This window comes from Myiozetetes cayanensis, unplaced genomic scaffold (assembly GCF_022539395.1).
Source record: "Myiozetetes cayanensis isolate MyiCay16 unplaced genomic scaffold, myiCay2020 scf2-11, whole genome shotgun sequence".
Taxonomy (NCBI): domain Eukaryota; kingdom Metazoa; phylum Chordata; class Aves; order Passeriformes; family Tyrannidae; genus Myiozetetes; species Myiozetetes cayanensis.
In genome coordinates this window covers 64347026-64419114 of record NW_026087411.1, presented here as the reverse complement: position 1 = coordinate 64419114, position 72089 = coordinate 64347026, and positions in this window count along the sequence as shown.

Below are 72089 nucleotides of genomic sequence, written 5' to 3'. Positions count from 1 at the left end.
GTACTAAATGTTGCCTGGTTCTTCTCATCTCAGTTGCTATCAGACAAGGGTGCAGAACAGGCACTTGGGAATTAGTGGTGTCGCCAAAAACTAAACCTGAAGCCTGAACTCTTACCCCTAGAGATGGGTGTACAGGACACAGCTAGGGAAGAAACTACCTGGTAGTTTGAGAAATGCAGAATCTTTTTGTTTTAGCTTCAGTGCAAACCCACAGTGTTGCTGGTTCTATCAGCCTAGACTCTTCTATACACTCTGATTTACTTTCTGTGCCTCATGGGAGCACTGGTCTGATTGAAGTGCCCTCACCGTCCCCTTGATCTTATTCCACTGTGGATAAAGTACTGACATTCCTGTGCAAAAGTGACTGAAATGAATATCAATGACTCCACAAACTGGTAGTTAGGACATCTGTGAAAGAGACACTGTCTTAGATTTGCTCATGGCTCATTGTGAGCAGGGAATGTAAAGAGATCCCAAGTTCCTAGGAGAGGGACACAGTAATGTATTCCTAGGGTCATATGAGCAGGTCTTTCTTGATCTCACTTATTGGAGCTATTTGATTTTGAATAAAATATTTTAAATATTAATCAGGTTAGAGAGTGCCTGGGAATGGTGCTTCATCCTGGCAGGTATAGTACTTGCTAGGGAGGTGAAATATCAGTGTGCAATGAATTTTTAATAATTTTATGTGCAGTTAAAGAACCACTGTAAGAGAGTTTGAGAAGCCATCATCATTCTGCCCTAGAGGGCCAGCAGTCAGGTCACTGGGACAGTTTTTCCCAGGCAGGTGGCAACAATACTGACCCTTGTTCTAGCTGCTGTGCATGATCTGCTGGTTAATTAGATAAAACAGGCTGACAAATCTCTTCTCTTGTTATCCTGAGAGAATCAGCATAAAGCATTATACATCTGGTGAATTAGAATCAACCATTTAATCTGTTTTTTCTAGTTTTTATGAAACTCTTTTGTTTACAAAAAATAAAATAAAATTAGTGAATCATGGAAAAAGATGGAAGATGAACAGCTGAGCCTAAGCCACCCTTGTGGATTGATAAACCTGTATTCAGAACATTTTTCACCTGATCCCTTATTTTCTACTGAAAGAGTAAAACATACATCCATGATAAGAGTGGAAAAGCCATATGTTTTATATTTTGGTGCTGGTTTTGAGGTTTTGACAGAAAAACATTCATCTCGAAGTTCAAGTATGTGTGGCTAAATGTGAAAAATAATTTATTAATTTTTAATTGGAATGTATTTTTGATTGCTGTAGGACCATTTGATTCTTTTTAATAATCCCTTATCCTTCATATCCTCTGGCTGAAAACAATCATATCAGATACAATTTTTCATTCATTTCTGGTGTCTTGTTTTATCTGTCTTATTAGAAGTTATCCTATTCTTATTTATCTTTTTCCAGTCTTTTATTATTTTAAGCATATGATTTCTCCTTTCACCTTAATTCTTCAGCTTCCTTCATTCAGGTCCGGTGACCTGAATCCTGTATTCTAAATGAGACATCATTGGTTTTGAACAGTATCCTATAATTTCATCTGATTTTTACCTAATTTCTGTGTGCATTCTACCACCATAGCTTTTGTGACAACTGTATATTGGGCCAAGATTTTTACCGAGAAGCCTGTAAGTGTGCTTCTATGTTGGATTCAAGAGGGTAATTTGAGTTCCTCTGTTGTTTCCAAATAGTATTGTGTGATATACCATGAGTATGTTTGTGTTTTGTACAAGAAAAAAACGTTTACAAAACCCAGCATCTGGGGCTATAGAAATGCCATTGTGTAAGACCCTAATCAGACTTGATAACTTTTTTGGACTTATTTACAACTAACAAGCCTGTGATGACTGATGAGAAAATAACATAAATAAGAAGGAAAAGGCAGGTTAAATGTCAGTGCACTTGTCTACTCATAAGTACCAAGATAATTTGCATAAGCTTCTTTTCATATTACAGCTGTCCTCCTGTCTACTTAGCAGTTTGTATTTGCCAAGTCACTTGTCTGAAGAGACTGCAAACTGGCAAGGTAGAAATAATAGTTTATAAAGCATTTGTACTTAAAGCATGGTTCAAGGACAACTCAGTCCTGACGTGAGTTTCAAGAGATAATAATAATGTAACTAAAAGTAATGTGGAGGCCAAGGATTAGCGGGATTTCTGTAATGTAGCCTATGAAGTAATATTGAGATGAAACTGGATAAAAGCAATTTGAGCCCGGCTGCTGCTGCACTTTCTAACGGTGGCATCTATCAGAGTGATACGGTCTCTAGAGGGAAGCAGTAGAAACTCCAGCAGTGAATCATTTAAAAATTAGTCTGCTAAACTGCTTGAGAATGTAGTAAATTGAAGAGGTCTCTGTTGGCAGAGGACAGCTTAAAAAAAAAGGAACATTTTATTTCCAGTTCTCAGTACTGTGAGGCTGGGACAGCTACAGCACTCTAGTCTTTCACTTATCTGATACATCTAACCAAACTGGTTAATTTTGTAACACTGGCAGCAGCTTCGTGAGACGAGGAATAAGAATGGCTGGCTATGTGGTAACCACAGCAGAACAGGTAATCAAATCAAACCCTTTACCTGCAGGAACTTCAGCACAAAAAGCGGAACGGATAACTCTTATCTGAGCCTTTGAATTAGCAAAAGGAAAACAAATAAACGTATGGATAGACTATTCTAAATATCCCTTTTACATTGTACACGCCCATGGAGCAATCTGGAAGGAAAGGGGACTATTGACTGCCCAAGGAAAAACTGTAAAACATGCAGAAAACATTCTACAGTTTCTAGAAGCTGTCCAACTCCCAACACAAGTGACCATAATGCATTGCAGGGGACACCTAAAGGGTAACACTATCCCAGAAATAGGTAATAGAAAAGCTGATGTAGAAGCTAAATTAGCTGCTACAAGAACCAAAGAATTAACCACAGCAGGTCTAGTGGCAGAAGAACTAGACACTAATTTTCAGCCAGAATAATAAGAATGAGACCATAAATAGATATGGGGAAAAAAAAAAAAAAAAAAGGAAGTAATGTAACTACATGTCAAACAACGTGTAGGGTCAGTTAGAAATATGACAATTAATATTGTCAGGAAAATTAATATGGTAATTTGTAAAACCAGAACATGACTAGACCCCCTTTATTGACATCTAAAGGCCAAAATAGCGAGGCCAAAACTATTCACAGTAGTAAAACAAGTCACATCCTAATGTGAGCATTGCCTGAAAAATAATCCAAATGCTAGAATCAAAATATACATAGGGACAATAAACAAAAGGTAATTTCCAGGGGAAGTGTGACAAATTGATTTCTCTGAACTTCCAAGAAAAGAGGGGTGCAAATATCTCTTAGTTTTGACAGACACATTTTCTGAGTGGCCTGAAGCATTCCCGTGCAGAACAAACAAAGAAAGGGAAGTAATCAAAGTCTTATTAAACAAAATCATACCAAGATTTGGAGTACCTAAGAGCATCTCCTCAAACAGAGGTTCACATTTTGTGCTAAAATTGTAAGAGCAATAAGCAAAGCATTGCAAATCAAATGGCAGTTACACATGCCTTATAGACCCCAAGCTAGTGGGTAAGCAGGGGAAAAAAAAAAAAAAAAAAAAAGAAAGAACCATCTTATCAAGCAACAAATTGCCAAAATATGCCAAGAGAACAATTTACAATGGTATCAAGCTTTACCTATCGCTCTAATCAAGCTAAGAGTTAAGCCTCAGTCAAAAGAAAAACTGAGTCCATTTGAAATCTTGTATGGTAGGCCTTACGCAATGCAGATTATAAATAACAAAGCTGTAGACCAAATCGACAATCAGTATGTATATAATTTTGCTACAGTAATGGACCACCAACCCAAACAGCCCAACTGTAAATTGCATCCATTTAACCCTGGTGACTGAGTGTATGTTAAGAATCTTTAAGGGAAACCTCTGCAAGAAAAGTGGGAAGGACCTTTCCAAGTGCTGCTGACCACCTTCACTGCAATCTGGATAAAAGAATGATCCACCTGGATTCACTACTCCCAAGTCAAGAAAGCCCCAGAGAACAGCCAAGAAGACTCCTGAGAAAACCCCACACCATGGACTGGCGACCCCCAATGCTGATTCTTGAACTCTTGATAAGTGTAACCTTATCCCAAAACCCTGTTCTAGAATGGCCATAGTCTAATGAACATATTGTCGAGTCACTCTTCGACAATAAGCCAATTCTAGCCATTTATGTTTTGCACAACAACCAGTTTTATATGCAACAGGACTACAATAAAGTCCAAGAGACAGACACCAGAAAAAAACCCAAACAAACAAACAAAAAAAACCAAAAAAAAAACCTACTAAACAATTAATTGAAGCTGATTACACCCTGTATCATAGTATACCTAAATTACAAATAGGCATGAATGCTAGTCTACTTAAAACAATGCTTAGGCACCCTGATATAAAGAGACTAGTTCAAAAGATGAACCAAACAGCCTGGCGCCTGCTTTGGCAAGTGAAGCATGACTCCAAAACCATAAAGTCTATTTTAGCCGACTTAGAGCATAAAAGAAAACACCATTGGTGGAACGTTTTTACAGGGTACTCCCCTACAGCAACGCAAGTGTTTCACTATCTAATGCATCCAATATTAATCTTAACAGGAGCCCTCCATCCTTAATGTCTGCCTGTGATTCAGATTAACCACCATAGTCAAGAAGACGCAAATAATTTGAGCAATGAGACACGCATATCAAAGCCCTCGATCTATGGAACTTGATGAAGGAATTCGTAAGTTCTAAGAAAAGGGGGGAAATGAAACAGAGGGCCCTGAAGGAATTAACTCAGAATGCAAGCTCTGGGTAAAGAACTAAAGGAACCAGAATTCAAGGCCAGTGAAAGATAACAACTGGCCAAAGAATGCTAACACACTAACACAAAGAACATAAAGTAAAAACACAGGGAAATAAAGAACACCAAAAATGCTGACACACATACCTAAATAGACATAAGGAAGGGTTCCTTATGGAATAAGTGGCAAAATAGGGGCATGAATCCAAAATCTTGCTAAATTCACCATCAGGAAGACAACCAACTAAGAAAGTTGAAAAGTTCAAAGCAAGGAACACTTCTGGAATGGGACCCCCTGAGGATGAAGAAACAGGAACGACCCCCAAACAGCACCCCAAAAGGACAACTCTGCCCAGACTCTGTCCAGGCTCTGCCTGGTATGAATATTATAATGAAATATTGCAATAATATGAATATGCATGTAAAAATGATGTAATCTCTCACAAAACTGTATAAATACCTGACTTTACACTGATAACTTTGGGCTAGTTTTGTCCAGCGCAAGTTGGCTAGCCCCCAGCGTTGCTTAAAATAAATACCTTTTGCTGCTTAAAGACTCAAAACTGTCTCTGAGCAGTTTTCAATGCGCCTTTTTGGGCATCAACACTTAGGAGAGGGAATGGTGTACTGTATTAAATACTTCCACTTATTAGCTGAATATATGTCATGAAATTTATGGCAGCTCCTTTCTTCATGGTAGAGGAATTTCTTCTTACAACCTTTTGCATTAAAACAAATAATTCGCTCAGATTTGTGTGCCAAAATAAAATGTGAAAAGGTACTATTTCTCAAAATGTTCAAAGTCAACTGTTCATGGTGATATACTTCAATGTCTGTAAACTGTATTTTCCCAAAATCAGGAATGGAATACACTATATAGTGGAAACTAATCTTAATTTAATTTTCTAGCAAGAGCTTGTAGCCTATAATGAGAAGAAAAAAAGACAACAACCAAAACAAAGGCAACGCTCCCCAACCTCAAAATAATTTTCACGTACTGTATTAAGTTCCAGAATATACTATTCCTTCCTATCAGAGAAATATTTTCATTTTATTCAAATTGGACTATTTGCCAAATAAAATGGAAAGTTAAATTATAGGAGGTGGTTTAGGGATTTTGCAAATAACTTAAGACCTTTAAATGAAGAAAGAAGCAGAAAAAAAAGTCAGATGGATATAGTGTTTGTGTTGTCACCAGTGAAGCATTATCAAAACACTCAGCCATAGATATGATCCATTCTGACAACAACCTGAGATGGCTCTTGCCATCTGTACCATGAAAAGTGGTGGTAAATTTTTAACACTATGGGTTTACCTGTAGCACAAACCATTCAGGGTAAATAAAATCACTCCTCGACTGTGTTTAGAGACAGAACCATCGCCAGCATTAATTCTGTTATTTCCTTTATTTTTCTTACTGTAGCTAAATGCAACTCAGTTTATAAGGTGGAACTACTGTAGACTCCTTACTTTCCAACCCTGCGTACAGGTTGAAGAAATCCCTGTTCACTGAACCCAGCCAGCGCTTTTTTGCAAGGGCCCATGGAGGTACTACACTCAGCCTCTGCAATGAGTATTCATCATACAAGACACCAGCCCCCAAAGATCTTCCTGATGTTAGACAAACTGCAGACACACACATTGCTGTAATCTGTTCTTCAAGAGCTTGCAGCCTACTTAAAATTTGATGTGGAGGCATAATGAAAAGTTGGACATTATCAAAAAGTAGTGATGGGGAAACTACAACAGCACTATGGCTTATCTAACCTATGCAGAACTGGATAGGTCTGATGTACTATAACCTGTTAAAAAGGTTTAATGAAAGACTCCAAACCTGCTTCCTCTGTACTTTAGCTCTTGACATCCTTACATGCTACCGCTAAGCTTGCCTTTACTTTTAACTATCATTTCCTTTGCCTTAAATAGTTTATTTTTACATTTTTCTTATAAGACAAATCTCTTGGCATTTCTCCAGGGCACCTGATGCTACAGAGAAGGCAGATGTTTCATAGCAGAGCTACAGAGGGGACAGTTGCTTTTTACAGGGCTAATGAGGGTCAAGTATTCACCCATGGAGGCAGTAAAAATGACATTGGAGTCTTCTCTGGGCTGTACACTAGTCCACAAGACCTCAGGTCTTAACTCACCTCAGAACCAGCAGCCCTCCAATGTTGAAGCAGAGCAAAGACGTGAAAAGCTTTTCTATTCCTGAGGTTCACTGGTGAAATCTGCACCAAATTTTCTTCTTGCTGTGCTGTGTTGGAAAGTTGGACTTAACAGGCAGTGTGTCTTGATCAGAAAAGAGCCCAGTGACTGGGCTACATGGACAGACCTTACCTGCTTTTAATTATAAAAATAACATTTTCTGGTTACGCTCTTGAGCTATTACATATGTCCTACAAAGGTCTTTGCTGGGCTGGAATTACTGTAGCATGTATGCAATCAACACACAAATGTAGTTTATGTCTTCTTCTAGAAGTGTGTATTCCCCAAACCAAGGGGAATTTAATTAAGCAATCACATTGCTTAATTAAAAAATATATTCTGATAAACATTTAGTTGGTCTTATGCTATAGGTTTTCAAAGGCATCTCCACTGAAAATAACTCCTGAGAAATCATCAATACTACAGGACAATGAGTTAGTGAGGTCTCTGGTATTATTTGTTCTTGTAAGAAAGAAATAGGGAAGAAAAACTTATGGACAGAAATAGCAAGAGATTTGGAGCAAAATGTTTTAGAAAACATAGCGGGTCTGTTGGTAATGCAGGTTTGCAGAAACTGGAAATTGAGTATGTTGGGTAATTGTGCATACATCCTTTGTTCAGAGAGAAACAAGATTCCTGAAAAAAATCTTCCCTCTGCCACAATAGCAAAGAAGGAAACCCTGGATCATTTTGAAATATTTCTGCAAAAAAGCACATTAGACCTAATGACTGCATGCTGGGTGATAGAAGGCACATCACTTATCTGGGAAAAAATGCTTTTTAATGACTTCATTTTTTCATTTTTAAAAAACAGTAAAGTTGTCATGTTATAATCTCCCAGAGATACTCCCAGGTGAGCTATTGAATAGTAATTTCAGCAAACCTAGGGCTTCACACTGTAACATAATCTGTTGTACCTTACAGCTTAATCACACCTTGGCATTTAGAAATCATTCATTGTGGCTGGCAAAATGTCTTGCAATTACACCATTACTGCAACTTACATTTTTGTAGTAATTTTCACTTCTTAGGCAAACACACTGAAGTAGTCTACAAAACATTTTAAGTACATAGCAGGCATTGAATCACCGAGCATTATGAGTCACTTATGAGCTAGCAGTGTCCCCTATACAATAAAAATATATCACTTTTTCATAAGACATTATCATAGTTATAAAACATGCATGTTTCTAACTTAGATAAAACTTCCTTTTCCAAGAGATAATACTGAGTCATAGATTCAGATACCAAAGTTTAAGATACAGGATAATTCCTTATATCCACTTGGAGACTTGCAGTCTGATACCAATAAAATGTTTTAAAGAAATCCATAACACAAACTATGGTAAAAAGTGCTTCTAGCAAACTGCCAAGCTTAGTTGGGATTTACTAAACTCAGAAGTATACAACACACACAATTCAGCATTTATATTCATGTTGCTCATGGAACAGGCTGTCAGCCATATCTGTGAATAATTCAGCTATTGGTATGTCATGGTGGAATATCAAAATGTCCCTTCACAGGTGTAAAACGTTAAATTTGCTAAGGTTTTTTGGTGTCATTTACAAAGGTTTTCATGTTCTGGATACTAAAGCCAAAGAAAGAGTTTACTACTGTCCATGTTGTTCTGCAGCAATAGCATCAGACTTATTCACTGTCAGATGTCCCTGTCTAAACTGGCTGCCTTCTCCATGGATTCTTGGATTTTATTTCCCCACATGGCTGAGAGAGCCACTAGGGCACATTGACGTACAGCATTCTTTTCCCAGGTCTTTGAGGCACAGTGAACTGACCTCAGTTAAAAAAAAAGTCTCAGAGGTCACCCAAATACACAGCATGACTTAAAGCTGGCACCTTCATCACTGCTATATTGCCTTACTAGCCTCTGAATTGAGTCACTTCTTAAATAAATTTTGCTTTGGAGAAAGCAAAATAACCTTCAAAGTCAAAACTTTCCAAGTGTACTCTGATCACGATAGAGAAAATCAGTGATCTGACAACCAAATGGAATTATATTATGGTAAACATGAGGAGGCTGCAGCAAGGACAGCGAGACAGATAAATAAGTATTACTGATCAGCTCACCCAAGGCAGAGGTGTATGTATTGGAATTTTATATGTGATAAGATATAACTAGAGTGGTCTGAAGTCAAACTGATTTTAAAATAAATGCTGTTGGCTATTCACCTACAGCAAAATAAAATCTGTCCCAGACTTTGGGTTGATGCCATCCTTGCAGTCCTCAGCTACTGTTTTTCTACTCTTGTGCCATTATTTCCTTTTTAAGCATTTTTCTTAAGAAAACAAGGAGAAATTTTTAAGCAGAAGAGGAATGAAGAGAAGAATGTGTGCCTTTGTGTGGCACACATATATGAAGCACAAGATATATGAGCACAAGATATATGAAAACAGCACTGAAGTCCACGAGTCCACAAGAATATTTGAACATTTGGGTCTAATTGCTGCAATTGCCTCAACACATATATGAGCAAAAAGCTCAGTTGCAGAGGGATTTTGACCAAGTTATGCTAAAAACACAGCTGTGGTCGTGGGGTTTGGGATGAACACATACCTAAAATTCATCTCACTACGTACCAGTTCTTCAGGCTCTTAGAAGTTTGGAAAAAACAGGTGTGTGTTAATAAAGTGCTAAGCACTTTAATGATTTTAAATATTTTAGCAATCACCAAAAGCGAGTTCAATGCCACAATGAGAAAGAGGAAAGAGTGGACTAACTCTTTAATTATAGTTCCATTAATACTGTATGTTAAAAGAACAGGAGGGAAAACATAAATACTACACAGCTAGACTTTCATATAAGTTAAGACACAGAAGTAGGTTATGTTTTACAATATATTAGCTTTGGTTGATTCCTACCAAACTGTTTTGGCCAAACATTTTGTTAATACTTTTGCAGACAGTGAAACCAGATGAAGTTTTGTAGGAGGGAAGTCCTAGGGGAGAGACAGAATTTGCAGCATTTCTGCAATACATCCTCTAAAAGCCTTCTGGGCACTGCCCTCAAGAAACAGAAGACCAAGGCTGGATCCAAAAGAAGTGCAGTTGCCTTAAGAACAATTTAGGCGCCCGTGAGCTAGAAATTCCTTGCATGTTCAACAGATATTTAAATACTGAAGATGTCTCAGTTTTGGTTGGTTTGTTTACTGAGATGTTGCCACTGTGTACATAAACATATATTAGGAAAGCTTCAACCTTTTGTATTCCTGCAGTGTAGGTCCCTAGCTTGCAATAAAAACACTTTCCCTCCAAAGTGGTCCAAACTGAAAGGTAAGCACTGAGGATCCATACCAAATGTAACAGTATCAGGTATTTTCCTACAGGCTGGCTATAAAGGGAGAGACAACTCACTTTCATGCCTTTTCTGTCCACATCTCTCATCTTACAGAAGAAAGCATTAAGTAGGAGGGTTACAGGTATTTGCCATGCAGAGAATACCTGTAAAAGCTGTTTCACTTTCCATCAGCTGTCTGAGATTCCTTGCATTAAAGAGAAGAACTGTGACCTCCTACTCTACACAGAACCCTGATGATTTGCCTAAACCTGAAACATATAACACATGGGACCTGAGCCATTTTGGGGTAGGTCACAGTCACAGTGGAAATTCACATAATATGAATGAAGTCTAAATGGGTCTCTAAACCACAAACATTTACTCATGTAAACTTATGGGATTACTCATGCAATTAAGTATCTTTCAGAACTGAGCATTAAATATGTCACATATCCAATCTGAATGTGGGTGTGAATATAAAGCAATGTAAAAATATAAACACATAAATATGCCACCCTCCATGTAGCTGTCAGTGACTGATAGAATCACCTGCTTATCCAAAGTGATTTTTTTTTCTGAATGGTTGAAAAATAATTAGACCTCTAATTAAGCAATTTCATCTAACATAGTTATCTGAATATTAACTCATCAGCAGTGCAGTGAGGGATTTTACATACTCAGGGAAATCTGCTCATATTTCTTCAAATCTCTTGAGTTTTGTGCCATCAATTTTATGTGGCCTCCACAGGCTTTTTACCAGAACAGACTTTGTTCTGCTTTATTTTTCTAGAGTACATTATTATAAGATCTCAATGGACTTTATTTTCTGATGGAAGATTACCATTTTCTTTTTTTGTTGTTGTTTTGGTGTTTCATGTTTGTTTGTGGTTTTTGTTTGGTTTTTTTGTTTGTTTGTTGGTTCGTTGATTTGGTTTTGGTTTTTTTTTTTTTGGTGGTAATTTCTTGCTCGAGGAAGGCATGAATAATCTGTGACAGCAAGGGACAGGATTCGACAAGTCAGATGAGCTTGGCCGAGGAGGAAGATGAGGAAGAAAGAGGTCTTGAGACCTCTGACTCAGTTCCAGGGAGGTGTGCCAGGAAGACAGACCTGGGGAGGAACTGGGGGTGGAGAGTTCTCAGATTGGATGTATCAGTACTATAAAACTGTAGGACTCCTGGACACTCACATGTACCTAGGCACTGTGTGCACCTGAAAGCTTTCATTAAAGAACTGCTCTCTACTTTATCTACACTAATATTGTTTGGAGAATTTTTCTTCCATTTTAGGCATCACTATAAACCAGACCTTTCCCCTGTATTGTATAATTATGTGCATTTCCTACATTAGCTGCACAATAAAAGCCTCACACAAATCTGCCTTCTACCCATATTTGTTTTTTAAGATGATGCTCAGGACAAATGTTCAGCATTACTCTGGCATACCCAGCTGGCTGTGCACTAGTGAGATAAACCACAGACCTGCACCACAGTGTCCTTTTAACTTTAAAATGTACACATGAAAAATGCTCTGCCTCCTGCTATAGAAAGAATAATGAATACCTGGACACTTGGGAACCTTTCTATTTAAATGCAGATTGCAGCTTTCCCCACAGCCATTTGGAACCATTAATCCTTTTAGGAGATTTCTCTTCCTTAGGGTGTAGGGAGATGGACAAGGTTGCCTTTTCAACATGTCTTTTTTGTTCTGTGCAAACACATTTTAAGTTTTAGAAACTGGTGAATCACTGGTTGCCTGGTTTTATTGAAAGAAAAAGAAGAAAGGAACCTTAAGTATATTACCTCTAGCACTGGAAAAGATTCACTATTTCCGAGGTGTGCCTCTGCACTGAACAAGATTTTGAACCTATATAAACTTAGCCTGGGAAACACTCAAGCTCCTCTAGTAACCTATAATTACCTTCTGAGTAGCTGTCATGGGTTTACCGACCCAGGCCGGAAAAAAAGCCAATCAAAAGTTTTAGTAACGCCTCTGCCAATCACATATTTAAGAAAATGGAAAAGAAGGTTGTGGTACAGGAGAAAATGGAAGAGCCAGTGTAGAAGCCGGCCCTGTTGGGCCCGGGCATTCACCCTCCCATCCCAGGCCGAATCTGGCCCCGGTGAGGGGTGCCAGGCCCCCTTCTCTCCTGTGACAGAGTAGAGAAAAAGAAAACTCTAAAGAAAGACTACCTGGATGAGAAATACTGCAGAAGGAATTCCAGGCACCTCCAAGGTCAAAGCTGGCAGTGGCAGAAGAGAGAGAAGAGAAGCTGCGAAGGGGAGTGAACTCCTTTTCTCTCTCTCTCTCTCTCTCTCCCTTCAGCAGGGAAGAGACTGAAAACTAAAAATCCCTACCATCTGTGGAAGATTGTTGGGGAGCGGAAACCCCCCTCTGCAGCTCGTGAAGGAACCCACGCTGAAGAAGAGTGCATGAAGTAGATGCGACTCCATGGGAGGCTTAAAATGAAACAGAGTCCTGCTGGAAACCTGTGGCCCATGGAGAGAGAGACCTAGGCTGGAGCAAGCCGGCTTGGATAGGATGTGTGATCTCAGTGAGGGATCCATGCTGGTGCAGCTGAATTTGTGACCCTGAGGGACAGCAGAGAATGGAAGACCTGTTGCCTGAAAGGTAGACTCACACTAGAGAGGTCCATCAAAGACTGTCTCTCATGAGAAGTGACCCCACAGGAAGCAGGGGTGGACACAAAAGCCGTTATCCCTTGTGATCCTGTGGTGAAAATTATTGGTAGACAAATGTCCCCTTGTAGCTCGTGGAAAACTCCAAAGGACCTGGTTAAACCCCAGCCTCCGTTCTTAGCCCAGGAGGGGCTAGGTCTAGCCCTGAGGTCGACATAGAAGAGAGAAAGAAAGAGAAACAGTTCCAGCTGCGACAAATCAGAGTTGTCGTCGTAGAGATAACAGAAGAAGAACTTCTGAGTGCTGCAAAATTATTTAAAAGACCTGTAGTTCTGGAAATGGATAAGAGACTGCTTCTCCTCCTGAACCGATACAAGGGGGGAGGGGTAATTCTGTAACACATAGTACTTTTGCCTAGTTAGAGTTGTGTATATATATAGTTCTTTAGTTTTTATCTTACTAGTAATAAATCCTAATATTATTCTCCCCAATCAGATCTCTTTTGTCTGCATAAACCTTCTCTTAACTTATAACAATTGTGTGGGGGGTGAGAGAAAACTGGCCCAGAGCAAACCCACGACAGTAGTCTACAGTTACAGAAGCTTTTAAGCAAATTCCTTTTTTACTCTTCCCAGGGTTATGGCTACCTGCAGACTGCTCTAAGCAAGCCATCCTAACAGATTAATTTGGGTTAAGTACAGTTGTGCCTGTTTCCAGTTATGCTCAAAGGAGTAAAAAGATCAGCATTTAAGTCTCCTGCCCGATGATATTTATTTGGAGCCAGTTTAAATGGGAGCAGGTCTTTCTGACAGTCCCCAATGAGTCTTGAATTCAAGCAGTAGGATATGAAGAAAAACACTTTAACTGTTTTGCTGCCTTGCCCTTGTGTTAATTAACTAAGTTATGATGCATCTGACAGTCAAGTTAGAGTTTTCTCTAATCCAAAAGATTAATTTACAGTCTAGTCATTTAACACCAAAATAACTGTCTTTTCTTGAAGCAATCCAGTTCATAAGAATTTATGATGTAGCTTCAGGATAGCAAGTTTCTGACAGAATCCAGTTTTATTTCTGTATAGAAATGTCTCCTTCAGGAATTTAATTTTTTGAGGGAAGGGATGTCCAAGGCAGGCTAAAAGTCATCCCAGCCCAGGAGCCTTGGAAGCTCACTGAAATCCATTTAATCTTATCCCAAGATAAGATCTTGGGATCTTACTCTTTTCCCAAGGATCTTCACTTTCTTCAGATAAAGCTGATGATTTTTATGTCCCCTATGGAGGAAGCAGTCTGACTTGAGGTACTCTGATGAGGCAAGTAAAGCAATGAGATATCTCAGCACCAGCAGAGGTACTGAACACTACCCTGAAGGCATTTTAAACTAGTCTACTTTGTCTTTTCTTCACGTATGTGTGCTGCATGGTTTAGCATAACAGATAAAAACTCTATTCTGCAATTTAACCAGTAGTAAATGCAACTGGGAAAGTATGTAGTGCGAGACAGAATAAAAAATACTGATGGCTGTTAATAATTTTTTTTTGCCTTTTTTCCCTATCATATAAAATTAAACTAATATATTTAGTTGAGTCAGGAGAGTGAGACACTGGAACTGAAAAGTGAAGCCTCACTGTGAGCAGATTAGAAATCAGGGACATCTCTTGAAGTGTTTTATTCTAAAAGCCCAGAAATCTAGAAAGAGTTGTGAATCCTTTACCTCAGTTTACCTAGGAGAGGAGATTATCCACGAAGGAGTTCCTGCTCTCATAATACCTTATCTGTGGCCACTTTGGACCACAGTAATTATCTAATCTAACCTTTTGCATAAACGAAGTTGGAATGTACATTCATTTCTGAGATTTTTTTGGACAAGTTCTCCGTTTGCCACCTGGAAACATTACCTGATTTTGAATGGGCTTCCTGACCATCTAGTTTTCCTAACAGATCAGAAAAGTTAGATGTAATTACTGCAACACCTACAGCTCTGGGTCTTGACCCTATAGAGGCAAACAGCAGCTTGCTCAGAAGTTAACAAATTGCACTTGATCTTTTAGAGGATAAGCAGTTCTGACTTATGGTGAATGTGCTACTGAAAAGATCTTCTGGTGTGTGGTATTTACTCTTTATCACCACTTACTTTTTACCTGTGAAGGACTTGGGGCTTCTCGTAGATGAAAAGCTGGACGTGAGGCAACAGTGTGTGTTCACAGTCCATAAAACCAACTGCATCTTGGGCTGCATCAAAGGGCTAGTGGCCCGCAGGTCAAGGGGAGTGATTCTACCCCTCTACTCTGCTCTGGTGAGACCCCACCTAGGTACTGTATCCAATTCTGGGTCCATCAGCACAAGAAAGACAAGGACCTGTTGGAGCAGGTCCACAGAAGGGCCACAGAGATGATCAGAGGGCTGGAGCACTTCTGCTACAAACACAGGCTGAGAGAGCTGGACTTGTTCAGCCTGGAGAAGAGAAGGCTTCATAATGGCCTTCTAGTATTAAGGTGGGCTTATACATAAAAAGAGTGAGTTACTTTTTACACGAACAGGTAGTGATAAATTAAGGAGGGAGAACATTTTCAAATAAAAAGAGGGAAGATTTATATTAGATTAGATATTAAGAAGAAATTTACTGTAGGGATGGTGGGACACAGCCAGGTTAGAAGAGGTCTTGAGCAACATGGTCTAGTGGCAGCTCCTCGTGACAGGGGGATTGGAACTTGATGATCTTTAAGGTCCCTTCCAACAAAAACCATTCTATTATTCTATGATTTTAGACTTTTGGATGGTTACATCAGTGGCGGGATGATAACGACCAAAACGTTGTTAATGAATCTTTTCCCCTACTCTTTCCTCCATTGCAAAGAAGTAAAAGGTGCAACTGAGTAACAGTAATATTACGATATTTTTCCCAGTTGCCTAATGGTATGAAGAGCTATTAGTAGTGGTTCTAGTCAACAGCTGTTGAAATGCAACCCTATAGCAACATAAAGAAGAACATAAAAATGGTCTTCCTGAATGAAAGACCCGACAAGTGAGTGGAACATTTGATAACTAACATTTCCTTTCATGAGATGAAGGTTTCTCATTTCCTGCTTCTTGTGACTTCTTACAATAGTCCTTGGTGCTTATACCATGCCTTTGTTCTCTAAAGCATTGTATAAACAGTGATTAATTAATCCTCTGAACACCCCATGAATTAGGTGAGAAAAGGAGGCCTTTGCTCATTTTATATGTGTTAAACTTTTGTTACATATGTCCAAACAACAGGGTTTCTTTTAAGGGCACACAGCAAAGCAGTAATATTTATCAGCGTTTATTCAATTTTTTTTCATTAAGTGACCGAGAATTAAGCACATATTTCCTTCCTGCAACTTGGATTGCTCTCTAACTCTATCTAGGTGTTTTATGCCTCACTCATCTCTGAGGTAAAATTTAGCACATATCTAATCTGATTTTAGACAGGGTCTTTAATCTCCTTCTTGTATGATTTAATTCCTCCTCTCCCATCCTTAGCTTTTGTGTGATATCTGTTTGTGGTATTCTATCTACTCATTTATTTTTCTGCCTAAAGGCACAGGTCGTGTTATAAAATTAGATCCTAAGCACTGCAATGCTTGGAATTGCATCGAAACTTGTATACTAAATTTTTTCTAACATTATAACATCTTGGGACCTACCTGTCCATCTGCAACTTCTGTCTGAGCACACTTTTTTTTAACTTTTACTTGCTGGTGAAAGTGCAGTTGTCTCTTCCTCCTCGGGATACGTCCAAGGGGGAAAACAACCTTACAGGGCTATGAGCAAGCTGTTGGGCAACTGTTACTGCCTGCAGCTATAGTGCTTGCTAGAAATTCATATTTCATCATTTCCATAAAGCCATCACTGCTTCCAGGACCCCATATTATGCTAGCTCTTGTTGCTGTGTTTGACTTTTCCTTACATTTCTGCACATTCTGAATTCTTCTCTCCTGAATACCTCATGTCAAAGACCTCCTTTTCCCTTGTGTCATGTTAGATGAGTGTCAGAAGGTGGCAACTAGTATTTCACTGTAGCTGCTGTGCACCCTGTCCCTCAAAAATTAAATGCACATTTGAGATCTCACCCTGTAACCTTTTTTACTCCTTAATTTACCAATCTGTCACATCAGGGTTTCTGAGACAAATGAAAATTCAGAAATTCACTTTCAGTGAAAGAATTAAATAAGTGCTACTGAAGTCTGTTTAAATTAGTATTCACTGAATCTGCAGAACTTTACTGTTACATCGGGTATACTGCACCTAACATTAAACCATCTTTGACATGCACAGTTAGTATTTCTTTCAGAAAAAACTATTTGATAGAAACTATTTATCTATTTGATAAACATTATCTATTTGATAAAATGGTGATGTGAGAAAATGGTTTTTCACATACTCTGTATAAGTAGACTTAATTTGGGTCGTTTTTTCTTGCAGCACCAACACACAGTCTCCTGCTTGTCCTGGCCTCTCTTTTAGTATGTGTAATGTGTCTTCATAGCCTCCAGGTACTGCTATTCAGTAGAGACCAGAGTAAAACATTACTCTGTGATTTTTAGGTTTTGATTTTATTGTTAGATTTTTAATTTTTTAGAAACTTCTTTTACATTTCTAAACAACCTTTGTATACTCTGTTGAACATACTGTTTCTCCATTGTCTTTAATCAGAATTCCTTTTGGATTTCAGAGATTCTCCTTGCTTGATAGTAGTGTCTATGAGCTTCCAAGCTCCCTGTGCTAACAGACTAACTGTTTCCTCTGTCCTCAAATGTGGTCCCATCTACGGTTTATCCAACAAAATTTTTTTTAATCAAATTTAATTCTGGTTTTATCATAGCGAATGTGCTTGCAGCTATTAATGTTTTTCTAAACTTGATTTTGATTTATAAACCATAGATGTTTAACTGAAAGCATAAGATTGTGTTCCTAGGACAACTTGCCAGTGTAATTTCTTAATAGTGGTAAGATTATTATTGTGTTTTAGACAGCCACAGTCACTCAAAGAAACAGACAGGGATCTTTTTAAAGCAATTTGCTCAGGTGGATTTGGTTCCTTCTGGTGGTTGTTGTTGTTGTTTTCTTGGTTTTTATTGTTTCGGTTTTTGTGTGGGTTTTTTGGGGGGGTTTTTTTGGGTTTTTGTTTGGTTGATTTTTTTTGTGTGTATTGTTTTGGTTTTTATTTTTTTGTTGTTGTGTTTTGATGTGGTTTTTTGTTGCTTGTTGGTTGGGTTTTGGTGGGGTTTTTTTGGGGGGAGGGGCAGCATTTTAATTTTAATGCTGAAAGTATGTGCAACACCCTACTGGTAGGACATCTGTAGTCTACAGGATTTTCACTTTTCTGTCCCAGTTCCTCAGGACTTGGGACAGTTTAGAGCCATCTTATTTAGTTTTCCAAACTCTTCACAGTTTGGGAAACTAAAGCCTTCTTCATATCTGCCTTAAGTTATCATTTGTACTACACAAAATGTTCAAGGCACTAGCATAATTTTAAAATAGGAAAAATCCTTTTTATGAAGATATAACTGTAAATTTTATAAAATATAAAAGAAATTAGTAGATATTATGTTGCACTGTACCGAACACAAATTTCAGAATAGCTAAAAATCCTGTGTCAACACAGGGACTTCTATAAAGACACCCAGCCTGGGAGAAGTGCTGCTTCACTTGCTTCCTTGTGGGCTGTCAACTCAGCTTTTGTGGGAGCACTGTCTGTAGCTCTGTGAGGAGCTCCTATGTGCTAATATGGTTATCATAATTCTTCTTGCTTCTGTGCTAGTAGCACTCAGAAACTATAAGAGTTAATGTGGTTCCTTTTATTCTACTCCATGTTTCCTATTTTTTACACATTGCTTAAGCCAATGCTGTGTCAGAGAAAGTACCGCACTGCATGTTATTTTGTTCATCTTGAACACTTGAGTTTTGTGGTCCTTCTGCCATAGCTTCTCTTTTTTATGTACTTTTAGAGATTCACTTATGCTTGGAAGGTCAGAGTCTGCCCAGAAAAGTGTAACTTGTGTTATACAATAAAAGGCAGAGGATGAAATCTTGTTCTCTACATAGTCTTAATCTTAGTTATTATATTCTAAAGCCAATTAGGAACTGGGTTTTTAGACATTTCAAGGTGGACCTTTCAACTTCAGATCAGTCAAAAGGTACTTTGTTTTTTCACTTTGCTTCAGTCTCCTCTGATAAAAAGTAGATGCATTTGAAATGTATTTATAGAGTGGGGAGTAATACTACCAAAGCTTCTTTGCAAGCTATTAGGCAAAACAGATGCTATGGAATCAAATATGAAAAAAATCAACCATGAAAAATTCCTGATGTCTTACATTTACTGATCCTCATTACATGCAGAGGAAAATGTCATTTGGGTTTTCTTCCAGTTTTTTTTTACATTTCTAAAGAGGTTCGGCTACTCTGATGGAGCTTTCAGCAGCTCTATCCTTTCATTCAGAGTATATTAGTACATTTCCTTTCACTCCTTATCCATATGGGTAATCTCTCTGATCTGTTGTTTGTCTCAGACCTGTTTAATTTATTGTTTCAGTTTCCAGTGTCTCTGAATTATGAAACAAAAACTGCTTAAAAGTGCAATTTCCTTTCAGCATCAGCAGCAGTCAAGAGAGCAAATAGATTCAACAGATTCCCAAAGTACAGCAGCTTAAAACCACCTTAGTTTCTTGGCAAGGGATTGCTAAATAGTCAGAGAAGTGGAGGGTTTGAAGGTTGTGGGATTTGGTTGAAATAGGGGAGGAAAGGGAACAAGCCTAAAGACAGAGAAAAATAAGGACTGTTTTGTCTCTTTTGTCATCCATAAATCCAAACCTTCACTTTAAGGACACGGCAGTTTTTCCAAATCTTGTGCTCCTTTTCAGTCAGTCCTTTCACAAATAAAAGCCTTTTATGCAAAGTCGTTAAAAAACTCACAAACCTGTCTATATAGTATATATAATTCACGAAGGAAATGCATAGGGATTTATGAAAAACATATTGTGCCAAAGAATTAACCACTCCAAAGTAAAACAGATAAAAATGGATATAATATACAAATGTCAAGTGGCTCAAAGATATGTGATTTGTCATTAATGTAATAGAATTTTGATAATAAAAACAAGGAAGCCATTAAACTTCAGACAGAAAAACATTCAGAAGGGTACTAATGATATTCAGAGAACAAGTTTTATTCTGTAAGAAGGGAATAATTGGGCTGCAGTATAAGGTTTCTGTGAAAACTATCCACTTAGAAATGTGTACCTTTCTCTGCTATTAGTGGAAGTGCTGTGACAGGTTTGTCAGTCACTCAAGCTGTGGTGCTGCAAAAGCAGTACCGCACTTCTATTTCAAGTGAGTCTGTCGAAGTACTGCTACAACAAATCAGCCTCCACTTCTCTTCCAGTAAAAACATCAATCTTCAACATTTCAATCACAGAAGATTCATTTGGGGGGAGAGAAAATTTCAGGGCTATTGTATGCAAAACGTACAAAACCTTTTCCAGTTTCTCTTCTTTTACCATCAAAAAAAAAACCCAAAAAACCAAAAAACCTGGCAAGAAGAAAAAACTTCTTTAAAAATTAATCTTTTCTGAGAATTTAAGAAATCATAGCAAAAAAACCAACAGCATCAGTTCTAATGGATGGTTGGAAAGTTTTTAAAGACAATTAAAGTGATACCTATATGGCTGCAGACCTCAAGTGTAGAAGTAGCTGATCCAAAGGGCTGTGTTTTTTAATGTACTTTTCTGGTAAACTGTCAAGACACTTTTCCCAATGAATTTTCAGTCATGTCACTGACTCACTCCATCTCACTTGCTGTTTATTCCATTATGGTGGTTACTGAAAAATGTTCCTATTTCATCTAGATCACTAATTCCCAAATTGCTCACCAAATGCTGGTAGCTACAAGGCTGTAATAAGCGAGATCCATTCTCACTAAAACAATATGGGTTTTCTAAACCATCTCGCATGTGATATTTTGACCACAGCTGCAAATGTTCCTGTCTTTTAAGTGGAACAAACATATAAGAAAGAATTTCTGTTTTATTAAGAGATAGAAATAGTGTTAGTGTTAGACAGTAATAACAGTGCCAACATCAAGAAAGCAGAGAGTGAAATAATTTGCACTCCTGGCTGCTACGTTGGCTATTTACAAATGTGAAGCTGGTAAAATAGATTCTGACAGACTGCATCTGGACTGAGCCGGTGCATTCTGCAATTCTGCCCTGGCTCCTGGTCACTTGAGCATCAAGCTGGGGCTAAGGTACATCAGGGCTTTCACCAGGCACAGAGGCCTGGTGAAAGACAGTGATTCTGCTAGCTGGGCCATGGGGGAAAATTCCATGACCTATGTGCTTGGCTTCTGAAGAGAGATTGAGCTGTAGGGGCAAGTTGTGAATCTCAGAGTCAGCTTAAAACTCCCTTGGTACTGTGATTTAGAGTGGGATATGGCAGGGATTGGATCTAGTGGTTGGAGCAGTAGTTTTGGATGAGGGAAGAACTGAGTCAAAAACAATAAGCTGAGCAACAAAACAGTTAATTTCTTACTTTTGCCTTTTCCAGCTGCATCTCTTCCAGTCTGCATTATCAGACTTTGGTCAGCTGTGCTATTCACAATTTCTTTACTAAAACAGAATTCCTTTTCTTATCTTGCATATTGTTTTGCTTTGTAACATAGGGGTTTAGGCTGAAGTAAATTTCATATTAACTGTAATGAAACAATAATTAACCCCCTGAGTAGGTGGAAAGAAGGAAATATTTTTATAACTTTCCTCTCCTCAGAACCATATTCGGAAGTGATCAAATTATATAATTCTCCATTGTGATCACTGAGCTTAAGTTTCTAGATGCAAGAGGTATATGCAATGACTATATTTTTTGAGGGGAGAGGAATTCTGGGGAGAATTTTTATTTGTCAGTGCTTCTAGTACCACTCAGCAGAGTGAGTTCAAAAGCTCTGGGAGGTTGTGGAGGTGTGAACTGTGGCTTCCCCCTGGAGTTCTGTAGTGGTTTTTTTCAATTTGCTTCCTATTTCCCCAAACTTAAATCTCTGTCATCTGGTCCTGCTCAATCACTTTGTTTTCTCTCTTCTGACTTCCTCTTCCCACTCTCATCTTTGCCTGCAGTGTCTCAGCTCTTACTCTTCAGGTATGTCCTACAGTCCCACTAGCCCATCCATATCCAGTACTGCTTTCTCAACTCTCTTAATACCCACCTTTCTTTCCCTTGGGTCCCAGTCATAGTCTCTCTACAAACTTTTCATCAGTCTCAGATCAGCTCTGTGTTCCCTCCTTTGCTCTTTCAACAGTCTCACTTCTGTTCTGGCCATTTCCCATCCTTTTGCATCCAAAGCATGTCTCATACAGTTCTTTATATAATTCCTCCATTTCTCCTATTCATCTGTTCCAAACTGCTTAGGTTCTAGCCATAAGCTTCTCCAAGTTTTTCAACCATTTGTCTGAGCCAGCCAAACAAATATCTGTGTGTTTTACCAGCTCCAGTCCCCTTCTCTTTCAACTTTTTTACTTGCTTACCAAAGTCCTGTTTGCCTTGATCCATCTCAGATTTGGGTCACTATTCCCTCTTAACATTTCAACCTAAACAGTTTCCAGAAATTGCAAAGGACCTAAGAATATGAAGCATCGGGAAATTTTAATAAGGGATTGTATTGGCCAACATATAACATAGATTGCAATTCATTAGAGTAACACCCTTGTATTTGTTTTGCTGGGTATTTGTAAAGTTCCAAGGAAACCATTAGAATCATTTATTTTTATTTTACTATCTGCCAGTGGTGTAAGAAACTGCCTATTAAAACTTAGATTTCTCTGGTTTTAAAGAAAATTGAAGGCACATCATGTAATAGAAGACTGGGAGTTGAAGCAATAAGCCAGATGCTAAGATGATCTAAATCAGTGTGAATGTAAGGAAGAAAATACAACAATTACAGCTTGTACTAGCTGAAGATCTCTCTTTTGAATATATATTTGTTAGTAAGAGAAATGTTGATAGAAAAATTGTTAAACTGAGGTAAAAAATGTGTCTCACTATAACAGCAACTTGATCAATCTTGTTTCTTTTGAGTTTAATTTGTATGCAAAAAAGTAGAGTTTTTTTATTATGTAAGTAAACTTTCTAATTGAAAAACAATAAAAAATTTATAACACAAGCATAAAATGTAAAGAGCTCAGTTCAACTACACTGATTAGAAACCAAAGTTGTATCCCCTAATATAAAATATGGATTTACCATTTTTCTATTGATATAAATTGTCTTTTAAATTTAATTTTGATTTATTTATTCCTTTTTAGTTTTTTTGGGTATTTTTAATTTTTTTGCAATATAGTCTGAATTGATGTAGTATTAAGCCAAAGACATTTCTTCTGATCCTTCAGAACCTTTAACTTCTTACCTGTTTGGATATTCTGATTTCATTCTTCCTTTCTGTCTCACAGGATTCTTCATTTCTGTTTGTTTTATAGTCCTCAGGATTATTGAATAACAATAGGTAATTGACCTATTTCCATTTATGGAGACTAGTTTATTTAAACCAGTTTCAAAGGAAACAATTTCTTTCTTTATTTTTTTATTTGAGCCTCGTGTGTGTAAAATTATTTTATAGTGTTTATTATCATTTTACTTTTAAATTTTCAACTCCTCGTAGCAACTTTCTCAAATATAACTCATGGAAGTAAAGCTTACTTTGGGACTCATTTAACTGGTTGATGTATGCCAGGGATGGTTAGCTAATATCAGTGTTTTTGCACAACTGATAGAGATAGCCCACATAGCTTGGCATAGCGTGGGGTAGCCAGCTATGCAGTTTTCATGTTTCAAAACTTCTCTATATCTGGTTTGCAGAAAACACAGCATGACCCAAGAAGTATTATTGAGGGACCCCTACACTAATACCAAGTGCAGCTTGTGTCTACATAGGTGTTTGGTAGAGCTGATAAGAAGGAATCTGACAAAATATTTCCTTTTGATTAAATGAAACTTTTCATAGGAGTATTTTATTGCAGGTTTTCAACAAGCAAAATCTTCTCTTACCTTCACTGATGACAGATATGAATGTGAAAGAAAAAGAAACTACAGAACCTTGCTGGTTTTTACCTTTACAGTTTCGGAGACAAATTAAAATGTCTTCAGGTATCAATATCTTCCAAATACCTTCACAGTAAACCTTTGATGAAAAAAACATTTTTCAGTTTTGTCTCTGATAATATTCCAACCCCAAAAATTTTTTCTGTGACACTGAGCCTAAGTCACAAATATGACTGGTGCTGTATAACTGCTGATTGCAATGGTAAATCGTGTCCTCATTTACAAAGATGTGAGATTTTCCTGCTTTTAGACTTTCCGCAATGATTTCAGAAAGGCTTTTTGAAGCCATCTGAGACCACCCAGCTGCTGTGGCAAGGGTTGGCAGAGGCACTGTACTTAAGATATAATAAGCTATGTTGTAATTAGACACCAAATGTCCATAACTAAAGTAATTCACTCTATTCTATCTGTTGGTATTTCCCAGCTTGAATGTGGTTCAATTATTTATTTGGGAGTTTGTTTATTTCAGTTCTAGAGGACCACAAAAAACCTCAATCCCTGTATGCAACAGTTAGACTCTACAGAAAAAAATGCATATACAGGAAAGACAGTACTAATCCCACAATTTGACAAGAGAGTTAGGGAGGTGTGTAATATAAAAATGAATGAAGAATCAAAAAAAAAAATAGTGTGCTGGCACCTCTGACTTAGTTTTTCCAGTGTTTTTTTAAAAAGTATGACAAATTTTTTATAACTCTCTGAAGTTTTTTACACATAGGTTTTCATATTTGCTACATGTCATTCTCTTTTCCTTTGCAAATGACTTGTTTGCCTTTACCCGTTCTTGAATACAGAGAAAGAGAAGCCTGGAAAACATACAGTAAATACTGAAAAGTTTGGGGAAGTTATAGTATAAGAAAATAAAGGTGTGATGGTATGATCCTCCCTTCTCTCCCCCTCAACCTGACATTTGTTTTCCATAATCCTGCTCAAATGATAACCACCAGAGGTGATCATAATGGATATATCTGTTTATGATGACTGCATCCAACTCCAAGTGGATTCAGGGGAGACATGAATAACAATACCAAAGCCAATGGCTAATTTGAGCAAGGTACCCACCTAAGCATCATGCCGGTCAAGGTCTGGCTCAAGCCAAAATTGAAGAAACTAATATCTGTAGGTGACTTGCAAATATGACTCAGTTATCTTATTCGATTAACAGTGAACAGCCTAGGACCCACTGAGCTTTCCTGCATGGCAGCAAGTTGCACGACAGGATCTCTCATTGAGTAGGGACACCTCTCAAGCTTATTCCTCGAGGCTGAGATCCCTTGCCACAACAGATTCTTGGTAATTAATGGCATGATAAATTCAGAAATCTTAGTTAGATGAAATAAAAGAGTGATGTACACATCTAATCCTTTAGGTATAAACTGACGACCAAGTTTGGGACTAAGTCTGGATCTAGCCACACTTAAACTTCTTCTGAGAAGGAGTTTAGAACACAAGAGGCTTCTTTATGAACCTCATAACTCAACAGGATGGTCTCCTTGGCAATTTTGTCTGACCCTGTCCTCTATGCAGTAAATAATCAAGTGTACCTTGCCAATCAAACTTATTAAACCACTGTCACATTTACAGTTGAACTTTGTAATATCAATAAAGTGTGTTGTTATTTCTCTCTTATGAGTGAAGGGCACAACTCCATTTGCAACAAAAGGTGGTACTGGAATGCAGGCAAATATGAGACTACAGTGGTACTGCACAACTGCTACCCACCAAATGTCTAATACAGCACAAGTAGTGAAAAAACACGGAACACTTCTAGTCTTTCACAGAATAACGCAACAATACTTTTTCCAGATGTTATTCCTTCTCTGTAAGTGACAAATATTTTCACACTGCTCCTGTTTTCCCTGGTGACCCCTACTCTTCCTATGATATACAGGAGAAAGTCACCAGAGGTTAAATCTAGAGTTTAACTCTACTTCTTCAGCATATTTTTTAAATACTGTGAGAGCCTTGTTCATGAGAGAATTCATGTTTACAGAAGTAATGGCATCCCAAGAGAGAAGGAGTGCTCTGTTAACTGCTGCCTTGCAAGCACTCCATGTTTCACGATTTACCATAGGTAATAAGTAAATGTTTGCACAAATTAGAGTTGATTTAAGTAGCAATAAAGAAAAAAAAAAGAAAAAAAAGAAAATTAAATGCAAACACAAGGGTTTATAGTGCATCAGATTATTGATGAAAAATTCAGCTGTATACAAAATTAACCTTAAGGCATTCTGTATTCTTATTTGACAGCACTGAATGGTTTTCTTTTTTTTTTTCCTAACTTGTACTTGTTTTCTAATGTTTCTTCTGCATGACATGAGACTCTTAAAAATTAATTCATTCACTGCATATAGTGTTTGTTGGCCAGGTGGTGTCGTAAAACAGGAATGTTCTATGGGTTTGTACTGCAACCTTTCCACATGCATTCCTACGTTCATGTTTCAACATGACACTATAGACACTTCATTTTCATTACTTTTGCATTTTAATTGTCTTTCCTCATGTTTGAGTCCTCACACTGGAGTCTTTTGAAACTTGTCAATGCTGAATTACTATGTCAGGGAGGCTGGTCTAGAGGGAATCCCATCCCAAAGAAACCAAGTAACTTTCAGTTTGATTAGCAATTATTAGAGCTTCAGACATTGGAGAAAAATGTTTTAAAAGACATATAAAGGATAGGGAATAGCCTATTATCATGGTTTGCTCCTCTGGAGAGTAAAGTTTCCATACATCCAAAGTGTAACACTTGGACCTAGGCCATTCCGAGACTGTGTCCAGTCTGTGTTCTGGTATTGTTCCTCATGTCCTGATGCTTGTCCTTCCTTAGAAGGAGGCCTTCTTTGTTGTTTGCTTCTTTTGTTTTTTCTGCCCTGCCACTCTTGTTTATAAGCTCGTAAATGCTTCCCAGAATTTGTTTTCTCTGTTCAGCAAGGAGCTTCATCATATCCACCACAGTTAATCAGCCCTTCTTTCACCATCCTACTGCTGTTGTCTTCGAAATTGCCTCTGTCTATCTTGTCTCAGTAACTGAGATTTAATATGAATAAACCACTCTTCATCATAAGGTCAGCTCTTTATCAGTTCCTCCACTACCAGCTTATTTGGTCAAATGGTTTTGGGGTCTACAACACTATCTGAATATCAATGTCTCTTCCTCATTCTGTAGAAGAGTGCATGTAGCCTATGTACTTCAAAAAATCAAGGCATATCCATCCACACACAAAAAGGGGTATGATGTTCAGCTTTGTTCCAGGGTAGATATATTCCTCGTGTCTGACATTAACGTTTACTTAAGTTTATGTCATGCCTAACACAATAGCATCTTGACTGCTATAGACCTCTCCATACTCTTAAAATAAGAATTATTAATAAACCATTATAATCTTTACTAATGAAGATGATGATTATAATAACAAATACACTTCCTCTTAAAGAGTTTTCCTTGTGTTAGTCTGAAAAACTGTTTTGCTAATCTCAGGGTTCACTGATTCCTCATACCTTCAGGGGATGAATTATTGTTATGATTCTTTTCTGTACTCATGAATCTTTCTGCTGTTTCTACAAATCTTTCCTATTTTAAATGTGAACTTTGGATCCCAAAAATCCAACTAGGAAATGTCAGAATACAGAGAGGACAAAGAAAGATATTTTCCTTTGACATGGCATGATAGTGTAGGGGCTGTTGTTTCAAGATCTACTTTAAATATGCCCTGACTGAAAATAATAATGTGAGATAGGATAAGGCATTTAAAGAAGCTTATGAAGTTGTATAAAATATCCTCAAATCGAGGTTCTTATACATTTCTCGCCACTACAAAAAATTACAGGAGTATCTTGTCTGGCATAAAAAGTTTACTACGTCTGATTTCCGCTTTCTTGAAGTAGAATGCCTGTTCTGCATACACACAACAGAGATCAGTAACATTCCCAAACAAGTCAGATCCTTCCTGGAATCTGCAGTATGAAAAAACAGTCTTTTTTTGTTTTGTTTTGTTTTGTCTTTTTTTTTCCTCTTCTCTAAAGGAAATATCATTTTTATGGCCATAGAATGATGTTTCTGATGTAGTATTTAAGACCTGCAAGGCTTAGTTTAAAGGATTTGTCAAGAAGCTAGACTTCTTAGCTCCTTACACCAAATAGCAGTATTTTGAGAAACATATACCCTTCAAATCAGTACTCTAGGGAGCTCCTAAGTTCTGGACTGAAAACGTTTTTTTAAATTTAGTGCTATTGAAGAGTAGCAATTTCATATTAACTACTATAGTTCTCTCAATTATTCTTGGACAACAGGACAATGGGTCTTATTGCTCCACTGAGGCAATAGTCAGTTCACAGAAAATTCAAAACTTTTACAGACGAAATTTCTGGAGGACTCACACTGTGTAAGAAAAATAACATGATAACAATTATGTCTGCTTCTGTTCTCACTGAATCTCCAAGCAGATCTCTCTGGATCTCTGCCACTTCTCTGCACTTGTAATCCTACTGCTGCATTTTTAAAATACTTTGAAAGTGCCTGTATTACTTTGTATTGGTAAATAAATAATGGCTACATATGATTTTTCTTCTTTAAAAATTGAACACTCTTTGGGTCTTGTTATTACCTCTTTGTAGTACTAAATATCAAGTCAGTGAGACTGTTTTCATCTCTACAAAATCACTCCCAGTTCTTATATTAAAGAGGTAGAGTTGGCAAGTAATATTATATTAATATTTTACTAATAGTAATAGTCTAGTAATTGTATCAACATTTCAGTTTTAATGTACATAAATTGGGGGCAGCAGGTGATTTTAGGAAAAATGCTGTTAAAGAGACTCTATATGAACAGCACTCTGTGTAAAGTGCATGTGATTGTTTGCTGGTTAAACTTGCGGAAGAGCAAATATAGTTTTTGGTATCCATATCGAATAGACTTGAGAGACAACCTTAAACCCCTGGATAAATCCTGGTAACTAAGGGTTTGTGATGAACTTCCAGCAGCTGGCACTGGCTCCCTTCGCACAGTACCAGAATGGCCTGGAACAAGAGATGAATGTCCCTTCGGTTGTCCTCCTCATGTAAAAATGAGGTGCTGAGGACCACTGGGAAGAATGCCAGCAAGTAACTGGAAAATTGGTAACATAATTTCCTGCAGAAGTGTCTCCAGTCAGGGCTGGACTTTAACTGTTTCCTGTGGCAGAGTCTAGCACTTCTTGGATGTCTGGGAATTTGAAAAAGACCTTGCTTTCTGAAGACTGTGCTACCTGAAGAGGTCTACCTCACTTTAATCAGGCCTGACATGGTAGATGTGGTATCCCATCCCATCAAGTGTTCAGCATAGGTGCCAGAATGCTCCTGTGAGGTTACAGCTGGAGCAAGAGGACAGGGGGGCTTATACCACCACTGCTAGCTGTTCTTGTGTTGAAACAGCCAGAGACTGATGGCAGTATCTGCATGCCAGCTAGCACAGACAGGACACATGTGACCCAATGAGAATTGTTGTGCTGGGTTACATATATTTTACAAGGTGTGCGTTTGCAACGGGTATAGCCAGTAGATATCACAGATCTCAAGTCTGCTTTTTCCATGGGGGAAAAAAATACACAAGGGTGATATAGCTCTTTTATAACTATCTGAGTAAGAACTCTGTAAACATATTCTTGAATTTAAATTTTATGGTGTAGACAGGAAAATGTGAGGTATAGGATTTAAAGGAGTACAGCAAACTTGTATCAGTTCATGACTGATTCTATGTTTTTGGGTTCATTGGCTACCAATAATCATGCAGCACATGCAGCAGTCTTTTAAGACCCTTTAGAAAGACCAAGAAAAAGGTACAATAAAAACCATATTTAAATAAATTAGTTCCCTGTCTTTTCATGGCATGTAGCAGGGTAGCGTTTCATCTTTGCAGAAGGTGAAATTGTATTCCTGGAACAATGTGGTAGGATAGATAGACACAGGAAAAGACTTCTGTATGTAATGAATATGAAGGATATGAAGCACTCTTTTCGGCATTTCTTCCTAGGTATGGTTAAGGTTAACTACATGTCCATCTTGAAAATATACATTTTCAATTGGAGAGGCAGCACGAAGAATCAAGCTTGTATTGAAAAAGCTGTTCATTCAGCAAATTAAAAAAAGATAAAGGCTTACAAAATAAAAGAGAAACACAAAAATAAAAAACAAAATTAGCAATCTTCTAAAATCTAATGTCCTGACACAGACATTATGGGCTAAGTCCTACCATTTGCTACAGACCCTGTCCTAGTCCTTAAGATTAAAGCTGTGAATACTTTTATTATACACAAAACTAAAATACTTTTTCACACCATGCCAGTGGGCTAACATTGTAAATAACACTTTGAATAAGTTCATCTGATTCAGCAGAAACTATCATTAGTGGCAATAGCTGGTTTTAAGGCATCCATCTCCATGATTACAGAAGGAGTGAATGAATATCTGATTTGTTTCATTAGACCATCACTGCAGTTAAGAAGCTTAGTTTTCTTGTCAATGTGACTGGATGACTGGTGGCATAATACCAGTTTAATTATGAGCAGATCTGCAGTAGAGTGTATCCTCTTTTTCCCTCTGCTATGTGAGTTACAACAGACTTCACAGGTGCTCTCCTCTGAAGGTCTATGATTCATACGTGGTGCTGTAACCATGACTCCCAACATCAAGTTCCGAAGCTGTAATTTAAAATTACTGACTGTCTGTAGCAGTCAGACCTGCAAGTCTGATATATTCCAATTAGCAGGAGTGATCTTTGACTTGTTCATTTATTAAAGACGTAGAAATATAAAAGGGAACAAGTGAAGAAAATATAGGGTGTCTTGATATACCGTCTTAACCACCAAACTGCAAACCTGAGTTTCTCTTATCATTATTCTCATCTGACAAGGTGTTAATATCCAGAGACCAGTTTGCAGTCCCTCTTGCTGACTAGATATAAATTTCTCTGGGGATTGCTTTTGATTTGCATTCTCCTAAAAATGTGACTATTAGCCTCGACAGCTTTGTTGGGCAGAAAATAATAAGTATATCCATCTGGGATCTTATGCTTTCTTGTTTGGCTTATTTTGAACAGAATTTTCACTGCTGAGAAGAATTAATTGAAATACAGTCTCAGCCTTTATTCAGAAGGCAATGTTTACTCTCCTGCTGGAAAAGCTCAGCGTCATCCTGCCATTTTGCCCTATCACTAATTATCTCTTAGCATTTTTAAGTCATCCTCCCTCTGGTTTAGATTGAAAAAAACAGTGCTTGAAAAAGATACAATACCAATGTTCTATTATGTCAACTCATTAATTGGTTAATGATTAGTTAATCCATTAATTAGTCGACATGGTAGCGTTAGGTCATAGGTTGGACTTGATGATCTCACAGGCCTTTTCCAACCTAATTGATTCTGTGATTCTGTGTGATTCTGTGATCTGACCTTCTGTGATTCTGTAACAGTCTTTAACTGATTTGGTTAAGGTAAAAAATTGGAATGGAGAGTTAGAAGCAGTGCATGCCAAATATTGGATGAGTGTTAGGTGCGTTAAGGTGGATGATCCCTCACTTTAGGATTATTGTAGCAATTAACACTATTATTTCTGAACAAATAATGAGAAAGTTGCTCAAAGATGCGGAAACTATGTTACAGGCACTAGCTACATATTCCTGTAAGAAGCCACAAAGCTAAATCTAAATACTTAGAGTAAGTGATGGCTTTAAGAAAATTGATCTCTCAGTAGCGTGGGTACAGAGACTGTACAGAAACAACTACAGAGCAGGAACAAGAAGCAGTAATTTATGGTGAGTTTTTTTCTGCCTTCTATGGCAATGTTGGCATGGAGAGGATGAAAATGTACATTGAAAAAGGAATGAAGAAAGAATATATAGGAGAAAGGTGAGAAAACAATTAAGACACTGAGTTTTTTCTTTTCAAGGAGACTACCCACGGAGGATAACAAAACTGTACCAGTAGGGACTGTAAAGCAGATGAGAGCAGAGGGAGATAGGCTGTGTTCAAATCTAAACAACGCTCCTCATAAATCAGGTGTTGCTATGTTAGAAGGAGCAGAGGACGTGATATAGAGTTGCACATGAGCAGAAAGGAAAATAGAAAATCACTCCCACCAAAAAAAAAAAAAAGACAAAATTCTGTTTGAGAAACTCCAAAAAGGCTGTCCTTAATTCCAAGCTTTAGGCAGCTGCTGGCAAGCCACTTTATTTGTTTATGCTTTTAGTCTTCTGTAAAATGACTCTGCTTCATCTGTCACCTATCTTGCTCATGAAAGGAATTCATAATTGTTTGAGGAAAGACATTCCCCAGTGCCTAATGGGTTTCTGCAAACAGGATTCCTGCACTGTGGCCTTAGTCCATCCCAAAGCAGGGTCTGTCTTTTACTATAGCCCTTATGTTCTCTCTCTAAGTACATACAGTATGTAGCTTATCACAAAGTAGTCTGTTGGCTCTGAAGGGAATGATAATAATAATAGAGATAAGGCTGACAATTATAATAATAGCCAATGATTTACAGATAGATCTCTAGGTTAGATATAATTGATTCTGAAAGTGAATGAGACCTATATTTATCCAGTAAATACATGGTTTTAATGCAGTTGCTGGAACAAGCTATTTGCATCAGAGGGCTCATGAGCATTTTAGGATTTACATTAATGGTTTCTTCGCCAGCTCACAACACAGAGGGCATATTTATCTGTGCAAGGCTGCACAGTTTCTGCCTTTGCTCTGCTGATTTTAGGAATGAGCATATTGGACTTAATTTTCCGACCCTGTCAGCCCAACACTCACAAGCATTACATTCAATTAGGAAGAACATCAAAACCAATTTAAAACAAGTGACAAAAAGAAGAATACCCAATTAATAAAGTTCCTTGCTTGCTACTATAATGACCATCCCACTTTCCCAGTTGCTGGGATTATTTCAGGAGAATAATGGTAACTACTACTTTTTTCAGCTTATCTCATGTCTCCACAGTGAGTCCTAATTTTCTAAGTGTGTGTGTGTTTTCAAACAGCTTTCCTTGTAAATGCAAATGATATAGGAATGGCCTCTCAATGGCTTATTTTTATGTCCAGTATTAACTTAAGTGTGACCCATTTACTCAACCTTCTGCTGCATGCAGCAGAAGATTCAAACAGTTATGATTATTATAATTTTGCCCTGTGTAAGTGCCAGGTTATTCAGTGTGTCTCACTGTTGTGTTGACTCCCGCAGCTTGTGCAAGTTTTTTTTATTCCTGCTATGTGCCAAGTTAGCTGTGGATTTTGTGTTGCCACTGATTTCACAAGTGCATTTCAGCATAAATATTATAATTTAATTTGGTTTTATAACAGCTATGCTTAGATATCTAAAAGTGACCTTAGCATGTACTTTTTGAAAATTGCATTGGAAATGAGGTCACCCTGGGAGGATATTTGGGGCAGATGTGTCCTACTAACCAGTTGGGTCTCTTCTGTAGTTTAAAATAAACCTTTTCTTTTTAATGATAAATTATTTAGCATCTGTCACTGGACTTGTACCTTTGTTTTCTGCTGTGTAGTTAAAGTACTCTATTTATTATTTCCAGGCACAGCTGATCCCATATACTTTCCATCTATGTGTTGTCAGTGCTTCACGTCTTCTAGCAGGTGCTGAAATTCGTTCTGTAAATGTTAATAGAAACAGCAGAAGAAATTTGAACATTCACTAGCAAGTGTCCTCAGAAAACCAGCAGTTGAAAGAACCCAACAAAAAGCTCCTGCCAGAAACTATTTGATCATAAACCTCTCAAGCAGAAAATTGGCAATCACTGCAGAAACAATTCCTCAGGAAAGTATTCAACTTTCAAATAACCCTGAGACACAACTCAGTATCATTTGATTTCCATTGAGCACATCTAGCAGAACATCCCTCCACCAGAAACCAGTGCAAGCTAAAGACCTGACTTCTATCCCCCCAGTCCCTGGAAACTACAACTTTTAGGAAGAAAGAATGCAAAAAATTCTTTTTATTATAATGATTGTGTTTTGCTACATATGCTGACTCACACAGAAGCAAGGAAAACCCAGCAATTCTTTTCTGTAAAAGCCCCAAGGTTTTCATTTATCTCTGGATGGATTTACAGTGAGTAAAATGTATATATGAAATTTATAAATTCACATTCTCTTGTGTGTGCTCCCCAGGTGTGTGTGGGAGATGGGAAACACCAGAAGTGGCTGTATATACGTGTTTACACTGGATTTAAATTACAAAATAGATGTGACATCAGCTGGCACATCCATGCAGCAGAAGATGAAAAGGGAAAATGGTTTGGGACCAGGTTCTTCCAATTAAAGTTCTAGCTGAAGTAAGCTAGGAATGAAGCAGGTAGCTTTGCAGAATCCTGCAGGTTGTTAATTGTTCCACGTCTCCCAGGTGGCATGTACAAAGAAACAGAAATAGAGATGGTTTCCTGCACTCTGGTATGTCTTCATCCTCAAAAAGGTCATGTTGCAGTATGAAGCAATAAAAACTTCTTTTCATACAAATACAACAGTTTCAGTGGGAAGCTCTGCAAACAAGGAGAGTGAACTGTGAGCATATAATTTACACAGGAAACACTTCTTGCTGCTCAGGAGAGAATATCTTTACAGAGGTGAAAATGCAACAATCAGAAGTTTTTGGTTTGTGAACATAAGAGAAGAATGTGGGGATGTGGTATGTATATGCAATAGTCTGAGTTTTATAAAGGGAAAATATCAATCGTAAGGTATCACTAAACAGACTTAAATGTAAGATTATGGTACAAAAAAAGAAAGCAGTGTATAATTTTTACAAAGTCTAGTATATTAATTTTTTTGTTCTACCACCTCATCTCCTTCAACTTTTATTTCTCTTTCTTTCCCTCATTAAGATCTGTTTTCCAAAAAGTGGCTTTGGGGAATAAATTAAGTTGTAGCCTGTGATCACTACTTTTATACATGCCTAAGTCATAGGAATGACTTTCTATAAGAGAATGTTTTAAAAAGACTTAGTTTATAGTCTGGAATGATCAAGACTAGCAGAGTCATGAATAAAAAATCATTTTTCATCTACCACATCAGAGGTTTTTACATCATTGGCCCCTGGTTTTGACCAACAAGGGAACCTGGGAAGCTGTATTCAACTGTATTCAACAATGTTTCATAAGCTCATCTCCCAGATATGCAAATGTAACTCTTCTATAGAAGAAATGTCATCAATCTGTGGGTTACCTCAAGCCCTGTCTGCTGTGCAAATGAAATTCTGAAAAGCTGATTTTTCAGGATGTGTGTTGATATGTGCCTGTGCATTAGATGTCAGTGATTAAGCCCTCAGAGGTATTTGTGTACATATTTGTATGGAAGAGAAATAAAGTGTGGCAACTGCTGGTGATAAGACTAAGATAGTCTTTCACATGTATATGTCTCTGCCTCAGGTAATAACAGCAGCAGAAATGAAAAAAAATTATGTAGGAATGGGGTGAAGTGTTTTAATTTCACAGTGCATAATATACAGCCACAAGTAGCAATAAAGGAAATACCAAAGGTATTAAATACCTTTTTGAATATCTGAAAACCAGACCATAATGTAAAATATTTAAAAATTATTATTCTACATCTAATGCACATCAGTGTAGAGGATTCCAACAAACTTCCAAGCTTCCAGTTTCCTTAAGCATAGAATTGCTATGTTGTGCATCAGTAGGTTTATATTTGGCTATTGAAATGATGCACTGACTATAGCATATAGTTAGACTGAAAAAGCACTAGGAACTTTCAAATCCTTTAGTAATTTTTTTAAATCACAGGGAAAGTAAATACTACTTTTGTCTACTGGAATATAAGAAAGCAGTAGTCTATCATATATTCTTGCCTAACCCAAGGTCTGAACTATAAATCACTTGCCTGCAGAAACGTATTTTTCTTTCATTCTTGGTGGGAAAACATTCTACCATAGAATTTGTAACACCCTTCGTATTTATCATATGAGGTAAATTCTTACATTTAGCAGTATTTAATAAAAAATTATGTAACTACAGAAACTGAGGCAGGAAGTCTAACAAGCTAATTTTGAGGAAACATTTTATTTTTTCTCTGATTTAACTGTCAGTCTAATTTAATAATAAATATTGTACAGCACAGTCAAGCATATTTCCAATTTCTCTCTTCCAAAATGCTTCTATGCTTTTTATGAGTTGTCTAGTGGCCACTGTGATTTTACTTTAATTTTTCAAAAGTACAAGTATTTGTTTTGTGTTACTTTCACAATAAGTATTGTAAGAGAGGGGGCTGCACTCTGACAGATCTTGGAGACAAGCTTTCCCTTGTTCTTCCTTTATCATGAGCTTTTAAACCCATAAATGTGAAGTAAACTTTTATTAAAAAAACCCCAAAGAATGGCAGCAGATTATCAGGAAAATTCAGATTAGCATTTAATCACTGATACATTAATTATAGTGAAATAGTCCAGAATTTTCTTTCGTGTAGCTGCAGGATGAAAAGATCTCATTCTTAGAGCAACCTTAAACATTTAATGCATGAGGCAGATATGTAAGACAGTTTAGATGAATTTTTCTTGGACAGTGCTTGTACCTTTACCCCATTGATTATAACACAAACTGAAGGTGCTTAGTTTAGATTCAGAGACCTAATTTCTTGACATCTTAAACTACGAAAGATGAATCCTGGCATCTGCTGGTGTTACCAGTGGTGACATTTTGTATCATTCCTTTTAACTGCCCTGCATAAAATCACTTCACAGAACACCTCCTCTTCTTTCATATTTTATTAGGTTGGTTGGCAGTGTGTAAATATTAACTTCTATTACAATCAAGGAACTTTGCAATGCTGACAAAAGTAATAGCTGTGACTCCAAAGACAGCATTCGAAAACCATCAACTATTATTTTGTTCAAAGTCTTATAACGGAGTGATTTTCTAATTTTTAATTGCTTAATAGAGGATTTTTTAAAAAGATTTAGGTCACTTTCTTCTGGCATAGTGCATTAGTAATGCTGGCACTGGATCATTTGGTGGCACCTCTCTGATGCTCAGTCACATATGCTGTTCACCATTATCACAGGTGGTTTCAGGTCAGGGCTTTTCTCTGGTTACTTATTGCACAGTGAACACGAGCTTAACTGTCCATGAGAACGCTTTCTTAAACTGGTGATGTATTCAGTGCAAGGGCTGTCACTCTGGTTTTCTTTCCTGAAGTATAAACATTTTATAGCTGCCCTGGCTTGGAGGCAGCCATTGCCTAGATGTGATCTTTCAATCCTGCCAACTAACTTTGCTTTCACTGGAAAGCCAAGCACCCATTACTAACTAATGGCTGATGTTTTCTTTTGTATTATTTCTTTAAATTCTCCTGGGTTCCATGAACCCTTGTATACTCCTGGCCTCAAATTTGAATTCTGATTGAGTATGTCCACTGATGTAGCATGGGCTCAAAATGCTGAAAGTGCTGATATTCATTCTTGTTCTCTGGTTTTGACTGTGGCTGAAGAGTCAGTTTACAGTGACTAACAGGAAGGTCAAGAATTATATTTGCCTAATCATTATTTCAGGAAATCCAAGAATAAAGCTGTTTTGAATCCTGTGGAACACCTTTCACCATACCCAAATTACGTTCTATGAACAACTCTGCTGCCATCAATGACAAAAGTAGAGAACAATAAAGTTATCCCAATCACTCAGGGTTTCATTTTTCATATTGTTTTTATGTCCATGCACATCCTAACATATTTGTTTCATATAAGCCCGCAAACAAAAATGCTGCAGGAGGTAAAGATGAACTTTGATGAAAGAGGAGCTGGTAGTCTGTGCTTCACATCTGCTAGCCTGAAGGTCAAGAGAAAAAAGCATGAAGTGACATTGGACTGCTTCTGCCCTTCCATTGGTGGTGTGTCTCATGTCAGTTTCTCTTAGAAACATTGTTGTGGTTACATCACCCACAACATCTGGAATATCTGAAACAGTGCCTGTTGCACTCTAACCCTGACCTATAACTCTTTCAAAACTCTTTAATGCTCATTCAACATCATTTCCCCCATAGAAATAAGACTGTCCATTGCAAGGGTGTGGGAATTTGAACAAAGATACTGTTGCAATGCAGTTCTCTAAGAGGCGTGCTCAAGGCTTTATAGTTGTTTTCTGCACTTTCCACAACATGAATGCAGCCTGTTTGCTGTCTAGGGCTCTTCACAGTCTACATATGGTGTGTAGCATATTTGTATTATATATTGTGCATTTTTTTGCAAGTTCAATAATTTAAAAATATTTTCATTGTTACTTTTCCTTTTTAGTTCAACCTTAGGAGGACCAGTCATTACATGGATTTCACTTGATATCTGTCGAGTGAAAGTGGACAAACCAAGTTCTGTTTGCAGAGATGGTTTACACAAGTAAGGGGAAATTGTGTTTCTTTTTTGTCCAGGTTCTTGTGTTTATACCTTTTTCTGTCTGTTCATATGAAATCCACTAATATGTTCATGTGAAAGCCACTAATACATAGTTGATTATTTGAGTACTGTAAACCTTTTTTGCTTGTCTCTGGTCTGGTCTGAAAACAAAAGGAATCTATTTTCAGAATGTTCTGATTTCATCAAAATGAAATCAGTAGGTTTTGGTGCTCTCAGAAAACATTTATTGTCATGTCTTCCTAAGCATCTGTTTTACGGCAAACCCAGGTGAAAGAGCACTGGTTTGTTTTTTGAGATAAATTTCTTGTGGGGTGATGTTTTTTAATGGTGGTATCTTACTGTGAGGGGAGTTGTAGGAAAGAAACATGTAACCTGTTCAGGCAGACAAACCATTGAGATCTGTCCTGAAATCTTTAGCAAAGCAGAATATGCTCGCAAATATGAATAGAAGTAATTTAAAAGTCTTAGTTTACAGAAAGCTGCTGTTTAATATGTGGAGTCTTTGAAGAAGGTGAGAATGAATAGCCTCATGAGATCTGATACAGTAAGGCAGGCTTAGTACAAGGAACCAAAAACATATCCAGAAAGATGAATGAAAAGCATCCTGTAGAGCGCCCTGTCAAAAAACTCCTGAGGAGTGTGACATGAAAAAGGTGAAAGAAAGAACAATGTTTAGGGAACATAGGGAGTAGGTGTCATGTGAAATTTGCAGCAACTGGGAAGCAATGAAGTTGAAAGACAAGGCAAATATGACCCTGTGTATAATATTTCAAAAAGAGATGCATCTGCAGCACCAGAATGATTCAAAATACCTACAAGTTAATTGTGGATGATACCTGATACTTAAAAAACTTTTTCTTTTTTACTGCTTTTGATAGTTCATTTGCAAATATGAATAGTTGCTCTTTCCTGAAGAAAATCAACTTTCCAACTGCTGCTACAAAGCAGATAAGGACTTGTCTGTAGATCTGAATCTGGAAGGCCAAGCAGCAAAACATGCTGTGCAGTAGAGTGATGTTCTCTCATTTACTTAAAATATTTTGGAGATAGGCTGATCCATTCAGGGAATGCAAGACTGGCTTTTTAAAAGATACAGGGAAATTAGTTGTACACGAAGATGCGTGACGACAAGGGAAGTCCCATATTTAATGTATATTTTCTGTATAGAGGGATATTTTACTGGTTTCTAAATTTAACTTTTTAACTCTCTCTTGGAAGTCTCACAGCTTTCTACTGTTTGTGTACAAACTCACATGGATGATTAATGCTGAAATATTATGTTTAATGTAGGAATATTTAGGGACACAGTAACATCTTGCTCTTCTGCAGTAAAGGTGCTTTACATCAAGACATTACTGTGAACACAGACATGGAGGAAACACTTCAAAGAGGGTAGTGAGACTGTGCACAAGCTGAAGCTATGCTACAAGCCAGTCTGTCTAGTTTGATACAATTGGCTTCACTCCCTGCTTACAGGAACTCAAAACTCTTCTGTTTGTCTTAGCAGAGCTCCTTCCTTCCTGCCTGCCTTCCTGCCTTCCCTGACAAACCCTCTTAGGAAGAGCAGCTGTGTACTGCTGTAATCTGTTGAAATCTGCTTGTGCTTCAGAGTCAGGCTAAGTCAGTTCTGGACTGAGCATGGCCACAGAAATCAAGTATGCCCCTGAAAACATTGCTGCACTTTTGGATGTGCCAGTTCTCACTGCCAGGACCAAACTTGTCTCTTCATGCAATGTCAGGGGAGTCACTGCTCCCAAGAGTGACAGATGTCATTTAGGTTGCCAAGGATAGCTAGAGGGACCATTGAGGACTGCATGGTGGTCTGCACTCTGTAGCACGTGGTGTTCTTACAAGCATGACAAGATAACAAAGGTCCCTTACTCCTGGTTTCAGCATGACTTTCTGTCTCTATTCCCAGACTAAATTAAGTTCCCTGATTCTAATGTAGTACTCTGAGGACAGAAGAACAAGACCTCTTTAAAGTCATATAGCATCACTGGTGACATTCACGTGGGGTACAGGACTTAAGGGGAAATGAACCATCGTTTGCCTGATGTCACTATGACTCCACGTTTCCTGATGGCCAATACAACCCAAGTACCACCTCTTTGCAGATGTCCTCCCATAATAACAAGCAGCATTTCAATCCCTCCAAAAATATATTTTAAAAAACATTTTTAGCTGTATTATATAGTTACTCTTTCTGATACAATCACAACAGGCAGGTCTCTTAAGACAATCTTCTGGTTCCACCTCACACTGACAATAAACACTGAAATAAAGAAACACAGAATTAAATTAATGCTCCACTTTCCCCTGCTGTTCCTGCTGTGTTGTTTGTTTTTTTTTTTCCTGTGCTCTTCATTCTTTGGAGTACCCAGGCAGACACATTCAGAGTGGCTGAGGGCAACAGGGTTGTTTTTTATCAGCTCGTACTCCACAGGGATGAGTTTTTTGATTTGTGAGTAAAAGAGAAGATGAATTGTGTCATTTTCTCTGAGTTTTCACCTTCTTGTAAGAAATTATGAGCACGTATAAGTACTTACAAAACTGTTACTTCCTGAAAATTTTCTAAAGCAATAAAACATAATGGAAAGAATTTTCATATACTGAGCCACTCATCAACATGGTGAAAGAAAAGTCCATGATATTCATGAATATTTTGGTAAGCTGGATCTTTTCAACAAGCATTCACTAAATTAGAGTGGTTCCATTTGACTCTTGAATATCAAATTTAATTTTGCTTTTGGGTTAGGGTTGTTCAGCTCACTGAAATCTTCTTAAAAATTAGCTTTTTTTTTAATTCAGAGATAGTGTAATGTTGAGAACTTAGGTCATTGAACTTCTCCAATACACTGTGCAGATTTTTGAGTCAGTTAATAATTTGTGCTATGTCTGTAACAAGAAGACACTATGTGTTTTCAGCTCATTCATAAGGAGGAATTTCACCTATTCTGCTGCTACTATGCTCAAAAAGTATATTAAAATTAAATTATTACTTCTTGAGGCTCAATGAGGAATTCTTCTAGTATACTGAGGCTTTTAATAGTGGCTTTATGTTTCTCAGAAGCATGCGCAAAAATGATCTAAGAATATAATGAAAAGAAAGGTAAAAACCAAGAAACTTAAAAAATAAACTTGTGTTGAAAATTAAGTTATTGATAAATGCATAGATACAGTTCTATATGTAAATCTCTGGGATGTTAGTTCCATTTAACTGGAGAGCACATTTCAAAAGCAAAATTTTCCTAAGGCAGGGGAACAGCTCCATCCAAACTATGCTTGTCTCATGCATGAAAACCTGCTGCAGATAAGTAGATCAGTAATTTGATGGTTTTCATTCCCTATTTCATTTCAAGTCTTATTAAAAAAACCCAAGCTAACTATGTTGGTTTGTTCTTTATCTAATATATCTAATGAATTACTAATACCATGAATGAGTGATGGAGTATCTTATTAGACCAATTGGGAGAACTCTATGTATAAAATCAACAGACACTACAATATATGCTCTTATGAGGGGGGGAATTTTGATTTCATAGAATCATAAAATTATAGAATGGTTTGGGTTGGAAGGGACCTTAAACATTATCTAGTTCCAGTCCCCTTGCCATGGTAAGGGACACCTGCCACTAGACCAGGTTGCTCAGAGCCTCATCCAACCTGACCTTCCAATCCACTTCCAGGGATGGGGAATCCACAACTTCTGGCAACCTGTTCCAGGGTCTCATCCTCTTGAAGTAAAGAATTTCTTTCTAATATCTAATCCAACTCTACTCTTAGCTTGAAGCCCTGCCCCTTTGTCCTGTCAATACATGACTTTGTAAAAAAAAATTCTCCCCATCTTTCTTGTAGGCTACCAGTTCTCTCAGTGTTTCTTCATAGGAGAGATTTTCCATTCTTCTGATCATCTTCATGGTTTATTCTGCTGGATAGAGAAGATCCTAGGTTTCATTTGTTTGTTGTTTCTGGTGGTAATGCTTAATCTAAAAAGTGCCAGTTGTCTGTGGTCAAAGCACATTTTTGTTTGCATGTTCATCTTTGAAGAGTGTGAACAGAATAAATATTAATAATAAGCTATTAATAAGAGATTAACCACAACACTTAATTATTAGACAATTTTAATTGATTTAAATAAATACCAGAAAATAAAAAACTGTTTGCTTTTAAACGAGATCAGAAAGAAATAAGTGTTGAAAATGAAGCATTTGTAAACTGAAGCATAATTTAATATTTTATCTTTCGCCTTTTTTTTTTTCTTTAAACTTCAGGAAAAAAAGGGCCTTGGGGTCTTACCAATTCAAATTTGATGCATTTTTACAATTTATTAAAGTGTTTTTTCTGTCATTAGTGGAGATTTGTTAAACTTCTAAAATTGGAGTGGCTTACTTTTTTTTTCTGCAAATTTCTGACCTATGTCTGGGCATAGAAGATATTTATGATAGATTTGTTTAACTTTTTGATCTGTTAAAATTGTAATGCTCCTTAAGTTTGTGAACAATGCAATAAGAGTTTACATCATCAAGAAATTACAACATCTATTGTAGTTTCTTTCAAGGATAATGACACTTTCAATTATTTTTGTCAAAGTACTACTGTGAATTATCTGAATTAACGTAGCCCTTTTCTTTCCTATTTATAAGCAGATCCAGATTTATATGGAAACAACCATTACTTGCAAGCATTTGCCAAACAGTAAACCCATTTAATGTTATGGATTTTTTACAAATTTTTTGTTTGAATTCTCTGATAGTTGACTGGTCATCTCGCTGGCACTACTTCTTTTTCTTGGATGGAAGTATCTTTTAAAGCCAATGGCTTATCAATAGCGAGGAAAAAAATGAGTCCATGCAGAATCCTCTGTTGCATATGAAAAGAGACTGGGAAAACAGCAATGGGAACAAAACTCCATTAATACAAACAAAACCAAAAAATCCTGGACCAAACAGCTTTTCATATTCAAGTGGATGTTTGGAGGAACATCTTCTTCTTGGCTGAATGAGTTATGGGTTCAAGTTATACATCCTGTTTACATTACTCCTTTGGTATAAGGTAATATGTTGATTTGCATTAAGCTGGTCTTGGAAATCTTTCTATTGAGCTTATCACATGAGTCAGCTGCCTCTGATGGTTGTGTTTGTTCTCAGCATGTTGAAATTTTTTTTTTATTGCCTTACTAAAATAACAGCAAAATCTGAAATAAAATATGCATTAATTGTTCTCTTATACAAGCTGTTTTGGAAAACCAGATAACTATGGCATGTGCCCAACTCAGATTTTCAACAACCCCCCTCAAATTTTCAGCTGCACTTAAAAACAAGTAGAAAATAATGTTTAAGGGATTTTAACCTTATTTCTTGTGACCCAAAATGAATATTCCTTTATATTTTCTACATGCAAAATTATTTCTTCCCTTTTTGGAATAGTTATGTATAAAGGTTCTTGGCACTGAAAGAACCAAAAAGCCTGCTTAGAAAAACTGTTGGCTTTTGAAATCTAGTTTTAGGCTCCATGGTCTCTTACAGTCCTCCTGATTCTTTGCCTCCTATATATCTATCAGTCTAACTGGATTCTATGTCACCTGATGCAAGAGGATAAATGAGGGAGCAGTCTGACAAGACTGTGTTTATGACTACGTCTTTTAGACCCTAACTGAGACTAATGGGGTTCTAAGGAAATTAAGAAAATAAACCATTTATCAAAAATAAAAAGCCTTCCTATAACATTTTTGAAGATTTTATAGAAGAGTATGTCAGGTGTCAATTTCATTATTAAGTCGACAAGGTCTTCAGATAATGGAGAAAAGCCAAAAGGCAGCTGAATTGAGGCACTATAATGAGTACAGTAAAGAGAGGAAGGCAAAGCTGATTAAACGGCCTGCATTAGCTACATTGCAATCTCACCAAAAGGCTAGGTTTGCAAAGCCACTCAATAAAAAACTTTTTATGGATTTTAATTACTTGAAATAATTCTTAAGGAGTGCATATTGCCCAAAAGGATTGGATTTGATGGAATCTGAAAATTTTAAATGAACAATTTAATGCACAATTCAGGAATAGAATGAATGTTTGGGTCACCAGATCTGTGTCAGAATGAATCAGTTCTAGAGTTTTTTCTTACAAAGATCTACCATCAAACTCTAAAATAACTTCAGAGTAAACAAGCTTAATCTTGAGTACAACTTCTTAAAAATATGTTTTTTTCTAAAATTCAAAGTGATTCTATCTTTATATGTATTCCTTCTGCACTACTGATACTGGTGTGAATATTAAATCTCCTATAGTATTTGATCTCTGGGGGGATTATTTTCCACAGGGCTTTATGGTTATCAGTGCTGTTCTTTACCTGTGCAGGTGTGAATATATGTAGAACATAGAAAAGACCATGATCTGCTATGAATATTTATCAACACACTTTTTGGAATTGCAGGAATCATGAGTAAAGTCACACAGAAGAAAAGAGAGTGCTGTACTGTTACCCTGCCATATATAACCCTCATGTATTTGTCCCGTGTTGAAAAAGCCACTACCGAAATATCTGGAAAGATTAAAAAGACACCTTGAACTATTTATCTTCTAAAATCCATCAGCTGCTTAATCTTACCTATTATGGGCCTGGATCTCCTTTGAAAGGATCTGATTGCTTTAAAATCCCTTTGGAGCAAGGCACTTACTTGCTTGTATTGAGTATATAATGACTTACCACTAATGAAAGCTGGGTGGCATCTTGCCCCCCTACAAATACCCTGCTTCAGCCTCCTCATAACAACCACTGGGGCTAGAATCATGCCTGAAAACTGACCATGAGTCTTACCTTTGCCTTGAAGTCATGTGATAGAGTTTCAGTAATAGAGAAAAAGAAAGCAGAAAAAAAAAAAACCACACACCTGCTTTTAAAACATAACACAATTCTTATGCATATAATTAATCGCTTTAAGTCCCAGAACTTACTCGAGTTATAGGAGTGTGGAATCTCCTGTGCTCAGGGTTGTAAACTGTCTATCTCCTCTGACAGATGGAGAAAGCAGTGCATTTTGAAACTTTATGTGTGGCAAGACTATCAGTGTATAGTCTAGAACAGAATTTCTCTGTCCTGATCCACACGCTGACACAATTCCAGGTAACTGGAAGCACTAAATGCAGTGGGGACTCAATAGCACTAAATCTATGTTTCAAAATCAGAAATTGAAACTTTATTTTTGGCAGATTAGGATTTTTAAGGCTTCTCAGATGAAGGTGGTCGGACCTGGAATATTCAAGTGAACTCCATGAAGTTCTTATTTGAAGAAGGTAAATGACAGGATTAGTAAAGCAATACATAACAAATGGGGTGTTTTTCTGTGGTTACAACACATACAGGACCAAAGAAAAAAGTACCCATTGTAAGGTACCAATATCAGGATCTGTATTGATGGACTGTAGACAACAGAGCACCACCAAATACTTTCTCTAGTACAGGGAGTTAATTGCATGAGTTCTTACTGTCAAGTTGCATAAATAGGTACATACACACCATTTTATACTGTTTTTTATTATTATTCCGCCTAGTACAGAATGGAAAAAAAGCCATTATATGTACTCAAACGCTACAAAAGGTAGGAATTTTTTAAACAGGAAAAGCAGAATGACAGCTCAAACTACCTTACTAGCTTTGTGTGTGGGTCACACAAACAGGGCTACTCTTAATTTGTGTGAGGACCCCAGGCAGAGTCAGCCTAATTGAGTTAGTTTTAAAAAACATTTAAGATAGTGTTAGCAGGCCCAGATTTATTCTACTGATATCTCACACTGGAGAAATTTTGTCACTGAGCATGAGGTAGAGATCCTTACAGTCTTTTTCCCTCTTTCTCAACATCCATGCTTGCTAGTTTATGTTAAAGTTTTATACTCAAATTCCTACCATAAGCTGCCAAACAACAATTTATTCTCCGCCCTCCCACAAGAGGATTGTTAAAAATACTCAGAATCACACAGCAGATAACAGAGCAAGAGTGCCAGAACACTCTGTTTGTACCACTTCTCCATGGAAGGCCCAGCAGTACGCTGCTCCTACCACTTCATGTGTAAATCCTCTGCTTTTCATTTGCATGGCTGAGATGGCAAGGCCAATCTTTCTGACAATTTCATGCCTTTCTGCAAAATCTGCCCTTAGAAAAAAGGCTTCTACTCTCAGTCCAGCAAGAGACTTGAATAATAATAAGATATGATAATTTCCTTTCCCATCTTGCTTTTTACTGGTAGAACTTAAAGCCATTACACCAACTGTGCTGTACCCTGCACAAAAGCATAAAAGGGAAAAAATTGTACCTTATAAGAAACAATTCATTCTAACAGTCTAACTAAACATGACCAGGCAGTAGGGAGGGCTACTGTTACACCTGCCTGTTCTGTGGTACAAGGCTGGGCCAGAAGTCTGTGGAAGAGGTGGGAACTCAACTTGGCTCATTTGAGATCTGTACTGTAATTACGAGGTCATGCTTCCAGGACGATGAATACCAAACATGTTATTAGGCACTTTTTCCTCTCCAGTTCTTTCTCCAAGCCATTTCCTGCCTCTCTTCCCATGCAAAACTCTCTTATTACAATGTTTATTGGTCTTTTATTGGTGCTAGGTCCACTCTGAAGCTTTGCAAAGTTTTGTTCCAATACACAGGAATTACTTATTTATAGATTACAGGATTGTTTTAGAGTTCACTGTCATTTTGGGGCATTGATTGAAGAAATCCCTAGCATATAGACTAGGGCATACATCAGACAAATACAATAAACTATTATGATATATGCTAGAAAATATAGAAACTATTTTACCACTAATTTACAGTCCCTGTGTTTCTAACCACCAGTAGTATTATTTAATTCATCCTCTTTGGAGACTTTACTGTTCTGATGAAGAATTCTCACACTTGTGAGCATGTTTTGATCTTTCCAGTAAGAGATCCCTTGGTTTTGTATGTAGAAACATATATGGCCAGTAGTGCTGGCCATAGTGATGTTCAGATGTGTCAAATCTGGCAATTTCTTTCTTTCCCAGAATAACTCATCCCTTAGTGGGACAGTCCTAATGAGTTTCTAGTAGCTCCAGCATGCTGGTTTTGCATGGTCAGGTTTTGGTAGCTGTGAGGCTACAGGGGTGGTTTCTGTGAGAAGCTGCTGGAAGCTCCCACCCTGGTCCACAGAGCCAGTGCCAGAGGCTCCAAGACAGACCCACAACTGGCCAAGACTAAGCCAGTCAGGAATGATAGTAACACCTCTGGGATAACATGTTTAAGAAGGGAAAAAAGTTATTATGCAGATGTAGTCGAGGTCAGAGAAGAGCAGAATGAGACTGTGTGAGAGGAACAATTCTGGAGACACCAAGGTCCGTGGAGAAGGTGGGAGACGAGGTCCTCAAGGCACTGGAGCTGAGATTCCACTTCAGTGAAGACCACAGTGAAGCAGCTGTCCCCCTGTATCCCATAGAAGTCTATGTGGGTGCACAGATCCACCTGCAGCCCCTGGAGGACACCCATGCTGGAGTAGGTGGATGCCTGAGAGAGGGCTGTGAAACTGTGGGAAACTTGAGCTGGAGCAGGGTCCCTGCAGGGACCTGCAGACACATAGAGAGAGGAGGGCACATTGAAGCAGTTTCCTGGTAGGACTTGTGACCCTCTGAGGGGACACACATTGGAGCAGCCTGTGCCTGAAGGACTGCATCCTGTGGAAAATGACCCATGTTGCATATGTTCGTGGAGAACTGTTACCCATGGGATGAATGCACTTTGGAAAAGTTTGCAGAGGATTGTCTCCTCATGGGAGGGACCCATACTAGAGCAGCATCTCCCCAAGCAGTGGCAAGAACAATAAACTGACTGTAATCCCCATTGCCCATCTCTCTGCATTGTTGTGGCATAGAACTGGCAAGCAGGGAGGGGTGAGTGGAATGTATTTTTTAAGATTTATTTTACTTCTCATCATCCTGCTCTGTTTCTGTTAGCAATAAATTCAATTAATATCCTCATGCTGAGTTTGTTTTGCCTGTGACAGTATTTAGTGAGTGAGAGGACCTCCTGGTCCTTATCTCAACTCATGAACCTTTCATCTGTCTCCTATTTTCTGTCTCCTGTCCAATAGTGGAGGGGGGTGATAGAGCAGCTTTGGTCAGTGCCTGGCATCCAGCCAGGGCCAACACACCACATCCAGTTAGCCAGTTCTCGTTTAAGGAATATAACATCTGTCTGCTCTGAAAGAAGAACAGTGACAATTAGAAAGACAATACCAAAAGGGAAGAGCTAATTTTCAAATGTCTTGTATATTTTCTGCTTCCACCTCTGAGAAAATCCATCAAAAGCTCTCTTGGGGTTCCTCAGATAAGACAACTGCCAGAGAGGATTGTGAGAAAATCAACTTAACATACCATGCTTCTGCTGAAATCCCGTCCTAGGCTTTTAATTTATTCACAGATAAACAAAATGCCTTTTATTGCCTCACATGCATTTTTGACAGATGGCTCTTAGCATTCAGCCCAGTTGTAAAGAGACAGAAATGAATGAATCTGTTCTTTTTATTTCATACAGATACTTGTGACTTTCATCTCTACCTGAAAAGCTCCTCAGGCTCTCTATCTATTTCTTGTTCCATCTAATAGACAGATCTATTCAGATACTCTCCTGTGCCTTTTAACAGAAGTCCTTCCCACTGGAATATTCAATTTGCAGAGCATGAATCATATATATCATTATTATCTGATTTAAAAGTAAAATAACAGTTAATTATGAATGTACATGAGTTCTTGGCTTAGTGGAAAGCTTTATGAAAAGAAAAGGAAAAAATATACCTGTCCCCCACCTCACATGTGTAAAAAAGGGTTGTTTCATTTCATACTCCAAAAAGTTATGGTTAGATAAGTTACATGAAGTTAAACAGTGAGAGTAGAGAGCAGGATTGAGATGCCAGTGTTTTTTTTAAAATACAGAACAATCCCTATCCTAATAAGCATCTTTATTGACTTCCCTGCTCAAGTGTGCAGATAATGTGCAGTACAGAACCTGGGAGAAGTTTCATGTCATACTCATAGTTTTCAGAACTTTTTAAGCCATAAGGAGCTCTGTATTCCTTAGTACCTTAAGCTGTGTCATATTTTTGGAAACTGCAGAGGATGAAAAGCAAAGAAAAAGGCAGAAGTAGTTGAGATGTGTGTTACTTTGTCCTTAACTTATATCTCAGAGTGTACAGAACTTGGAAGTTCAAAGTGCCCGTTGCAATTAAGGAGATATCCAGAAACAGAAGAGCAAAGCATGGCACATAGAATCTTTGAAATCAAGGTAATAAGGTGCTTGAGACACCTCAAAGCTTGAAAAAATCAGCTCACGTCTGTGAGGGCAAGGTCTTAAGGTGAGTACAACAGTACTCTATACCTGTTAGCTTTAGAACGTTATTCAACTTTGTGCTGTAAGGCAAAGCAGTGTTGAGTTTGTCAGGTTGCCCTTGACCACTATTAGCATTAGAGAATGTTTTAGTCAGGGGTTCTGGACCTGAACTTCCCCAGATTTCAAACCAGAAATCATATTGGCTGAGTAGAAGTTATTTTGCTGTCTATCTGGTTTGAGCTATTTTTTATTATGTAACATTTCTCTCTTTGCTGAAGAGTTGAAAGTATTTCCTTGTTTTCCTCAAATTCTACACTTGTGGTTTGAACAGTAGAAGTTGAAAATCTGTCTGTGTCTCAGATTTGGAGATGCTAGTGTCCAGTCCACTTGTCCCTCTTTACTAATTTAATTTAAATGTGTTGCAAAACCGAATTCAGTCAATCACCATCACTGGAGTGATGTGTGATATAAAATAATTTCTCTTCTGTACTTTATAGAATGCTTGCTAACTCAACACATTGTGGGGTATTGTTCAGGATTTTGTAACTGCTAAATGCACTTACATGGGATTTGCTGGACTCCTGTGCTTCCATAAGTTGCTGTCACTGTAACAAGCCACAGGACACCATAGCCCTTGTCTCAAGAAATAGGTTAAGTTTGCTACGATTATGACAGGTCAGTGAACCCATGCAATACTAAGTGGAGGTCCACTAAGGCTGTGCTGCTTGGGATGTTCCCTCCTCTCCCTCCTTGCTCAGAATATCTGTCAGCAACCGATACCAATCCTTCTTCTGAGGATGGTGATAAACAAAAAAATTCACCAGCTCTATCTGCTGCCTTTGGCTAACATATAAGGCAGGGAAGAGGGAAAATTGATTGTGTGGGAATTAAATCAGTCCATGGAGTAAGAAATCTCTGCATGCTTTTTACCCTTCCTGCACCCTGATGATATTTGAATTAACTTCATTTCAAAGAATTTCTGATGACATTTTTAAACCACACACTATCACTAGAGTTTGGAATAAGACAGATTTTTTTTTCTTTCAGGATATTTAGTGAGTTTTTCTATTTTTTCAGCCAGAATACCAGTGTTTATAAAAAGCACAAATAAAAATTTAAAATCTTCGCACCCAAAGTGGAGTTTGCTTTTTATGTTTCAGCTTGTCCAGAACAAGTGAGAAGTTCAAAGGAAACAGCTCCCACAGGTGAAAATGAAACCTTTGAAATAACCATTGATTCTGTTAGCTTGGATGGAAAAGAGATCTTACAGCCTCTACTCCTGCCACCTTCATGTGCACAGCATTCTCCCTGCAGGAAGAAGATGAGAAGAGTTAGAGGCAAACAGAATCTGACAGAGGAGGATGAAAAAGCCAATCTCTAAAGTTGCTGCTTGGTGTGAGGCTGCTTTAATGCTGCAGCTGGCTCAAGGAATGCCAGGTTCTTTGAGATAGAGAAGGCTTGCTATTAAATATAAAATATAGTAAGAGGTAACCTTGTGTTTAAAATTTCCTCTATGGATTTGTGATTCTCTGTCTCATGCGTCCTGTCTTCTAATCAGCCTATGTACAAGACTAGTAAGTTCATCTCTGCTCTGGTGTAAATATAAAGCTCAGAAGTAAGTCATCATTCCTTATTTTGGTAAAGTCTGTGAAAAAGCACTGAAATCTGCCATATTGTAAACAAAGAGAACAATTTAGTGTGCTTTCTGATATTAATGTTTGAAAAATAGCAACATTATCCTTGTGAGTATCCTACCTGGAATTGTTATTTTACAGAAATATTGCAAAGCTTTTCCTCCTAGGCTTTCTCTCTGTCTCTGTTCCCCATACTTGCCTATTACATGGAGTTTGAGTTCAAATGTCTGTTTCCTGCTTTGAAATACTCTCCTGCACCGAGATGCAAAAACAAAGAGAAGGAACGTTTTGATATTCTATGAACTGGTCCAGTGATGGCTGGAGTTATCTGGTGCCTTGATGAAGAGTCTGTATTATTAATGGGTAGCTGGAAACCTTTCTGTGAAGGGAAAGAAGGTGACAGAAGAGATTCTGATTATGCTTCCACCCTCTCTTTTTAAAGGCATTTCCTGGGGATGACATTTCGTAAGGTTGTACTACCTGAGACTAATATTTCATCTAGATGGAGAGTGCAGTGAAACGTTTCACTTCTGTGTGTTGTGTATGTGCCTCAGAGGAACACATTACCCCAAACACAGGGCCATACTACTGTGCAAGTCTGTCTATACAGTTTTCAGATCACAGCTGGCTCCTATCCAATCACCTCAAACTGTGGGTAGAATAAGTTTTTGTCTGCTTCCAAACCATGGTGTAAGCATACCCATTTTTCTGGATTTATGCTTATTGTCTTTGGCATAGGAAGGTGGTTTCAAGCCTGCATGCAAGCTGTGAAAGGCACTAGCTGAATGTATTGTAAGTGACCTTTTCAAAGCTCTTCCACAGCTCAGTTGATTTCTTAACACTTGTGGTTTCTGGGCTGTGAGGTTGGGACAGGATTACTGCTAGCAAAAATTATAGAACAGATATTGAAAAGGTTAAATTAGTCCAGTGTCTTCATAATTATCTTTAACAAATATTAATAGGCAAAATAATTCTGATTTCTTGTACTACTGCTGTAGACAGATGAAAAAAAAGAAGAATCTTTTGATGAATATGCATGACTGTAATAAGAATGTAAAATGGTACATACACTTAAATTTTTTTTATTATAAGTTCAAGACTGAATTCTTGTGGTCCTCCTGATGTGATATACCTGAGCTGCAAAGTAGCATTTGCACAGCTTTTGATCTAACAAAAGTCTTCGACTTTTATGAGTCTGATATAATTTGATGCTTCAGTGCTTTTGACTTATAAATGGTATTTCCAAATCCTTTTCATTCTTTTGGAGCTGAATTTTATGGAGAAATAATAAGTAGATGACATTTTTGTAAGTGGAAAGAATTGGCCTATCTCTGCTGGGTAGAGAACATTTTCCTATGCAGTGGAAGGTAGTCCTGGTACATTCTTCCTCTGAACTAAATTGGTTTGTTTTTTAAAGGGAAAAGTAAACACACCTTTAAGCTGAAGAACATAACAATTTTGTCCTATCTGAGCCAAAGTAATTTCCTCCAGAAAGATAGGATTTTTTTCCACCTTAGAGAGTCATCACCGTGTAACCACTCTTGGCAAATATTTGAGGTGACTTAGTTGTCTTTGAAGTTTTGATCATCTATAGGGAGTATGGTTTGATACCAGCTAGATTAAATATATAATGGTAGAGCCTTTTTTAAGGAAACAACTTTCAGCATCAAAGCTACACATAATATAATACAGTACTGTTAGAGTGACAAACTCCTTCCAACATGCTGACATTTAAAAAGCAGATATAATATTCAGCATGATTTTCAATTTCTGGCTGCAGCCAACACTACATCCTGTGAGAGTTTTGTTGCAAAATGCTCTTAAGAAGCAATTTGCGAGAAGTTCTTCACAAGATTTAGTGAAGATCTGTAGCAGGGTAAGGCACTCTTGCACTGGTTCCTTATAATAAGGAACAGAAGCCATAGTAACAAACAGAGGTAAGCAAGGAGCGAGTAGATAGGGTCCAATGCTCACAGTGTGCAAACCAAAACAGCTGAACCAGGAAGGAGATTTAATCAAGCACTATAAATTACTGGTTTACTTTTACTGTGAATTACTTTCAATAGCTTTGATTTTAAAAATTGCGTATATTTGATGAAAGCAAAAAACAGTAACTAAAAGGTGACTTCAGATAACTTGACTGTTTAGGAGTGAACTTATTTTATGTGAAGCTAGTAGGAGCTTTATGATAACCTAAATACAGATCTGGGACAAACATCAGATCTTTAAATTTTAAAGTCTGGCCTGTGTACTATAGAAAGGCTGGTCTTGAATATAATAGAGCATTTGTTGCGATCCAGGTGGAGGCAATGATGAAATTGGCAGGTGAAATTATACACCTAGAAAAGAATACAAACCTGCCAAAACTTGGAGTTTCTGTGTTGCAGCTCAGTTCTAGCTTGAGGGTGTGTTGTGGTTTAACCCCAGCCAGCAACCAAGCCCCACACAGCCACTCACTCACTCACTCCCCCACCCTCAGGGTCAGGGAACAGAATCGGAAAGGTAAAAGCCAGAAAACTCGTGAATTGAGATAAAGACAGTTTGTGAGGCAAAGCAAAAGCTGTGCATGCAAGCAAAGCAAACCAAGGAATTAATTCACTGCTTCCCATGGGCAGGCAGGTGTTCAGCTATCTTCAGGACAGCAGGACCTCGTTGCCCATAACAGTTACTCAAGAAGACAAATGCCATTTCTCCAAATACTTCCCCATTCCGCTTCTTCTCCCCACTTTATATACTGAGCATGATGTCATATGAAATATCCCTTTGGCCAGTTTGGGTCACCTGTCCTGGCTGTGTCTCCTCCCAACCTTTCATGTGGCCCCAATTTCCCTTACCATCATGGCAATATGAAAAGCAAAAAAGGCCTTGGCTCTGTGCAAGCACTGCTCAGCAATAACAAAAACACGTCTAGATTATCAACCCTGTGTTCAGCAAAAGTCCAAAACATAGCCCCATACTAGCCACTGTAAAGAAAAAATGAGGATTCTGCCTAAGGAAAAAATCTATCATGTGTAACTTCAGTATTCTGAGTGTAGAGATACTTGGTATATAGAGCCTGCTAGCAATAACTCATGCTGGCTGAAAAGCTGCAGTAGGGCAGCTTGGACTCTGGTGTATGGACCAAGTAATTAAGATTTGCTAAGAAAGTAAGCACCTTATAAGTTGGAACTCTAACAGAAAAACAAATGTTATATTAAAGACTAAGAAATCAGGAAAATCCTTTTCTTACCTTTTAAAGAGGCTGCAACTGGGATGGGAGGGCTGGCTGGAGCTGTGCTTGACTGATTGCTCAAGACAGAGGACCTGCAGCTGAGAGAATTCAACTACAGAGACAAGTTGAGACAAGCAGGGCTGGGAGAGACAAATAGTCTTCCTTTCCCCTCTGTCCCCATTCTAAGAGTGCTTAGGAGCATACTCTGAAGTGTGACTCAGGAATCCTGCATAAGTTGCTGCTTACAGCAGAAAGCAATGAAGAGCCAGCTAGTTGGAAATGCTAAATACAGAGACTTTGGTGAATTTTAAACTGCTATTACTGAACATGGCCTAATGGGGCAGCTTTCAAGTCACTCAGATATTGCATATTTGTATGGAAGGAGAAGTACATTTAGTTGTGATAAGGGAATGAGGGAAATGGAAGAAAATCTGGTTTAGTGAAAAGTTTTTAACTCTGCAGTTATACAAGATATGAACAAGGCTGAAATGATATTTCAAAATATATTTTCAGTTGTTCACTACATCAGATTCCCAGACCAACAATGAATACTGTAACCAGGGCAATTCAGGTTGAGGGTTGTTTATTCATTTACTAAAAATAAAAAACCAGTGCTGGCTCAATAATACATCTCAATTTTCCCTACTTGAAGCTTTGTAACTGAACTGAGATTCACATAATATAGACACAGAAAGAAGACAAGAGGAATAGAGTATCCTTAGCCATGTTTATTTTCCCTGGCACCATATCTTGTGTGTTCCTCCAAAGGATACAATTTATTTTTCGCTTATTGTAATGCAGTAAGGATAAGCTGTAAATAACCATTACAGAAGCAATTTTAAAGACAAACTAGCCATCTATATTCTGTGTATTTTACTTGCTCTTACAAAGAACAGCAAGTACTGACTGTAGGTAGTACTTACACCATTCAAACATCTGTAAATTACTTTCACTCATCAAACTGGGGCACACGTATATCTAGAAATGGTACTCTTCTGGCTCCTAATGATCTGGAAGCATAAAATGAGTGTCAGGATGTCACATACCTCTGTTTACAGCAGCCATCAGTGCAGTTAGAGCTGTAGAATAGTTTATGTAAAGAGCAAATACATTGAATCACAAGCGTTTCTTTTCCTAGATGGAGAGTATTTCGTATAATCCACAGCAGTGCTTACAAATGAATTGGAAATTAATTTATGTGTAGTGTTGAACAGATCTCTGAGGTTAACAGGGGTGAGGGCAGGAATCTTAATCACTTAATGACTCCCTCTTGTTGGTAGTGGTGGTTGCCTCCTTTAATTTAAATAAATAATTTAAAATGTGATCATCTGATGTTAAAGCAAGTACTCATTTGTAATTGCAATGCTGCTTTTGACAGAGATCCAGAATATTCTGTGCTTAAAGGCATACAGTTCTTACTGAAGAAATTCTTCACTTATACCTGCAGCAACTGTTTTCAGATACATAACTTTTGATTCCAAAAGTTTTGAGGCTTTGAGGTGGAATTTTTGTGTATCTTCATCTTTCATATTCTACTGCTGTTCAAAAGCACCAAAATAATATTCAAATAAAGCCACATTGTACCAAACCCCTAATGGACCCCAAAGATGTCACAATATATTAAAAGGATACTTTGGAGCAAATAGATGGAGGGTTGTATAAAAATTTACTTAACTTTGGAAGCAACTTACAGCAGACCAAAGGGAGCTGTTGAGACAGTCACAGAACCACATATGGCAAATGCAATTAAAAGATAAAGGAAGAAGTCAGGTAAGCAAATTAAGACTAAAGGAGAAATGAGCTGCATGTTCCTTGAATCCTAAGGTAGAAGAGTTGGTGTCCAGGATATTATATGCCCATCTGTGCACCTATGAGGAAGAACAGTGGAGAAGTATTACCTTCCAGTCCTTTCTTGTAGGATATAGTTTCTCAACGTGTATTTCATCACACTGCACACTATTGAATTTTTAGTTTTGCTGTCCCTCCAGCAGCTCAGTCTTTTTACTAACATGGGGAGACAACTTTTGCCCAAATGCCATTCAGCTTTCAAGTCACAGATATTTGTCATGCTTTGGTTTTTTTTTTTTTTTTTTTTTTTTGATAGGTAATGGGCAAATCTATACTGAGATGTACTGGTGTTCAAGCACCTCTCTAACATCCCTTTTCCCACAGTGCTTTTTCTTTTCTTGCACCTTACAGCCAGCTCCATTGGATCTACAGCTCTTTGTCCTGTATGAAAACAACAGTATCATGGTAATAGCAACCACCAACATTCATGTGAGTTTAGACCAGCCCATTTTTCTTGATCTACTGATGAGAGAATCTGTTCATTCATCTCTTGTAAATGAAATGCAGAGTCCTTTTTTTCAGGTACGTTTTTTTCCTGAAGGTATGGTTTATGTGTAAAATCTCTTACAACTTACTGAGGAGGTGGGAAATGAAACTGAATTAAAACTTTTTATAGTTTCCCTCCTGCCTTTCTGTTCACTACAAACACTGTACCCTCTTAAGGTTTAGGACATAGTTCTTTGGCCTCAGGAAGAGCAGTCACCAAGGCCAGCTTTCCATCTCTTTCCTCCTGGAGGAAGTGGTAGGACAGCTACAGGAGTGTATGGTACAGTGGAAAGCACAGCAGCACTTCATATAATCAACACTGAAAAATTCCATAACATCCTTGTGATCTCAGTGTTCCCTGTGCAGATAAGCCATGTGTATTGAGATGCTGGGGTGGATTTTGGTCTGCAGATAAAGACCACAAGCTCAGTTAGGAAGCAAAGACTGAGATGTGTTTATTGTCAGCAAGGAGCTCATCCTGGTAGTGTGACAGGGTATTAACAGCATACCACACCTGTGATCCAATAAATATTTGTACAGTTTGCAACTTTTGTTTCATATGTTGATCAGAAAAAGCTAGAGGTCAAAATAAATTGGATGTTGCCTTCCGCCCTCACACTGAAAGTTGTAAATGAGATCCATCCTGTTTGTATGCTCATGTTATATCCATGTATCTGACCATCCTCTGCTTAAAAGTCTTGTATCCCTTACTTGGACTGGGCTCTACATATACCACTATTCTCCTTTTACATTTGATCTCATTGACATTGATGGATATTGTGTGGTAAATATCTCCTTTTAGGTCACATTGCTCAGCACTTCAGCAAAATCTTTATATGAGCTGTGCAATACTTCAGCAAGACCCACAATGAATGCAAAGATGATTTATTGTCATTCATGAATATTGCTTCAGTGGATAACATAGTAAATTTTGTTTTGTCATACATGCTTCAGTTACCCTTTTCCCTAAGTGAGATAGCTCAGATGAAATCACTTCATGTACAATAGGAAACAAAAAGGTTATGTTTGCTCCTTTAGCTGGAATTAATTTCTATTGATTTAGTAAGGTGTATGTAATGTTTAACTTATTATCTGTTGTGTCTATTTCAGGTCCTGTTTTTGCCTGGGCAATTTTTAATTCTTCCCTGTCTCTTCTGACAGAGGCTAATCTCTGTGTTGGATACACAACTAGAAATCCAGAGTATAATTATAGAAGTTTTTAATACATACTATGCTAATGGCATATTTAGAGCAAGAGGTGGGTGTTTTCAAAATTTCAGCAAATGAAACCTCTACAACTACTCCAGGAAGTTAGAGGCCACTTTTGCAAGATGGGTGCATGCATGCTTTTGGAAAACACTTAGCTTTCCTTTTTTAACAAGCTGACATTTACAATGGGTACAAAAGATTTGAATACTCTAGTCAGGAAAATCACACCATTCTTAGGACTGACTATTTCTTGGTAACAGGATCAAATGTCCTACACATGTGGTGTACTGTTGTGTGGCTTTCTACCATCTGCAGAGTGGCTAGTGTAATTGTGAATGGTTGTATAAAGCCCTTCATGGTCAGTGGTGATATCTTTCCTGCATGTGGTTTAGAAATTGGCCCCAAAGATAGGATCTACCTGGACTGTGGGGAAGCAAGGCTTAAGCCTTTGTTTTTGATTCTGAGAGACTAAGCTTGAACTCAGGTCTCATACTCCATGAGTTTTATGACATCTTTTTTAGAATTTTCTATTCAGCATTAGGGCATCCAGGATATTTTGACATTGCTTTTTAAAAAATCATAGTGCGTAACTGTTTGTCAGACAGTCTTGTTGAAGGGGGGAAAAATAGAAATGTTGTTTTCTGTTTCTTTTTTCCAGATACCTTTAATGCTGTATGTTTGGTTTTTTTCTGGACTTACCTCCTACTACTCTGTAAATATGTCTCCCTGTCTTTTCTGTTTCCTGGCTAAAGGGAACGTGCAAAGTGAATCCCACAAAGTACTCCAGCTGAGCCCAAATGAAGTCTTTTTCTTTATTTTTGTACCAGCTTTGTTTGTGGGTTTCCTTCCTTTCCTTCCCTTCCTTCCTTTCCTTCCCTTCCTTCCTTTCCTTCCTTCTTCTTTTCTTTCTTTCTCTTTCCTCTGTTCCCACATAGTCCTGATACATAATTCATAATTCAGCAGTGCTGTTTTCTGGCTGCGTGGGTTCCTATTTCATGCCAATGACACTTGGTGGAGCCTGGCTGCCAGGCCAGGTGGTTTGTAGCTGCCCCACTGCCAGCACAGCCAGCATTGGTGCCTGTAGGCATGCACTCCCAGAACAGCCTCTCCAAGCCCCGCTGTGCAGGCAAATGTGTAGCTCTGCATTTTGAATAGCAGAAGTAGAAACTGAGTGGACTGAAGTGGTAAATGTTTGCATACAGCTCTGGAAATCAATGATTCCATTCACTCAAGTTTATTGCACTGACACCCTTGTACAACCAGTTTTCATTCTCCTCTCCCTACTTTTTTAGCAAACAGGGCTAGAACTGTGCTTGTAACATCAACTCAGTGATATTTTCTAGCATATGGGCAGAAATCACAAAAATTGAGGTTAATATAAAGACCACACAAATAAACTGATTACTCTGGAGCTCCTGGAAAGGCAACCTGATTAAGTCTTCCTCTAAGGTTATGAATGGCTGTGAAATGGAGTGTTAGGAATGGCTGCTTCTGTTGCCACTGCTTGGAGCACCGAGAAAGGGGAACAAGGAACAAACTGATATGAATCTGTTGGTCTTGTGTCCAGATACCCTTGCCTTGTTCCCATCATCAAGGGTCTATAGGGACTGCATTATTTTATAAATATATTAATATGGCAAGTGGTGAATACAGGTCCCAGGGTTTACTTAGCCTTCTCCATCTGCTTAACCATTCCCTTAATGACAGTGTTGGGTGTTCAGGACACATAGGCATCTAAAGAGTGTACCAGTGAAGAAAAACCAGACTTCTAGATTCCAGGAGACTGAAACAGGAAAGGATATAGGATAACTGCTGTTTCTACTCTGCAGAGGTAATGAGGCAACTGTTTCTCTGTGAAGCTACATGCAAGATTTGTTTTTCTACATTATAGCCCTGTTCTTGATAATAATTTTGACCTGAACTTCCATGCAGATCAGGTTTTTCAGCTTCTCTAAGAGCATTCATGTACTTGGGTGCATAAGTAACTTGGAATGAGTCAAATATAGTAGCAGCAGAAGCAGGCACCACTCACAGTCTTTACCTTTGACTTCTTTTTCTGTCTTCATACTTTTTTCTTGTTCAAAAGCTTGTGGAAATGGCAGAGACAGCAACTCCTGCTCACAGCAGGTAGCCTCTCAGACTTGGAACAGAATTCTTAACCCAGTTCTGTTTTTCTAAATATGGCCTATTTCAGGGCTCCTTTCACATCAAGGCTATGCTGAAATCAGAGCTCTTACTTTTTCGTTCATTGATGACTGCACTTGTTTCATGTTTCTTCAGACCCTTTTGTGCCATTCTGCTTCCACTATTTTGCTCTTAGGAATTCTTCTATATTTTTCCCCTCTCTAGTCCTAGATGCTTTGACAAGATAGGATCAGAGCTGCTCAAGTAGATCATGGGACAATTCTTGCAAAGAGAAGTGGTGCTCAGCCTGGGGTTTCGCCTTGTGCCCTCTGATCTGTCACAGGTCCCTCACCATGCCTGTACTATCTGTAACCCACTGAAACTGAGTGTTTGGGAGTCTCAATGAAGAAGCTCTGTTCTGTATTTGCCAAGCACTTCTGGGTGTTGTAAGGTCCAGCAGTGTTAAAGAGTAGGTGCTGTTCTGGGGGCAGAACTCATGAATCTGATTTAGGAACAAAAAGATTAGGGGAAAAATAAAAAAACAGGATTAGGCATTGCAATGACATGTTGAATGCAATGACACTTGCAACTGAAACACTAAGAGGAGGAGTATGTTTGTAGCTTTTCCTCCTATGTAACTTCACAAAAATGGAAGAATATGTTAATGAAAGAAATTCTTGACCTTAGAATCTTCTATACAGCCCAGAGTTTAATGCACTCACAGAAAAAGTAGGAAGCAGATTTCTAGACTTTCCACAGAAAAAAAATTATGGCAAGAAAACCTCTACAGCTAATCCTAATATGTATAACTATAATGTCACCTATAATGTCTCCTAGCTTCAGGGAGCTTTCTAAAACCATGAGTGGCAGCAAGTGCCTGGGCCAGACAGCAAGCTCAGAGAAAGGGACTCTGATTCTCCTCACTCACATGTTGCAACTCTTGGTAGTATTTTCTATTTCATAACCCTTAGCTTTTCTGCCCTAGATATAATTATATTTTGATCCTATTTAGAATTCTGGTCTCCACAGACTCCTACAACACATGGTTCTGTAGTTTAAGCATGCTCAACTTAAAGCCTGTAATTACAGAGTCACATAATGCTTTGGGTTGAATACGACCTTAAACATCATCTTGTTCCAACCTTCCTGCCATGGGCAGTTTGATAATTTAATTTGATATCCCTTTGTTCTGACATTATGATGATCTGAATAAAATTTCTTCTTCATCTACTCATTATGTTATAATACCTCCACTGTATTCCCACCTGTGGATCTTTCTTTTACCGCCTAAAAATTCTAGCTAATTTAATCTCTCATCATACATCATGCCATACCTTTGATCAAATCTTTTGTGCTTTTTCTATACCTTTCTTACTTGTATTGCATCCCTTTCGAAAGAGATGACCAGAACTCCTCATAGGAATCAAGACACAGATATTTCATTGACTGCACAGTAACACTTAATATTTACTTTGTCCTCTCTTTCTGTCCTGGTAATTTCTATAGTTCCATTTATTCTTTGTCACCACAGATAAAAAGATTATATTGTCAGAGAACAATCTTCAGCGGCTCCAAAATATCTTCCTTAGTAACGAGAGGTAGTTTCAAGACTACCATCATATTCAGATAGTTAGATCTGTTTATTCCTCCTTCAAGTTCCTTTGTGTTTATCAACACTGAATGGCATTTTATCTATACTGATTTGAATAGAATTTCATCAGTATTGCTTAATACCAGGAGATCCTCTGAAATCTACCTTCTCAGTAAGTCTGCTTTACTCCCTTGGACTATATTCATATATTTTCTAACTCACTGAATTGCCAAGAATCCATATCCTTGTGGAGTTTACTTGCCTTTTATTAAGTTGTCAACTTACAGGACACAACTGAGGGGTGGTGAGAAACTAGTTTTATAAACAGTGAGTTGTTACTCAAAATCATGTAAATCAAAAAATCAAGTAAAGAAGCCCATTCTTTTCAAATTCTGCTTTTTCAAAAAATAAGGTGTCTTCTGAGCACTTGTGAGGATAAAATCTTTTTGATACTGGATAAATTCAATTGTGATGCTGTTTTCTTTATTTTAAAAACCATTGACAACAAAATTGGTGGCCAGCTTGACAAACAGTATATGTGTGTAATAGCACATCCTTGGGTAACCAGCAAAGTTTTGTCCTGAAACCTGAAGTGTTTGGATTTTCATCAGGAGTATAAACAGCCTTGCCTAAACAGCTAAGTTATTGAATTTTTCAGAGTAGATATTTTTATTTTGAGAGTGACAGTAGAGAAAGTTTGATATGACCAATGACATACATGTACCCTCATAACAGCTGGTTTAGCTTTCCCTACCAGTGACATTACTGGATTTAGCTCTACTTTTGCGTTCAGCAGGTTTTTTTGTTTGTTTGGGTTTTTGTTTTGGTTTTTTGGTTTTGTTTGTTTGTTTGGGGTTTTGTTTTGTTTTCTAAAACTGTACACATGCCACATCCAAAGACAAATTTGAAAAGTATTTATTGTAATGTAAATGAACAGTGAAATGCATTTGGGTTCGGTTTTCCCCTGTGTTTTCTTTTTTTTTTATTTATTTATTTTTAGAACATTTGTGTGATTCAGATTCCGTAATAAATAATTGAGGTTGGGAGGAACCTCGATATGAGTAAAGGAAGATTGCTTTGTCCGCTCTTTATTTTCAATGGGTAGGAAAAAGTGTCACTCACTGGAGGTTAATGCTTCTTGCATTTCTGAAGATATCCAAATGCAGAAAGGCCAAGACAAATAACTACCTGTGTTCCTTAGAGATGATGTTACAGAGTGCGTGCATTTTTCCTGGCTACAATAAGGGAAGACTAAATTTAGGTACCACATCCAGTCAAGAAATTTTAATAAATATCTTCAGCCATATTACCCTAGAGGGTTCAGATGGCAAAAGAACCACCAGTTTCTTATATGATATATATTTTCTCCTTTACATCTACTTCAGAAACCCAAAGTTCAAGTGCTTCTTCCTGTCCCTTTCCTCACTCCTTTTCGTTTAAGAGGAGGGAAACACAAAGCAGGTAATCAGCACCATTCCACTAACAAGACATGGAATTGGGAATGTCATGTATCAGTTGCTAACAAAAAATTTGCTGACAATATGTAGAGCACTAATGTTCAAAAAAACCCCAAAACCGTGGATCAACGTGTTCATAAAAACTATACCTAATTGTTTACTCAAGGGTTTTACTTCCCACACAGTGTAAATGGGACTCAAAAGAGGATACTAGAAATATAACATGATTTTAGCATAAAGCAGAACAAGCCTATTTGTAAGCAGGGTAGTTAAAGGCTGAAATGTCTGTTCTGTTTTCAGATATATGAAAAATGTGGTAAGAAGTGTCTTTGGAACCCTTTGGTTGCTTCAGAAAAATCTCCTATGTAAAGCTGGAGAGATTTTCTTGAGTATGATATGAAATGAGAGAGGGTCTCCTTTATAAATGACTTAGGAAATCAGAAGTATTAACTTAGATAAAAGTTATATCTTAATCAACAAAGGGATTTGCTTTCTTGGCATAGTAGTTGTCTTTTCTTTTAGGACTACAATTAGTTTCCGGATGTAGCATGTAGATGAAACATGGGAACTAATAGAGAGTGTACCGTATGCCCACCTGCAAGAAATTAGCTTGCGTGCCTCAGAAAACTTTATCAATAGGAGATTGTTCTGTTAAGAAGTAAATTCAATTGAAGATTGTTTAAGCTAACGGGAAATTCTAGTTATCTTCAATCAATGATGAATGTATGTGTCTTAGTTGGTCCTAGAACAGTTAGTTTAGGAGTTAGAGGTCAACTGGATCAATCATAGATATTAGGAGGCCTGCCAAGTGAGAAAAAAGACTCTGTGAAAGTGACATCTCCCCCTGAAGAAATGGATACTAGATGGCAATCCTGCTCCATGAAGGAACTCCAAGATGATATTTCACCCCAAAATCATGACATAATCAGGGGTTGGGTGTGAAAGGGGGTCTTTCAGGTATCATTGTATTTATATTCCAGAATTTGTGCTAATTCTTTGGTTCACATATGGCAAATCAATTCCCCATGAACACCCAGCTGGTATATTAAAGAGATGTCCGATCCAACAACTTCTGGTCACTGGGTTTAGTTCTTTTGCTTCAGATGAAAATAACATCCTACTTTTTTACTTTTATGATCAGCTCTCATTATTGCTGCCACATTGTATACTGAAGATCTTACTCAAAGTCCAGTCAAGGTGTTTCATGAGATCTCACTAAAATATTGAAACTAAAATATTAAGGCAACTCCAGAAAAATATTATGTTGAGTGTAATATTATTCCAAAGAAAATTTTTTAAGAAAAGTATTTGAAAATATACTCTTCCCTTTTACTAATTACTTTAGAATAAAAACCTAATAGGAAGTATTAGAGCTGTAAATGTGCTATTAACTCATAATTTAAGCCTTAAATTTCCTCTGCAAGCAAATGTTAATTAAAGGGAAAGTAAAACAAATTTAGTGGGAATCTTTATAATTTCCTGATTTTACACTGTCTATCTTCCTTCATTGCTCTGGTCAGCCTGAGGTTTTTCAAAGGAAATGAGACAATGTGCATATCTTCCATTTACAAGCCTGACAGTAAATAAGGGTTAAATTTTAAACCTTCTTGCAACCCATTGAAATTACTAGCCTTACATGAAAACAAAGCCAGAAGTCTTTATCAGACAACTGATCCTAAATATCTGATTCCAGATACTGTTCTCATGAGATAAAAAAAAGCAATAGTGTTCCAAGTGGACAAACATAATTTGCTTCCAGTGGCAGCAGAGCATTAATGAGCAGGATGTGCACAACACAGGGACACGGCTCTACCTGGACATCTGAATCATGAGTGCCACAGCAGCTGGACTGAGCAACAGGAGGCACAGCACGTGATCAAATTATGAAGGGAATGTAACAGCCATGAAACTCTACCTTCTGCTGCAAACAATATGGCCACATTCATACCCCAGATACAGCAACTTTATTTCATTGCAAAAATGATGTCTGGGTGCAGAGATTGGCTTTGAGAAGAAAGGAACAGAACAGTCAGTTTTCAGTTTAACTTCCCTTCTACATGTGGGGTGCACTCCAGCTCATCTGGTTTTATTATCTACAGTGTAGAAATTTACCTCTGAGTTGGTGACCCCAGGCTCTGTTTAGATTTGATTAAGGGATATAGATACTTTTAAGGCACCATTCATCCAGTCTATTTGAGCCAGCAACTACAGTGACAGATGAATTATGGCCCAGATCTGCCTATTTTTCTCAATTGGCAGTTAAGAGAGCCTGGAGTGATTAACTAACAGATGTAGATTTCTTATGCATGTATCCCACTCTCTTCAATGTCCTAACTGAACGCCCTAAGGCCTATTTCTATGAGGGGAACTAGTTAAAATCTTTTGTGACAGCAGTGTCCACCTAATTTCATGAACCAGTTTCTGTTAAAGGAAGTAATGGGATTTTTTTTTTTTTTGAGACAGAAAGTTAAGCTTCTTGATGTATTTTTATACACTTATATGCAGTCTAAAGGATGTGGTTGTATACATAACAGAGAAGCTTTTTCAAAATAAACCTTAAAGGGATCACTCTTGTGCTCTTTTTTTTTCCTTTTTTTTTTTTTTTTTTTTTTTATTTTTTAATCATGGGAGAGTTCAAAAACAGTGATTCAATTAGAATTCAAAGTTGTCCTCAAAGTCTTCTTGTTTAGAATTTGTATTCTGACTAACTCTGAGTATACATTTTAGGATTTGGTGATATCTCAAAGCTTTCTTTTGAATAGATCTGGTTGTGCTGTGTAAGTACTTGTTTTCAATTTAAAGGTAAGCTGGAAAACTTGGAAGAACAGCTTAGTCATACCACAAAAGGAAAAACAAGTGTCTATGACTGGAACGGGTCCAGGCTCTTTAAGAGATGATTTGATTAGAAGAGGCATCTCTCTTGAGTGGTAATTGAGGTTTATAGTTTCATGGCCAAAACAATAATCAAACATATGTCCAGAAAAAACAACTAACCCCTCTGCATCTGTCAGTGTGAACTCTGTACATGGTTTTTTTTCCCCATTGGGTATATTCTAAGGGGAACTTTGAGAATTATAGTGCCAACAGTATGAAGCCTAGAGAAGCTCAGAGCATTGAGTTTGACTTACTCAAACTTTCAGTGGATTCTCATGAGCCCATGCAGTCTGGGAATCTGAGCATCCTTTTGCATATCTGAAAAACACACATTTATACTTCATGGAAAACCATGCTAGGCATTATCTATTCAATACTTCTCAGAGAAAATAATCCATGTGTTTGTAATTTAACAATGTTGTTTTCAGTCAAGAGAAAAAAAATGTTATTAACCCCTCAATTTTAACTAAAAAACATTGGTGGTGCTTTCCTCTAGTGTGCAGAGTGTGAACCACCTCCTACTATTGTTTAGGACTTTCACTCAGCAAATCTCCACTATCTGGACTCAGTGACACTGATCTCAGTACCTATAGTCATGTCTTGCAGAACATTAAAACTGAGGATTCTACTTGTGAATTTCTCCCAGGCTGGTGGCAAGCATGTGCAATCCTCAGTGCATTTGGGCTGTGAGATGAAAATATTCTGCAAACCTTTCTTTTTCCTTGTGATTGCTGGAGATGCAATTTGACAATCCTGTTGGCTTCTTCACAACTTGCATCATTAAATTTGTCTAACTGGGGAGAGCTGCAAGGAGTTGAACTTGTTCCATCAGGCACTGCAAGGGAAAGAAAAGCTTAGTGGTATTTTTCTACCTCCCTTCTCTGGTAACAGCAGAAATGGCCAGTTTGGTTTTTTAAAGTTTGACCAAATGCTGTCCCTCTGTGTCCCTCCACTCTTCTTTGCCTGTAACTACTTTGCCTAAATTGAGGAATTATCCATAGATTATTGGTGATGATCTAGTAAGTAGTCACAACAGTAGCAGTTAGCCAACACTTGTCACAGCATTCACCGTCCATGACCACTTGGTCACCTGAAAGTCACGGTACCAAGGATGGGCTGAGCTTGGGGTCTTCAGACTGACGATGCTCAACTCTTTTCTCCAGAGGAAAGCAAAGACTTTTACTGTCCCCATCAGTCTTTGGGAGAAAAATTCCTCTTGACCCTAAGTATGGGATGTAGTATAACACTTTGTGCAAGCAAGCCTTCTTTAATCATCTACCTACCTTTACCTCTGTGGCTGAAAGCATGCTGACAAATTTTATAGCATATGATTGGGTAGATGAAAAAGCCTGTCATTTTTCTGCTAGCTTTTTTTTCTTTCTTTTTAATTGAATGACATTTGAGCAGGTTGATGAGCCTGAAAGAAAAGACTGTGCAGGTATTTTATAACAGATATCTGTCATCTTCAGGACAGGCAGATGTTAATTTATACTCCTTTTTTTGCATACGATATATCAACATTTTTCATGAATGTCATAATCAATATCCAGGTTTCCATTTTCACAACAGCTTTTTCACCTGATATCCTTCAGTAAGAGTCATTTGGATACAAGATGCATGGGATCTCCTTCAGAAGCCAAGTCAGCAGTGCATCATTTTTTTCCCAGCAGATTGAAATAAAATAGAAAAAATAGAGATAGAGAGGAAAATAAAGACTGTAAAAATTAACACATCAAAAGTGTCTTAGAAGAGTCCAGTGCCTTTCAGAAGTAGTATGGTTAACTATAACTGAGTATTAGCTCTATCTTTTGTTCTTGGCTGGACATCAATGAAATAATTACAAGAATTGTCAAGGTAAGTCACCAACTTTTATTTTTTTTTTTTTGTAAAGGTGGTGAAGGATCTTTGTATCTACAAATTCCAGTCATCTTTATTGCTTTTTTAGCTCAGATGAATTACTTCTTTTCAGCTCTTCTTTCTCTTCCATTAAAAGATCTGAATTCCATATCGGTGTTTATTGTATGCAGAATAAACTTCCGTTTTTTCAGTGTGCTGATGAAACAAGTATACTTGTGACCTTTGATTTCTTTCTCTTTCTTGCTTATACCTACCTGCATTAAAATTGTGTTATTTTGGTATATTTACTTTCAGTTACACTTACATTTTCACCTCTATGAATCTTTAACACAGTCCTTATTTATATCTTTGAATAAAAATATTTATTTTCAAATGTTTCCATTCTGTTCAGAATTTGTTCCTAATTATTATTACTTTTAACAAGAAAAAAGGATAGTAGTCTTGAGGTGGGACCAAAGAAAGAATATGGTAAAATGGAGCAGTAAAATTTCACTAGTGTTGTGGAATAATGGCAAGTGGATGCAAGGGGCTTTGTAAGTCACACAGTCACTGGAAGATGGTATGAAGCAGGTTATGGCAACACAGCCAAAACCAGAAAAGCTCGAGTGAACATTTTGCATAGCCTCTCCTTCCTGAGCTAAACACCTACTTAATTTTTAATGTTAAAGAATAATGATCAATGAACTTATTAATAAAATCATGTAATCACAGAATGATTTGGGTTGGAATTGATCCTCAAAGATCATCTAGTTCAGGAGTAAGGACACCTTTCACCAGATCAGACTGTTTTAAGCACCATCTGACCTGATCTTTAATACTGCCAGTGGTGGGGAATCCACATGTTCTTTTGACAGTGTATTCCATTGTCTCACCACCCTCATAAGAAATAATTCCTTCCCAACATCTAATCTAAATCTACCCTCTTGCAGATTAAAACATTGCCACTTTTCCTGTCACTACAGACTTTAGTAAGAAGTCTCTCTCCAATTTATAAGCCCTCTTTACATGTTGTAAGGCTGTAATAAGGTCTCCTTAGAGCCTTCTCTATGGATTGAGAACTGGATAAATGGTAGATCCCAGACAGCTGTAATCAGTGGCACAGAGTCCAGCTGGAAGTATTTCTTTACTGTGTGGGTTACCATGCTCTGGAACAGCTTGCCCAGAGAGGTTGTGGAGTCTCCCTCACTGGTGATATTCAAGAACCATCTGGATGCAATCTTGTGTGATGTGCTCTAGGATGATCCTGCTTGAGCAGGGAGGTTGGACCAGATAACCCGCTGTGGTTCATTTCAACCTCACCTATTCTGTGATTCTCTTCTCCAGGGTGAAGAATCGTGTATCTCTGACTTTCCTCATGGGAGAGATGCCCCAGCTTTGGCCCTTTTTGTGGCCCTCCTCTGGACCAGCTCTGACAGGTGTATGTCTTTATGTACTCTAGACAACAGAGCTGGATGCAGCACTCCAGGTCTCACCAGAGTGGAGCAGAGGGGCAGGACCACCTCCTTTGACCTGCTGGTCACTCTTCTCTTGATGCAGGTTGGGATGTAGTTCACCTTCTGGGATGTGAGTGCCCATTGCCAGCTCATATCTAATTTTTCATCTACCAGTATCCCCAAGTCCATCTCTGATGGGCTGCTCTCAAATCACTCATCCCCCAGTATGCACTGAGATCAGGGATTGCCCTGACGGAGGTGCAGTGCCCTGCACTTGACCTTGAAGATCATGAGGTTACCATGGGCCCACTCCTCAAAACTGTTGAGTTCCCTTTGGATGGCATCCCTTCTCTCAAGTATATCAACTGCATCAGTCAGCTTGGTATTATCTGCAAACTTGCAGAGGGTTACTCAATCCCACCGTCTATGTAACTAATGAAGATATTAGTTCTGGCCCTAATAGGGATCCTTGAGGGACAGCCCTCCTTATTGCTTTTCATTGGGACATTGAGTCATGAACAATAGCTCTTTAGAGGTGGTCATCCAGATAATTCTTTATTTTTCTACAGTCTATCCATCAAACCCATATCTCTCCAATTTAATGGTAAGAATATTGTGAAAGTCCTTAAAGAAGTCCAGGTAGATGATATCCACAGCTCTTCCCGTGTTTAGGCATTCAATATTCAACTCTTTCTTTGGTTGCACAAGTGTGTCAGAAGTAACTCTAAGTCAGTTCATTGAGTTACCCTAATCTGAAGCTATAGACAGTAGAAAAACTGCCTGCAAAGTTTTTACAAAGCACTCTGAATTACTTTACTCCTCCTAATTACTTTGAACAGGGAAAGTTAATTCTGAAAATTTGGGATGAGTATAATATACACACAACACAAAACTTTTTTGTGTGTTTTTTCTTGGAAGATTCACAAGCATGAATACCTTACCTGTTTTATGTTTCTGCAAATATTTTTCACTAATTAGATGTGGATAATTACAAGTAGGGCAATCTTCATTGTATCTCTTTACTTATTTTATACCTACAAAGGCACTAATGAAAGATGTGCAGATAAAGAGCACACTCATGTATGAACTTCAATGACATACACTGCTGACCAGAGATAAAATCAGACACGTTGAATCATAATATAATACTGTTGTAGCACAGAATTTCTCTGTGAGATGTTTCAATAAACTAAAGTATCTATCAAAATAATTTTGATGAATGGGCTGTCATGGCCCAAGTGAATAATTTTTCCATACAAAATACTGATGTGATAAAATAAAAATATTTATCAGGGAAATACCAAAATTTTCAATATTTTTTACAATTTATGACCCAGAAAACTTCCTTTTTACCTCATTGAAATATTTTTTCAGCTTTGATATGTTAGATTAAATATATTTTGAAAATAGGACAGGGAAAGTACTTGGCTCCCCATTCTGATAGAACAAAACACTTTTTAAACCCACAGGAGAGAAATTCATATTTTCAAAAAGTTTTACATTGGAGATATAAGCTGAGGTGTATATTTACTCAGCAGAAGAGAGCATTTTTTCACAGAAGAAAGCTAAGATGCTCAATGTTACTGCAACACTGAGCATATATTTCAGATATTTTAATCCAAGAATCAGGGAGAGAGATGATGTTCTGGCCAACAGATGAAGTCGCATTTCAAAATGTCTGAACCTATCAGTTGCAAAAATATAGTCTTTTAAAGAGGATGAAAGGATATTTCCTATTTTAGGGGGTTTTTGAAGATCCCAAGAGGAATTTTTTATGTTTGGATCTATCTGTATCTGTTTTTAACAGCTTTTAGATATACTTTGAACCTTCTGTGGGTGGTTGATACCTTTCACTCTACTGATAGAATGTGCCAGCATTAATCTTTTATTTTGAGAGTGGATTTATTTGTTAATGTTTTGAAGAGGTACATAACTCATGATATCCACTTGTGAAAATATCCAGGTTAATTCTGAAATGAGCCCAGTGCCTTTCACTGTAAGAAATTGTGGTAGTAACTACATGTCTTATGGTCTGGGGAATTACAGAGGGGACTTGGAGAGGTAGGTGAACCTCTGAAAGGGCTGTAAAGTATTCAAGTCTACATAGTTCATGGTGTGCATGCAAGGGAAAGAAGTTACAGCTGGAGATCTGGTACAATCAAAGAAGAAAGATCCAAGGTTGGATCCCCACAATCCCATAGCTATCTTTGGCGAAGAAGAGCAAGGTGATAATAATAATAATAATAAAAAAATACAGACAGGAAATTTAAGAAGATTATTGAGGTGCTCCTCTGAGACCAGAAACACAGACGGCCAAGTACATAGTAAACAGTTGGCAGAGGGGAAAGAGCTGACCTTCAGCATGGTAGCTGAAGCAGTTGTATGCAGTTTCTTAAAGTAAAAATAGCAGATGTCAATGGGAAAACCTAGATTGCTGTTAATATTGGTAAAAAGGAGGGGATACCATGAATGTACCCTTAATGTGTGGTCTGTTCCTTTAATAAGTAGCTGTTCTAGGACTCCTCAGGATGCTGAATTCC